Source organism: Carya illinoinensis, chromosome 4, assembly GCF_018687715.1.
Source record: "Carya illinoinensis cultivar Pawnee chromosome 4, C.illinoinensisPawnee_v1, whole genome shotgun sequence".
In the NCBI taxonomy this organism is placed as follows: domain Eukaryota; kingdom Viridiplantae; phylum Streptophyta; class Magnoliopsida; order Fagales; family Juglandaceae; genus Carya; species Carya illinoinensis.
In genome coordinates this window covers 7,409,802-7,481,890 of record NC_056755.1, presented here as the reverse complement: position 1 = coordinate 7,481,890, position 72,089 = coordinate 7,409,802, and the positions used below count along the sequence as shown (strand labels likewise).

At 34.5% G+C, this 72,089-nt stretch overlaps 1 protein-coding gene, 1 long non-coding RNA gene and 2 pseudogenes across 2 annotated transcripts; 2 read left to right on the top strand and 2 right to left on the bottom strand.

Moving 5' to 3' along the window:
* Positions 1-7,419: 7,419 nt before the first annotated feature.
* On the bottom strand, positions 7,420-24,540 carry LOC122306201 (annotated as a pseudogene).
* Positions 24,541-30,860: 6,320 nt separating this feature from the next.
* Positions 30,861-34,254, top strand: LOC122307082 (wall-associated receptor kinase-like 8). The gene is made up of 3 exons (XM_043119705.1): positions 30,861-31,961; positions 32,425-32,550; positions 32,915-34,254. Exons 1-3 carry the CDS (start codon positions 31,088-31,090, stop codon positions 34,114-34,116), a joined length of 2,202 nt encoding a protein of 733 aa, XP_042975639.1. The 5' UTR covers positions 30,861-31,087; the 3' UTR covers positions 34,117-34,254.
* A 2,772-nt stretch (positions 34,255-37,026) lies between these two features.
* LOC122307086 lies at positions 37,027-37,343 on the bottom strand. Its single transcript, XR_006241633.1, has 2 exons — positions 37,205-37,343; positions 37,027-37,115 (listed from the first exon to the last, which is right to left on the bottom strand). It is a non-coding gene; the product is annotated as an uncharacterized LOC122307086 (long non-coding RNA).
* A 30,830-nt stretch (positions 37,344-68,173) lies between these two features.
* Positions 68,174-71,607, top strand: LOC122307083 (annotated as a pseudogene).
* Positions 71,608-72,089: the final 482 nt, after the last annotated feature.

Below are 72,089 nucleotides of genomic sequence, written 5' to 3'. Positions count from 1 at the left end.
CAATCTCTCCAACCATGCATGAGTTGCACAAAACAGTATAATTAATTCTCTCTCTCTCTCTCTCTCTCTCTCTCTCTCTCTCTCTCTCTCTCACACACACACACACATATATATTAACAAATTCCATTACAATATTGGCAGATATTAACGAATGTGCAGGCCCTGACCTTAACTCTTGTACACAATCTGATACACACTGTGAAGATACTGAAGGTTCTTACCGTTGTGTCGCTGCTAACACAAAGCTTTTCATAATCATAGGTATGTGTTCCTTCTCATAATATATATATATATTAATTGCATGTACATGACCTTTCCCTTCTGTTGTATGCAAATTCATAATTTTCATGCTAATTAATAATGAGTTGTCCCATGCATTTTCTTGATCCAAAGAACAGTTATCGGTTAATCACGTACAATTTGTCATATTCAACTTCATTTTTGTGCTCCAAGCACACAATTAATACCCGGCCCTCATTTTGTTTTGTTTTGTTTCCGAGACTTTTATGTTTGGGGCAACTGGAAATTTAAGGATTAATTAATATATTTACATATATATAAGATAGTCAATATCTATGCAGTTTATTTATTAAAGTTATGTGCATAGTGTATGCACAATACAGTAAATATAGCTCGGTCCTAATCTTTTAGTCCTCTTTTGGAAAATTGAGCTAAAAATGACTTGTAAACCATTCTCATATTGTTATTTTGATTCGTTCTTTGCATTTTTTTAGAAATACTTATACCACATTTTTAAAGAAGTACTTATAGAATTTAGGTTGTTTATGTTAGCTTTTAATCAATAGAGATTACATGATATTTGTTGTTCAATACTATTAGATACAATTTTATGGTGCGCAAATTATGTGTACTTCATTTAAAAAAAGAAAAAGAAAAGAATCTAATAGTAAAAATAAGTTTTTCATATAGGTCCATGATTTTTTTCACCTTTTTAAAATGGAGCATGTAAGGCTTGTGATGAAGGGGGATCCGAGATAGATGATGCACCTTGATGGCGCTGAGATACCATGAGTTGGCAGATCAGCGCAAAGGCGGGAATTGATTGTGATATGTTCCTAATTGGGGTTGTTTTGAGTGCGTTTCAGTCTTTTGGCCATAACTTTGGCTACAGGCGTCGGAATCGCACATAAGACCCCAATTCGTGATACTAAGTTCATCAGTCATTTCTATAAGAGCCTGTGGGGGAAACTGGAAACACAGTTGAATTTTAGTAGCGCCTACCACCCCCAAACAGATGGCCAGACCAAGGTGGTGAACTGGAGTTTGGGCAACCTTTTGAGGTGTATGGCAGGAACTAAGCCGAAGCAGTGGGATTTGGCATTGTCTCAAGCAGAATTTGCCTACAACAGATCGAAAAATAGAACCACAGGCTTAAGCCCATTTGAGATTGTCTATGGTCAGAACCCATCCGGGGTGTTGGACTTAGCCCCTATTCCATGTATAGGATGTTTTAGTCCTAAAGCAGATGAGATGGCAGAGCATCTTCGTGGTATCCATGAGCAGGTGAAACAGACCATTCATGAGAGTAATACCAAGTACAAGACTCGGGTTGACAGTCATCGTCATCGGGTACTTTTTGATGTTGGTGATTTTGTTTGGGCTGTATTAACTCGCGATCGTTTTCTTATTGGCGAGTATAATAAGCTTAAGGATCGGAAGATTGGACCTTGTGAAGTAGTGCAAAAGATCAATGATAATGCTTACAGGTTGCACCTTCCCAATCACTTGAAGACTTCTAATGTCTTTAATGTGAAGCACCTAAGTCCTTGTTTGTGGATTATGATGACACTACTCTGAACTCGAGGATGAGTTCTTTCCAACTTGGGGCTTGTGATGCAGGGGGATCCGAGACAGATGATGCTGAGTTGTTAGATTGCACCTTGATGGCGCTGAGATACTATGAGTTGGCAGATTAGCGCAAAGGCGGGAATTGATTGTGGTATATTCCTAATTGGGACCGTTTTGAGTACGTTTTAGTCTTTTGGCCATAACTTTGGCTACGGGCGTCGGAATCGCACGTAAGACCCCAATTCGGAAAGCTCTTTTTGGGGCGCATGTGCCCTTTTTTTGACCTCAAATTCTACTATTTTCTCCTCTGAATCACTAGTTTTAGTTATTTTTTACTATTTATGCTAATATTTCGTTTGTCAGTTAGGAATTCATTCTAAACCTGATTTGGGCCCGATTTTTTGCAGATTGCTTATTTTATTTTAAATTTCAATTTGGAGTGATTTTTGAGATTTTGCTATTTTTGGCAAAATTCGGATAAACACGATTTTTGGCTATAACAGTCCGGCTTGTGGACTGATTTTCGATATTGCTTGATTTGATAACATTCAGTTAAACCCTAGAGATTTTTCTCTCTGTGTTTTTGGGCGATTTTCTCCTGTTCTTCCCTGTGAATCATCTGTTGGAACTAGCCTGCAGGATAATCGCTATTCTATCCGACGTCAGCTTGTAAGTAAGTACACTCCAAGACTGTACACATAATCATTTCCATATGTTGTACTGTTTTAGACTTTTTAATTTCCTTATTATAAAAATGAGCTTGCACACTCACATATATTTCATAAAATATATATTATACCAGTGATCCTTTCTAGTCAAATAAACACATATTCCAACACTTCAGAACTTATACCATAGGTTGAGAAAAAAAAAACTTATACCATAGAGTTCTTATCATCTCCAAAGTGCAATCACCTTCTAAATTAAGAAAATTAATTTCTAAAGGGTTGTCTCAAGTATAATCAGTCTTGAGATTAATATATAGAGTTCTCCAACCTGAAAGCTACATTTTTTTTTTCAGTTTAATTATCATTCATCTTTTGGAGTACTTCTAATTCAACTTTATGTGAACCTGCTTTTGGCACAACATAGCTCATCTGGCAATATTCTAGCATTCATAGAAATCATATCATCTAGTACTCAATATTCCTAATCAGCCATTTTATTATTTTACCATTAGTACTACTACAAGGAGTAATTTTTCAATTTCATCGAGTCAAATAGGTGTTAGCGTGACCATTGGTGTATTATTTCTGATTTCTGATGGATGGTGGTCATACAAAGTGGTAAAGAAAAGGATGAGGATTAAACACAACGAGAAGTTCTTCAAACAAAGACTATTGCTACAACTATTTACAAACTACATGAACAAAGTCAATGTTGAGAACACCAAATTGTTTAATTCAAAGGAATTGGAGAAGGCCACTGATCATTTTAGGGCAAATAGAATAATTGAACATGGACAAGGCACCGTTTACAAAGGTATGTTGGTTGATGGAAGAATTGTTGCAATAAAAAAGTCTAGATAAAGAGAAATCTCAAGAATTCGTAAATGAAGTCGTGATTCTTTTACAAATTAATCATAGAAATGTGGTTAAGCTGCTTGGCTGTTGTTTGGAAACAAAAGTTCCACTTCTAGTTTATGAATTCATTCCTAATGGAACTTTTGCCCAATATCTCAATGGCCAAAATGAGGAGTTTCCACCAACATGGGATATGCGTTTACGAATCGCTATAGAAGTTGCAATGACTCATTTCTACATGCATTCAGCAGCTTCTTCACTCATTTACTGTGATACCTCATATTTACGTGTACTTTTATTGAATGATTATTTTATTAATTATAGTTAGTGACTCTCTTGTTTTAAAATTCAACGTGTTTCTCATGGTATTGTTTTATGATTTCTATGTTGTGAATTTATTTTAATGTGCTTTCTTGATATTAATTATTGTTTTGTATTTTAAATTGCTCTTTGCTTTAATTATTCTATTGTTGGGCTTTAAATATTTTATTCAATTTATATTGAGTTGTAGTGTTTTTAGTTATTTTATTTATTTTTATTGTGTCTTTTTTTATTTATTTCTTAGATCCTTATTTTCGAGTGGGCTTTGTTCTAGTGAGTTTTCCCTTTTGCTTTGGGCCAACCCTTCATTTTCAGCCCAGCCCATGTAGATTTTGGAAGCCCAACCTGTGGGTTTGATTTCAGCCCTCTCTCCCTCTTGAATGGTGTCGTTTGGACTCCCAGCCCTTAGGGCTTTGTTCCTCTTTATTTTCCTACTGCTGCACCGTTCATCTTCTTCTTCTTCCTCTCTTGTGACACCATTTCTTCCACGATCTTCTTGTGGTTAGCTGGCATTTATTTTTTATCTTGCATTTTGTTTCCTTTTGCTGTAAACCAAACCCCCTCTCTTCTCTTTTCTGCATTTTATTTCATGGATTTCTCTCCATTGCTGCAGGTTTGGCTGAAGCTCCTTGTGCGCCTCCTTCCTCTTCTTCTTTTCTTGTGTATTTCTTGTTATTGTGGTGTAAAAACCCTTGTTTTTTTCCCATTGTTTTTCCCCAAATTTCGATATGTTTTGGCTCCCGATTTTGTACTCTGTTTTGCCTCCAAACATGAAACTTGAAGCTCGATTTTCCTCTTTTCTTTCTTTGGAATTTTCGTGGACTAGATTGTGGGTAAATCCTTGCATTTTTTCGGGTCTTTTGGCCTCAAAACCAAGCCTTATTTTAGATCCATTTTAATGCCTGTTTTATCCCAAACAGTGAGCTTTATTTTGAGTTTTCTTGGTGATTTTTAGTACTGTCATGGTCCACATTTTCAGCCATCTACTTTAAGATTTTATTGCCTTTAGAGTGCTGTAAGTATTTTTCAAATAACCTTTTGAGATTTAAATATATTTTGCATTAAAAAATATTTTGTAAAATTGGTTGGCTATGCTGGACTGAGTCCGAGGAGTTTGGGGGTCAGTTGGATTGGAAGATGGAGTTGTTTGTGAGATTGAATTATGTTGGAATTTTTGTTGGTTGTTGAATATTGGCATAGGGTCATGTACATTGCATAATTGCATGCAAGTTTATGTGTTGGATATAAAAACTGGATTTTCATGTGTAAATAGTTTTTAGGTGCGTGTGTATCACGACTCCAAGCCGAGATGGAGCATTATCTCGTTGGAGCTCCTCTGGTCACTCGGGAGTGTAATATACTGAGTGACGTCCCTTGAGTTGTCACTGGGTGACAATGGGATCAGACGGAATGGTAACGCTCTTATGCCGACTCTGTGGCCTCTCTATTGGCAGGGGATAGAGGATGCTTGGCCACAAACGCATTAGGCGCAAAATTGGACATCGCTCATTACTAAGTCACATGTACAATCATTACCCGTGGTGTGACAAAGGGAGTCAGGGTGTACGGATGATCCCTAAAGAAGATCATGGTGCATACGGATTAAAATTGGATAATTGGTTTTGATAAATGGTGGGTTTTTATACTAGGCCATTTTCTAGGAAAATGGCAGCTATATTTTAATGGATTTGTTATTGGGCCAAAATGGGATTTTGGCGTGCATTGGAGAATAACCATTTCCTGAGAAAATGAGGTTTTGGGGTCTCATGCATATTTCATTATCTACACGCATATTTGTTGTTACATGAATGTATTTTTTATCTCTTGGGCTATTTGGATTATTACTTACATGCGGTATCGTTTCTTGGTACTGTAGATTTTGATGTAGGTGATGAGGGGGTTGAGTCTGAGGATGCAGCTATGCCATAGGAGTGATTGGGTGCCACTTGCTCTTATATTGGGAATTGTTTTTTCACTTTTGAATTATGTAGTTTGGTTTATATTATGTTTTGCTGGATAACTGTAGTAATTTTTTATACGTTTGTATTTAAGTAAACTTGTATTTAACAATTCTGGTACTTAGTTGATTGACTTAACTTATCCGTTGCGTCTTTTGTCTTACACGTGTTGCATATACACACACACTTAGCACTTGTCGTTGGGATACATGACCAGTGTTGTCATCATCCTGACGCCTCAATTCCCACATTTCCACACGTAAGAGTTGGGGGTGTCACATGTACCATTGCGACATTAAGTCTACAAACATCCTCTGAGATGAGAAGTATAGAGCGAAAGTAGCAAATTTTGGAACTTAAAGATCTTTTGCTATCGATCAAACTCATCTAAGCACATTAATGCATCGAATATTTGGATATGTAGACCCTGAGTATTTTTGGTCAAGCCAATATATAGATAAGAGTGACGTTTATAGTTTTGGTGTTGTTCTTGCTGAGCTATTGACCAAAGAAAAAGCTATCTCATCATCAAGAACTATAGATATCAGAAGTTTAGCTGCATTTTTCATTAGTTCGATAAAAGAGAACAATTTATTTGACATCCTTGATAATCAAGTTTTGAGGAAGCAGAAAAAGAAAAAATCATTGTAGTTGCAAACCTTGCTAAAAGATGCTTGAACTTGAATAGAAAGACATGACCTTCAATGCGAGAAGTTGCAATGGAATCAGAGGCCAACCAAATATCACCAAAAGTTTCTAGCCTTCAAGAGAAATATGAAGAGATTAAAGATTTCAGAACTAAAATATTTGAGCAATATGATGTTGTTTCTATATCAACATCATCCGATATGGATAGTATACTCGTGACCTCATCTTTAAATTGACAACCATTAATATTATCTTCTTAATCATCAGGTGATGTTACACCTTGATTTGTGTTGTATTGTTTATTCAATTTCATCTTGTAAGCTCCATAATTTGCACTTATCATTGTTTCACAAAGATAATCTATATACGCTGGTATAAAGCATAAACATCTACTTTTCTTTTCGGTTTCATCAACATATATTTTTATATACGAATAAAATAGTTCGTCAAGCTGCACTAGGATCTATTCTTCTCTGAGGGGGAAGAAAAAGAAGAAGATCAAAGAACTAAAACATATCCTCCATATTATATTACCCTCTGGGTTTCTACTGCAATTTAGAGTTAATAGCACAAAAAGAAATTAGCTCTTCTTTATTTTGATCTTTAATAGCCACCTTTTGACTTTTTTCACCTTTTAAATCTTGTCAAATGAAGATTGTCAAGCTATTAAAAGCAACAAAACCCTTGGTGTAATAGGCTTCACAAACTTAGACCATTTTCTTCATGTTCAAAGGATCAAAGAAAGTTTCAAATTTCATGAACAGCTAAAAAAATAAGCTACGTAACATCTTGGTTTATAAAGAAGACTATCAATCTCAGGTGACCATTGATCGCTTGAATTTTTATCTCCTATCACAAGGTCTACTGCTTAATTTAGTGTGGTGCATTAGATGTGTGGCATTGGGCGTAAAGCATTTTTTTCACTTCTTTTTCGTTCTCTCATTGTTAAACCCTCAAGAAACCACAAATCAGCTAAATGAGCCAACACCACTATATATTTTCCTCAAAGATTGATCTCCATCCAATGGAACTCTTTTTTTTTTTTTTTCTTTTTTTTCTTTTTTTCTTTTTTTTTTTAGGAAGAGTCGGTAGCCACCCACATAGCAGCCCCGTCCCAAGTTTATTAATAAACCCTCACTTGTGGCGGAAGAATACCGTGGTTACAACCCTTGGTCTGGGGGCTACAAATAAAAAACCAAAACCCAAGTCTAAAAAAAAACCATTAAAAAACCACAACCACAAAGCACTAAAAAAATATAAAGAAAGACGCGGAGCCACAACCTGCAAGAAACAACCTGCACAGACAAAAAGTAAGAATAGAATAAATTGAGTGTAAAGAAAAGACATACCTGAAGATAAAACCATCAACCGAAGCTCATTAACAACGTCTTCGGGTTTTCCCAATGGAACTCACTTCTGAAGAATGACAAGGGTGCTTTAAACCCATCAGAGACCAAGGTTGTTCGGCCATCTAAACCCCTCATGAAAGGATATCTGGAACAAATCAAATCCACAAAAATCATCAAAAAACTTTGACAAGAGTAGTGAAGCAACTAATAGTTCTTAGCCACTCTCTCTCTCTCTCTCTCTCTCTCTCTCTCTCTCTCTCTCTCTCTCTCTCTCTCTCTCTCTCTCTCTCTCTCTCTCTCTCTCTCTCTCTCTCTCTCCATGTTATGGTTACTATCTATAAAACTAAAAGATAAATTCTCATAGGTTATAACATAGATGCTTTATTTAATACCATTTGTCTCGATATCAACAAAAAAAATATACCATTTGTCTCACAAGTCACTAAGAGAATTGATGCTGCTTTACATGAAGCAAGGTGATTTGTCGGCATTATCAGCAACAAAATATTTCTACTGAGACTTGAGTTCCTTCACCCTCTCTTCAGTAGCCCTCTGCGCTTTTTTGTAAATGCTTATTGGCTGAAAATGATAGCAATTCAAAACTTCAGAATTTGATTTTTATGAGACCCAAAAACTTCCAATCATATTGGAAAATCATTAGAATTAACATTTCACACCAATGTAATGATGCACTGGACACATATTTAGGAAGTATAAGTTGCAATAGCATGTCAATCATATAATCCAAAATGGACTCGATTCTTTTATTTTGTAACCACTTTTTCATTAGTGGCAATTTTTTCTTAGTCACAAACGTAAATTAAATTCTAATGCCCACGAGTCTATTCTTCCTTCTGGCTCACTCAAAAATGAGTAACACAAAAGCTATCCCAAGTGTAGGAGGATTTTGTATAATAATTAGGAATAAAATTCTTGCATCGTCTCCTCGGAGAAAAGTGTTTAAATTCAAACTCGTATAAAATAGTGAAAAGTTTCATAAACAAAAGTGGTGGTATGTACAATGAATGGAAGAGTGCAATGGAAAAAAAAAAAACAATAGTCATAGACTAGATTCATATTTTTTTATTATTGAGTGTCAAAATGGAATGTAAAATACTAACAAATTAAAATTAACAATTAAGTACTCAACTACACTAAATAATTTTAATTAATCTGAAAATTAAATAATAAAACTGAATTTATTTAAGTCCTAATTAACCTTTAATCAATCTAAAATGCAATTGTAATACATATTTAATGGAAGCTTCAAGAAATAAGAAAAATAACTAACATAAAATAAAATAAACAGCAAATAAAATGCCCAAAATTTTAAGCCAAAAAATCAAGAATACACCATAAACTTTAAATTGAAGAGGGTGATTCTAGACTGGTCCTCTCCTCTCGTTAGGGTGAGGTTTGCTTCAGCTCTTTCCGTTTTTGGGAAGTACTGGTATTAGTCTCTAAGGCGAGAGTCTGTAGAGAGTTTTAGGACTATGGCAGAAGATCTTACAAGACGTTGGGAATCTCTAAAACTTACAGAAGAAGAACAAGAAGAAATTATTCTTCCTGAAGAAGCAGTTTTATCCACAAACATCAAGGGAGAACTTTGTCTCCTTGGCATGATTTGCAATGATAGAATTGCAAACAGAGAAGCTTTTAAAACAACTATGTCCAAGCTTTGGAACACTGAGGGATGGATCACCTTCAAAGAACTAGGAGCAAACCAGTTCCTCATTGAGTTCCAACTATTCTCAGACAAGCAAAAGGTTCTGCTGGGAAGGCCATGGTCTTTTGACCGACATCTTGTATGCATGAAAGAATTTGAGGGAACCCTATCCCTTGCTGAACAACAGTTCCTTTCTGAACCTTTTTGGGTTCAAGTTCATAACCTCCCTTTCGCTGGTATGAACAAAGAAGTCGGTTTAATAGTGGGGTCTGGTCTGGGAAAAGTCCTTGAAGTGGAAGTCGATACAGAGGGCTATGGATGGGGTTGTTTCTTAAAGATCAAGTCTGATATCAACATCACTAAGCCTCTCCTAAGAGGCCGTTTCTTGAAGATTGGCAGCAAATAGTACTGGCTCTCCTTCAAATACGAAAGGCTTCACATGTTCTGCTTCAAATGTGGGTGCCTACTACATGCGAAAGGGAGCTGCACAGAAAGGCCATCAGAGCATCAAGCAAAGGAGCAATATGGGCAATGGCTTCGAGCTAGTCTGTTTTCAGCTAAAGGAGCTTTCCTCAAGAAGTACGGTGGATCAGTGGACCAAGAGCATAGTAGCTCATCTTGGAGAAGAAGCACAGAGGGGGAAGGAGACTGCAGCCCCTGTCATGGTCAGGCCATGTCAAAGTCAGGAGCTGAGACACCTACCCTGACAGTGGCAGCAGGATTTAAGGGAGTCAACCAAGATCATGAAGGTACAACCCATACCAAGGAAGGCCTGAAGATGTTAGCAACAGGTAACCCTCCTGGTCTTAGAGATCACGTGTTGAACTCCTTACATGAACCCCAGACTCTAGCACAGGTTAGCATCTCAAAGGATCCACCCACACTTCGTGATCAGCCCATACCCTTACACCCTATAGCCCCTTCTGTTGATGATGTAGTAATGCTTCTTTCTAAGACTACCCCTTCAAATGGTCTACAAAAGTCAAACAAAGGGGCCAACTCTCCCAAGAATACCCCTGAGAATAAAGAAAACTCCTCCTGCCAGCCTGTCACAGGCAAAACATGGAAAAGGAAAGCCCGATCCTTCTCATCCCCCCTCTCTAAAGTTACTAACACAACCAATGATCCCCCTTTGGTCACCAAAACAAAGAGAACCTTTCATGAAAGGGTTAACACCCGTGCAAACATGGCCCATAAGAAACAGAAAACTCTGCTCCAACAAGATATGTTCTCAACTCAAACTACATTGGTGGAGGCTGCAGTGCAGCCCCACCTTCCCAAATGAACTGCTTGAGCTGGAACTGTAGAGGGCTTGGGAACCCTCGTACAATCCAGGAACTACACCTTCTGGTGAAAACAAAGCAGCCCCATTTGGTTTTTCTCACAGAAACCAAATGCTCACGAGGCAAAATGGGGGTATAGCCTTATTGTGGAATGATAATGGAATGGTAGAGGTGCTTAATTACACTAATTGGCACATCTCAGCAATGGTAAATCACCCATCTGACTCTTTCAAATGGCAAGTCACAGGGTTCTATGGCCATCCTAACACAGCCAAAAGACAAGGAAGCTGGGACCTACTTATGGGGTTAAAACCTACAATAAACATCCCATGGTTGTGCTTAGGTGACTTCAATGAAATCACACACCAAAGAGAGAAATTTGGTGCCTCCTTCAGGCCTTATAGACGAATGGTGCATTTCATAAATGCACTCTCCTATTGCAACCTGTTTGACCTGGGCTTCAGTGGAGACAATTTCACATGGTCTAATAATAGAGAGGGCAATTCACTCACTAAGGAAAGGCTTGATAGGGCATGTGGGAATACCCTCTGGATCAACCATTTTGCCAATAACTCAGTGAACCACCTTGACTGCACACAATCAGACCACAAGCCTATCCTTGTCCAGACCAAAGGCCAATCACACAGAAGGAAAAAGAAGAGAATTTTTAGATTTGAAGCAACCTGGACTATACATGATGACTGCACTAGCCTCATCAAAAAGGCATGAGACTCCCCTTTAACCCACCCAAACAGATTACAAAGGACCTTACAAGGATTCAACCTATGTAGAGACAGACTAAAATCATGGAGTAAAACCAAGGAAAGGGACCAAAGGAAAGGGTTAACAGAGAAATCAGAACTACTAAAACACCTGCAAGAGTCAAACCAAGGCAATCTGTATGAGGAAATAAAGAAGGTTCAACAAGAGATAAATGTTATCATGGATGAAGAAAATCTAAAGTGGAAGCAAAGAGCTAAACAGGCATGGTTAAAAGATGGTGATCAAAATACTAAGTACTTTCACAAGTGCTTAAGTCAGAGGAAAAAAACCAACACAATCAGTAGGATCCAATCAGAGTCAGGACTTATTACCCAGGACCCCCAGGAAATATGTAATGTACTTCAGAGCTTCTTCACAAACCTCTTCTCAACCTCACATCCTACTGGCATTGAGAACTGCATCTCCCACATGAAGCAATCAGTTACAGCAGACATGAACTCAAAACTCTTAGTTGAATTCACTGAATTGGAAATCAAGGAGGCCATCTTTAGCATGAATCCTCTCGGCTCCCCTGGGCCTAATGGGTTCTCTGCCTTGCTCTTCCAAAAATACTGGGAGACAGTGAGCACTAGTGTCGTTAAGGCAATTCTAGAGGTCTTAAATGAAGGAGTGTGGGACACAAAAGTCAATGAAACCTTCATAGCCCTCATCCTAAAGAAACTGAACCCATCTACAGTCACAGATTTTAGACCAATTAGCTTATGCAATGTCTTTTATAAGATTATTGCAAAGACCTTGGCAAATAGGCTGAAAACAGTTTTACCAAGCATCATCTCCCCTACTCAAACTGCCTTTCTGCCTGGAAGGCTCATCACGAATAACATCATTGTGGCTTATGAATCTCTACACACCATGAAAGCAAGATTGAAAGGTAGAGAGGGTTTCATGGCTTTAAAACTGGATATGAGCAAGGCCTATGATAGGATAGAATGGGCCTTCTTGGAAGCTGTCATGAAGAAGATGGGGTTTTCTACAACTTGGATTAGCCTCATCATGAAGTGTGTGTCATCAGTGTCCTACTCCCTCATCATCAACGGAGAGTCACAACCTTTTTTCTGGCCCTCCCGAGGCATAAGGCAAGGAGATCCCCTCTCTCCCTACCTTTTCATCTTATGCACTGAAGCTCTCAGTTGTCTCCTGAACCAAGCTGAACACAACAAGCTGATCACAGGTCTGCCTATCAGGAAACATCACCTACACATTAACCATCTTTTCTTTGCAGATGACTCCCTCCTATTTTGCAAAGCAAACTCCATTGAGTGGAGTCACTCTCTACTGGACTCCTATGAAAAAGCATCGAGACAGAGACTGAACAAGGACAAGACCTCCATTTTCTTCAGCTCTAATACCAGAGAACACACCAGAGAGATAGTTACAAGCATTGCAGGGATCCAAGGGACCAACTCATATGAGAAATACTTGGGCTTGCCAGCCCTTGTAGGAAGATCCAGATCTCAGTCCTTCAAGGGCATACTGGACAGAGTTCAAGCAAGACTGAGCAGCTGGAAAACAAAGTTGCTTTCTCAGGCAGGCAAGGAAACCCTTGTCAAGGCAGTCATCCAAGCAATCCCAACGTACAGCATGGGGATCTTTAAGTTACCCAAACAGCTTCTTAAGGAATTAAACAAGTTAGTGAGGTCTTTCTGGTGGGGACAAAAAGCTCAAGAACACAAGCTAAACTGGGTACCATGGAGCCAAATGTCTAAATCAAAGACCCTAGGAGGGCTAGGGCTTAGAGACTTTGAGAACTTCAATTGTGCCCTCCTAGCAAAACAAGGTTGGAGAGTCATAACTATCCCCAATTCCCTTGCTGCCAAGGTTCTAAAAGAGAAGTACTTCAAGCATAGCTCCTTTCTCTCTACAAAATCTGGACACAACTCCTCTTTCCTATGGCAAAGCTTCACTTCAACAAGACCCTTACTGAAGAAAGGATTGATCTGGTGTGTGGGAGATGGAGAGTCAATGGAAATATGGAATGATAAATGGTTTCCACAGAAGACATCATACCAACCTCAGAGCACCATCAGGTTCCTCTCAAATGACTCAAAGGTTGCCATGCTCATCGACAAGACCTCCCACCAATGGAATCTACCACTAGTAGAAGCCATTTTTAGTAGGGCAGAAGCTAATATCCTCAGAAGAATTCCTCTCAATCCTTACCCTACACCAGATAGGATGATCTGGAGATGCACCACCTCAGGCTCCTTTACAGTCAAGTCAGCATACCACCTAAGAATAAAGATGGAGAACCTAAGGAAGGGGCAATCCTCAGATGGACCAAGTGAAGAGCTGCCCTGGACAAAGATCTGGCACCTTAAGACTCCACCTACAAACAAGACCTTCCTGTGGAGAGCATGCTTAAATGCCATCCCTACCAAAGCCAATCTCTACCAGAGGAAGGTTACTAAAGAAGATGTCTGCCCCATATTCAAACTCCAACCTGAAACTATTGAACACGCTTTATGGGAGTGCCCCTCTGCCCAAGATGTTTGGAGTCAATGTGAGAAAAAGTTACAAAAAACCAACCTCTTTTTCCAGTCTTTCAAAGCTTTATTGGAAACCCTACTCGAGTCCCTTGAAGAAGAAGATATGCTAGAATTTGCTCTTGCTGCTTGGCTTATCTGGAAAAGAAGAAATGACCTGGTCTTCAATAATCAGTTCCCACATCCCAACTCTATCACTCAAGCTGTCAAGTCACTCACTGCAGATCTTCACCAATCTCAGTAGCCAGCTCAGGCAGTTTCCACTCACTCAAATGCTAAGGCTCAGTGGGAAGCCCCTCCACAAGGGAAACTGAAGCTTAATTGGGATACTGGAATTGACAAAATCAACTGCAAGGTGGGAGTAGGGGCAGTAATACGTGATTGGGAAGGGAAGGTGCGTGCTACTTTAAGAATGAGCCATAGTCTTTTCCCAGAACCTCTTCTAGCTGAAGCCTTTGCAGCATATCAAGCTTCCATGTTCCTCAAAACACTCGGGTGGCAAGATGTGGTAATAGAAGGAGACTCACTACAAGTGGTAAATGGCCTGATGTCCCCATCTGAAATAGACTCATACACAGGACTTCTAATTAGAGACACCAAGATCACCCTGAATTCCTTCACCAACTGGTCTGCCAGGCAACTAGAAGAGCTTGTAGCAACTTAGCTCACGTGTTGTGTAAAGATGCTCTAAGCATTAGTAAAAGCATCATGACTGTGGATGCTATCCCCTCTTGTATTCAATCTTTGGTTTAATCTAATGACAACCTCAGTTTCAAAAAAAAAAACTTCAAATTGAAATTAAATAAAAAGTACGGAATGAAAAGAGCAAGCCAAATGAATGGAGGTGGAGATTGAACGCAGTGGAGGAGGCTGGACTGTAACAGTAATTGGACCCCTCAAGGAGCTCTTCAACGGTGCTGCAGTTCCTCTTCTACCCACTAACAATTCCGTGTGGCATTGAATGAATGCCCTCAAGAGAAAATTTCCTACAGCGTTGATGAACTGGGCTGTATGAAAAGAAGGTGTGCGTCGCTGAATTCAACCCAAAGAAAAAAAATATGTGCGGCTTGAAAATGCCCAATAGTAAATATGTGTTGCCGTGTCCCAGGTCAAAGTCCCAATCCCGAATATCCTTTCTTTCCTATGTGGCGTGAAATTCCCTTTTAGGTCCCGTGCGGCATGGAATAAACCAAAAAGCCAAGAGAAGTCACTTGCCGTGCGTGAGTCAAATGCCCCCAGGTCGTGCGGCGTGAAAATAAACTAAACGAAAAGCCCTTCCTTCTTCCCTTTCTTTTGACCACTACATATAAAGATAAATAAAATAAAATAAAATAAGAAGAATAAAATATATAAAAAAAATATGTGTTGTGCATATAAAGAAAAATTACTCAATTAAATCACAATTCTAAAATTAAGCATAAACTATGCTATTAACCAATTTAAATCACAACTCGGATTTATTCATCTTAACCATTTTCCATCTATAACCAATAATAATGTAATAAAATAAATAAAAATATATATTGGTTATAAATGTATAAAATATGCAATATTTCAATTCAATCACCTTCCAATATCTCCTTAAATAATCCACTAGGAAACTTTCTTCTCTAGCAAAATCAAGTTGTGAAGCAGATACATAAGACTTTCCTTATTTCTTATTGATCTTCTTAGAAGATGAGAATTAGTTGTCTAGGCTACCTCGTCAATTTCTTTGTGGGAGATAATAAATGGAGGAGACATCATTTTGTTATCTCCTGCTACACGTACTAACATTCCATGCTTCTCACATTGTGCTTCAAAATAAAAGCCTATCCCTGCAATACATATCATCAAGAAGTATAAGAATGAGAGAGAAAAGATTATGAAGAAAAACCTAAGCATGCTTGTCTATCTCAACCAAATATTAAATTCAATCATTTCGTGAGGACCATCATAAATGAGTAATCACAACAGGACAATCTTTAAGCATATCTACAAGATGTTCTGACCTAGTTGAAGAAAGAAATTATAGGTAATTATGCAGCATTAATGTAACCAATTTATCCCCTCAGTAAATAAATATATTCATGCAATAAACTTTAAGACAAAAAATTATGATGGAATTTGCCCCATTCGGGAGGGAATGGATCACTAGGGGACTTGTTATCTGTAAACTCTGTTCCAAGAATCAATCCAGTTCCCCGAATCTACATATTCAGATGAGTAATACAAATTAAATCTCTTATAAGTTTTCACATTAGCTAAAAAATTAAAAACTTTAGAGACAATTGGTACCTCCCCAATCATGGGACTGTCTGAGAATGCTTTTACACCATCTTTACTTGATCGGCAATTTTTCTCTCTCTGTAAAGAAGATAGATAGCTTCTACTCAAGGACAATCTTAATTTATAATCTTTTTGTTGATCATGCGGAATATACAGGTATAGATATTTAGGTATATGTCGTTGCATATCTGCATATACAAGCCATGACCCACCATTTGGGGGACAATAAAAGAGATTGTATGACAAGATACAACTCCATCAAGTCCTATTCAGTCCATCTTTGAGGGTCTTCCAATGCAATATATGTAAACTGAACTATGAAGTAAAACTTTGAACATGTAAAATTGGCTAAGAAGAAAAGAACACACTTGTAGATCTTAAGCACTTCAATTGCAACGACGCGGGATACTAGGTATCCAAAATAAGTAAATCCATGAGGAAAAGAATCTAAAAGAAAACGTAAATACGGTCATATACTAACTAATCATCAATTTGAGAGACTTGCTCAGGAGTGTTCAATATACTGAGTTTGTTGCTTTGAGAATGTATGACTTCTGATACTTTGGGGCTCACAAGTACAACTCCAATAGGTAGGCTTGCAACCCGAGCCCACAATAGCGGGTTTGTGCCTGACCCAACCCGACCCGACCGCCTACATTTAAGGCGCAAATCTGACCCAATACAACCCGTCAAAACAAAATTGGGTCGAACCCGTTCTGGTCTTAAATTTAATTATTAAAAAAAACACTACAAATTCAGTCCTCTTTTGCCTTTGTCGAACCTGTACCCATTGCTGATCAAGCTTCAACTTCCAAATTTTATCTACAATTTCCATTGTACTGATCTCTACAAGAATGCTGAGATTAAAAGAAAAAAGAGAAAAATACTATGAAAAAGAAAAAATACCGGTCACTTCCCACTCCTTTTACATTTTCTTGGAAACCAAACAATACTCCTTTTACATTTTCTTGGAAACCAAACAACAAGCAAAACCGAAAATCTAAGATGGTCTTAGGCAAAAATTCAAAAACTAGAAAAAAAAAAAAAAAAAAAAAAAAAAAAACCCATCGCCTTCGAACCAACAATTTTCTCATGCGTAAATCGGAGGGAAGCGGGAAACATGCGATCTGAGCAAAACCCCTACATCTCCGAGCTCCAACATCAACGCTGGAAGAAAATCGGTGTAGCTTAGTTTGATCACCACCAACGTGGTAGGTTCTCTTAGCTACAGCAGACCAACAATCCCTTCCATGCGCGCACCGAGTGCTTGTGATGGTTTTCAAAGTGAACAAGATGGGGGCTTTTGGTTTTCCAGCTTTGGTTCCCGGCAGATCTAGATTGAAGAACTCAAGGATTAAGAAGGACCTCTGTTGGGAACGACGACCAGAAACGACCACAAACAACCTCTGTTTGTGAAACTTTGGGGAAGAGCTTGAAAATGAAACACTTCATCGAATCTATCAGTTTCGACCGATTAATATTTCTATCAACTCGTAAGATATTTGGATCTGAAGAACCCGACATTTTTTAGGTGGGCTGCAGTCGGTTGCTACGGACTGATCGGCCCAAGGCCTTTTATGCACAGGCCTACCAATAGGCATATATGTAGAAGAAAGGGCCTGGAAAATTCAATACATAATAATGAAAACTGTGCTTTGTGCCAAGATTTGAGGATCTGTCTCTGAGTTTAATTATCTCCCAACTTTACCTTTGCAAGGGACACAAGTATGGTTTTATGTTGTACTTGCCACACCCAAACATTCTACCCAGCCTTCCAAATCTGCAAATCACCTAAGATAAACATATATGAACAAATTAGACCTTATAATACTATGATACAATTTAAGCTTTGGACACACATATGGTAATATTAGAAACAGAGAGTAAGTACCTCATCGGCAATTAAAAGGAATGTCATATTTCTTTACAACAGCTTGAATTTGCATCAAATATGAAGCATTTTATTGTCTAATATGTCTTCTCCAAAAATCTCATGAGGGGAAAGAGAGGTCTTTTTGGCATTCAAAGCATAATAACACATAATCAAAACTGAGAGGTGGCAGGTACCATCACTAAGGAATAATAATTTAAGAAAAATGATAACAGAATAAATATCTTAACCTAATTAGTCATTTTAAGTATTGAAAGTAGAAACGAAGTGGGTGTTCTTCTATGTGTATAATGTACTTCTAGAAATCAAGGACTTCTTTCATGACAAAAGTAATAACTATGTATAGGTTGGCCAATACGAGATTTTGACAAAATCAGTTTTCTTTGCCGACAATAACTGGCACCACGTGTCAAAAATTTCATCTTTACCTGCATCATACATGTTCCCATTTGTGTGACCATGTTACTGGCGATTAGTTCAAACATGAGGTTAATTCTGCCAAGTTAATCTTGAAACAGAAAGGATTATAGTGTAAAATGATTTTCTTATGATCCCAATGTCCCTCTTGGCTGCTTGTAAGAAGATGGAACAGAATGACTTATCAAGGCTCAAGATTATACAATTTTACTCAACTCAACTCAAGGAAACTGGTTGGTAAAATTGAAGAAACTCAGTGAGTCAGTTAAGTTTACTTCATAGTCAATTCAAACCCCGGGCTAGCTTAGGTCCAATAACTAAGGTTGCATGGAATGTTGGATTTCCTAAGTATGTCATTCAATAACCATCTGTATGGTCATTGTATACTGGAAAGATTTCCTTGAAAATGTGTTGATCTTAATATGTGCCATTCAAGCATTTATTTAGATGCCCGTTGAAAGGTAGAGACTCTGAGTATGGCATATGGTGCATTTTAAGATACAAACCATTTACCTTGTCAAAATATGTTGACAAGTTCAGCAATGAAAGCAGCAATCCGAAATGAGCAATCATATAAATTCAGCAACAAAAGACAATCATTACAGTGGTAGAATCATTTCCTCAAAAAAGTTTAATGATTTTAAATAAGTTAGTGACCGTCTCTGGTCCTTCTTTGAGGATAAGATTCTCCAAATTATTGGCTAATCTGGTTGAGAAGTCCTCCTCTGTTTCACCTGGAATATGCATTCATTTTCCTAATTTAAATGATATCCAAAAATGAAAACAAGAAAATCTTAGGCATCAGATGTGGTGATAACCTGGAAGATGAAAGCGCCAATAATGAGGGCAATCAGTATGCAATACAAATGGAGCTGGCAGATCAAATTTTTGATGCAAAGCAGGAAGGCTATGAAAAAATCCTCCAGTAAAAGGACTATAAGAATTTGCATGAGTACAAAAATGTCTCAAACTGAAAAAAGATTTATGTATGTAAGCCTACCCAGAAAGACTAGATGATATCAAAGTTGAACCATGATACCTGTCAGAATACATAGAAGCATAAACTACTTGGGGCACAATGTCAAGAGAATATAAAGAACAACACATCAATTGAGTGCTCAACATACGACTTCTCTCGCGCTACAAATTTCTTTTTATTTGGTCTTCCAAGTGCATTATTATAATACCGAACCAGCTTCACCTACAAGAAAAAATTCAAGTGGTTACAGAGGCATTATTTCTTGAATTTAGACAGAGCGCTTTTGGGGGGGTTGGCTAGCAACATTTGTCCAATATCCACATGTTAATATACCTATCAGGTCAGGAATTCTAGATGATACCTTGTTGTTCTGTGAGGCAAATGCAGGACATATTCAATCATTGAAGGCTATTATACTTTGTTTTGAAGGTATTTCCGGATTGAAGATTAATCTTGGTAAGATAGAAATGGTTGCAGTAGGGGATGTAAGTAACATAAGCAGATTGGCTAACACATTGGGATGCGTGGTCTCTTCCTTGCCGATGAAGTATCTTGGGCTCCCAATGGGGGCTTCTTTCAAAGCTAAGTCCATTTGGGATGGGGTTTCGAAAAAATTTGAGCGTAGGTTGGCCGGTTGGAAAATGTTATATTTATCCAAAGGGGTGCGGCTCACTCTTATTAAGAGCACTCTTTCAAATCTTCCCACATACTATTTGTCTTTGTTCCCTCTTCCTGCTAGCATTGCATGTAGAATGGAAAAACTTCAACGTGACTTTTTATGGAGTGGAATAGGAGAGGAGTTTAAGTTTCATTTAGTGGGTTGAGATAAGGTGTGCAATCCCATGAGAGACGGCGGACTGGGGGTTAGGAATGTGAGGATTCTTAATAGGCCTTTACTAGGTAAATGGCTATGGCGTTATAACAATGAGGGGGGAGCTCTATGGAAAGGGGTGATAGACTTGAAATATGGTTGTGAAACAGGGGGTTGGTGTTCAAAAGAGGGAAGGGGGTCCTATGGAGTGAGGTTGTGGAAGTTCATATGGAAAGAATGGGATTCTTTTGCTAGTAATACTCGATTGAGCTTGGGGGATGGAAGAAGGATACGCCTTTGGAAGGATAATTGGGTGGGTGACACAGCGTTGCGGGAGGCTTATCCCGCTATTTATAGTATTGCAAGGGATCCAGATGCCATGGTGGCTGATTTGAGGGTAACTACACAAGGTTCACAAGAGTGGAATATCAGCCTAAATCGGGAGGTACATGACTGGGAAGTGAACATGCTGGTGGATTTTTTTAACTTGCTATATAACATTCCTGTTGCTGCCACAATTGAAGATGTGTTGATTTGGAGACCCTCTAGGAAAGGAAAATTCACGGTACGCTCGTTTTATGTTTCTATTATTGGGCAACAAGGACATTCCTTCCCTTGGAAGAATATCTAGAGGACTAAAGCTCCTACAAAGGCTGTCTTTTTTGTGTGGACAACAGCCTTAGGCAAGATACTGGCTAATGATAATCTGAGGAGAAGGGGCCTTGTTATAACGGACTGGTGATGTTTGTGTCAAAAGAGTGGGGAAACGGTGAATCATCTTCTTCTACACTGTGAGTTTGCTAGAGACATATGGAACTATTTTTTCAGCAAGATGGAATTAGCATGGGTGATGCCAGGTCGGGTGGTTGATCTTCTGGCATGCTGGAGAGGTATCACTGGGACACCACAGATTGCAGCTGTTTGGAAAATGGCCCCTATTTGTATTTTTTGGTGTATTTGGAGTGAACGCAATGAGAGACTATTTGAGGATCATGAACGTTCCTTGGAAGAGTTTAGGAGTTTCTTTTGGAAGACTTTATTTTTGTGGGCTATTGCATTGGATTTAAATGGGCTTAGTTTTCATGATTTCCTTGTAACGGTTACTAGTTCCTAAAAAGGTGCATGCTTTTGTATACCTCTAGTGTATTTGGGCTATGCCTACCCTTTTATCAATGAAATATCATATTACTTATCAAAAAAAAATATACCTATCATTTTCTTTTCTTCTTGTATTTTACATTTACTGATAAATTTGTCTTGAGAATTATAGATAACACGCATGAATGATATCTTGCTAGAGAGTGACATCTATATCTTTGTTATTACAGACTTTAAGAATATTAGAACTTGAGCTATGATCGATTTATTTAATTACTCTCCCCACAACTCCATGTCTGATGCTTCCTTAAACAAAGCAAACCTGAGTATCATTGGCTTCTGATCCAGTGTTTACAAAGACGGCTTTTGCCATTTTTGTTGCCGTAAAAGTTTCTAAAAGTTCCTTCGCCAGATCCTGTAAAATGGAAGAATAACGGAGCATCATAGGCAAGAAAATAAAAGTGCCTCAATTATTATAAAGCATGCAGCAGTAATGGTTAATTTGTAAGCAGAAACTTGGTAGTGAAGCAATATGTTTCTAAATGATAGAAAACAAAGTAGAATAACATATATATAATATATATATATATATATATATATATAAAGAACACGGAGTCGAGAATAAATGAAAATGAAATCCAAGATATATTAGCAAAACTAGAAATTTGAGAGAATATAAAAATACCAAGGAAGGTTTTGTAGTACGATTCCAAAAGGAATGGTAGAATGGCAACTTTTATTCAACTGTTCAGTTGCAGCAGCAACAAGTCGAGGTTCACTTCCCCCTGCAAATATTCAACATTGCAAATCAAAGTACTTATTGTAAAGTACTTAGATGGAATTATGGTATACCAGTGAGAAGAGTGAATGCCTTGGCATAAGAATCAAGCGGGTCACGGGCATGGGATATGTTTCAAGATACCTTTCTAACATTTACCGAACTTACAGTGGAAGACCAAGGAATTTTTCCTTTTTGAGATGGAGTAGGGGAGGACATCATAAAGTAGCAGCAAAATGGGCCACAAGAACTATCACTTAATTTCTCCACTTATACAATAATATATGTACAGCCTAATCAGGTTAAGCAATTTAAGGATTAATATCAATCCAATGTTTCATCTATTTACCTCATTGTATACCAAAATTACTTCCAAATATATATGCTTAGGGAAAACCATCTCTTCGCCCCTTCCTCAACTCTATTGAGGTTAATAATATTGAGATATGAGTCGTAAGAAACTAGAACAAGCTCATTCTAACTATAGGCAGGGTTTGCAAGCATGCAGGAAATAAGGATGAAAGGAGCTTGAGTACTAATACAAACCAGTATAGTTGCCCAGTGCGGTAAGAAACAAACAAATTTAGTATACTTGAAGTGCCTAGTGATACTGTTTTATTCTTTAGTCAACCTTCATCACAATCAAATTAAAGTCTAGCCTATAAATCCTTGTCAACTAATTAAGATGGCCACATTTTTTCCTGTCCAAAATTTTAGACCTTGTTTCCTCCCGCCTTTGTAACATATACTTCACGGCTGCCACTATTATTTTAAGCCTCATATCTTCCACTTTTGACTCCATCAGTTTGAATTAAATAACCATTTTTCACTCGTACACTAATCCAATCACCATCATACATAAAAGAACCATCTCAAGCAACTATCCCTCATATTTTCCTCAATAGGAGCTACCCCTACCCATGAACAGATCACTTTGTTCCCCGTCTCATCATCGTCTTTTTTTTTTGGTATTTATATCTTTTCAACACAATTACATTCTATACCATTGAGCATGGCTAGTCTATAGCCTTGCAAAAAAATATTATGTTCAACTTGATACTCCCAGTGCATTTCACCACTTAACATAAACCCTATTCTTATCATTTTCCCATATTGCAGTAAGTGCCGTTGTTGCACATACTTTGTGACACAACACTTCATTTTCACTCATTTAGAAGAGAGATGAACACTTCAGCAGTTTACCGATGTTTCCATAAGTTCTTCGTCTAATAGTAATATACAAATGAGATGCCAAAATAGCAGTGTTAAAACAGATTCTTGGAACAAGCCATTTATCACCTTTTCATGTGGATTCAGAATAGTAATATTATAGAATCATCTTTAAAAAATGAAAGGCAAGTGACATGTTCCAGCAGACAGAGAGAGAGAGGAGAAAGAAAAAAATACATCAAAGTATGTACCTAAAGCTGTGCACCGCAGACCAGCAAGAGAATCTAGATATTTTTTCCCATTAATGTCATAAACATAGCAGCCCTGAAACCATTGATCAAGTTAATCATATAGATGAACTGCTCATATATATATATATATATATCTACACACAGACAATATATTTACATATATATATATATATGGATTGCAGACTCTGGTTAGGTATAATATCTCATGAAGGATGAAACTAATATTGGGAAGAGATATAAAAGAGAGTGAGGTCCATGCACAAAAGAAGTACACAAAGCCGACACCCCAAACAATGAAGAAAAATAAAGTGGTTTACAAATTGCTGAATTAGGTCCTAAGTTTAAAAAATCAATACATTGTAGAAAGAGCCCAAGATACAGGAAGGATGAACCTCCCCTTTTATACTAAGTTCAGAGAAAACTCAGTGGAGGTCGTTCAAATTGAATTCTCTTTCCTCTTTAAAGCCCTATTGTTTCTCCCTAACCAATTGGCAATTGGATTATGTATGACAATAAAGGATTGCTTTCCATCCTTCCGGAAGTTTCTCCCTCCAATTTTTCTAACCTGAGCAACTAACAATTCAATAACAGAGATGGAGATGACCAATGCACTCCAAACATGAAAAGATCAATGACCATAGTTCATGAGCCTCAGAATAAGGGAGAAGTTAAACTCATTGATTTGGTCAGAAGTAACTGAGTTGTGGATTTGATCCCATTTAAATAAGTAGTCCCAACTAATAATCCAGTAATTAGTAGAAAAATTATATTTATCATCCTCTCAGCATCCCTTGACGTGGCTACAAATAATTAGTCCACAAGTTAACAAAAAGTCTTCTACTATTTTATATCACATCATTTTTTTATAATTAATTTTATATCATATCATAGGATTGTGAGAGGATGATGATAAAAGAGATGACGAATATTGTTACTCTAATTATTATGCTTAAACGTGGACTGGCAATACCTTAGACTTTTCTATTACCAAAGGATTCAAATCAGTAGACTGCCACCCCGCCGTGAAAGGTGCAAGCATCTCGTAACCCTTAAACCTGCGATAATTAAGATATCTTAGCACCTAACCAAATATTGGATTGAAATACTGTGCAGAAGTATTTGTCCTATCAGGGTGAGGTTCTTCTCCTTCTCTTGGGGATGAGTGAGGTCTCTTGGGCTAGCTTGGATGGTTTGAAGAGTTAACAATGGAGGAGGACTTAGCTAGACAGTGGGAAGGCCTATGTCTTACTGAGAAGGAACAAAAGGAGGTGGTTTTACCAACCAACTCAGCCACCAAAGCAGCACAACATGGCAAGTATTGTTTACTAGCCAGGATTATAGCAGAAAGACAAGTGAACCGGGAAGCTTTCAAAACTACAATGGCCAAAGTATGGAGATGTGAGAGCTGGTTTCAGTTCTCAGAAGTTGGCATGAATAAGTTTTTGATTGAGTTTAATCAACAGAAGGACATCCAACATGTTTTAAGTGGCAGACTTTGGTCCTTTGACAGGTGGCTGATCTGCCTTCAAGCCTTTGAAGGAAACAAATCCATCAATGAGGTCCCATTCAACAAGGAAGAGTTTTGATGTTTGCTTATTTTTGCACTCCCATATACTGCATTATCATTAGCCTCTTTTGTTTGTACTAACGACATGAGATTATATTGGGAGAAGTATGGATTTAAGTTGGGAGATTTGGTCTTTGAATATTATGTACGTGCTAAATTAATTGATGAAAACTATATATACGTTTAGATAAGGTTTAATTAGTTGGGTCTAGGTCATTATGGGTTGCAGCTGCTGATAGTTTATGATGCTTTTTCCAGATGTGTATGTCGAATGGGTTTTCCCTCTTGCTCTTTAGAACAAGTCTATGGTAGTGTGTTAGTTGCAGTATGTTAAGACATATGGTAGCTTTCTTTCTCAATTGGACTGGTATATAAAGGATTCACAAAGGGCCATAATAGTTTGGATCCTAACGTTATGAGGTTATTTGCACTAACTCATGAGCACACTTCCTACTAGGTGGATGGATGATCATTATAAGTGGCTAAGTGTACATTGGTTGCTGCCTTTTGGTTGATGCATGGCTGGACCTGGATGTATGTGTGAGGATGTGTTGTACTGGATGAAGGTTCAGGGGATAGTGAACCTGGATGCATGTTAGAGATGACTCTGTTTCATCACACTTGAAGTTTTTTGTTGGTATACAATTCAACAAGAACTGTTTTATGGTATTGCTGATAAACTGTGAAGCCTGATACTGCCGTGCATGTTCAAAGTCATTTGATCCTATCTCACCCAGCCCTGATATTTAAGTTTGTAAATCTAAGATTTGGAATGTAATAGTTAAAAATTCTTGATCAATTCTTGGAAAACTGATCAATAATTTTTAACAGCTTATGAATGAATGTTGATCACATGGTTTTCATATGAAATTTTAATTATCTGGAGTTTGTTTAGGAATGAAGAATCTCATTTAAGATAGTTTAGTAGTATTACTTAATTATCACATGAGATCAATAATATAGGAATGTTTATATTCAAGACAGGAGTTGACAATATTGCATAAATCCTTTGTAATTTTGTTATGGAGATGAATATATAAGGTTTCTTAATGAACAATCAAAGCCTCCGTGGATGCAATTTGCAACCGTTTTCCACTCAAGGTGTCTTGACCATTGGACAATACATGATTCCAAAGTAATGTATGTATTGAATGTGGCTTCGTCGACCCATGAGAAGGAAGACAATGACAACCCATGGTAATGAATGGCTCGGCGTTCTTAGCAGGGACACAACGGTAATTAGAACTTTCAATAATTTCACAGCGTGTATTTGTACAAGAATTGAGGTCAGGGTCTGCACACTCGTCATTATCGAATGGAATTTGTTAATATAAATATAAAAATAAAAAATAAAAAAAAATAAAAAAACAAGAAAAAAACATAAAAAAGAGAAACAATTCGAGATTCATCCAGAAGCAACTATTGTGAACTAGTTTCTTTCTCTGATGTGGAAAAAGCTTTGCTGCAATTGTCCTGCACGCGATCAAATTGAAATAGATTTTCTAAGGGTAGGTTTTACAAGTAAGAAGAGATACAAAATTTTTAAATTATTTTATTTTATAATTATAATTTTTTAAATTTTTATACAAAATATAATAAATAATTTGATTTTTTTAAATTTTAATTCAAATTTTTCAAATATAAAAATAATATTATTATTAAAAAATAATAATTTAAACTTTCATTTAAAACAAAACATTATCATCTCACTATCCAAATATATCCTAAATTTCTTTGAAAAGTTAGTTCAAACATACTTTCTGGTCAAACAAAAGGAAAAAACATCTCAAAATAACTAATGCTAAACTTATGTGTCGTTTAGATAGTGAATTGAGTTGAGATGACTTAAAATAAATTAAAAATTAAAAATTGAATAAAATATTGTTAGAATATTTTTTTTAATATTATTATTATTTTAGAATTTAAAATAATTGAATTGTTTATTATATATTGTGTGAAATTTGAAAATTTTATAATGATGAGATAAGATACTTTTTGTATCCAAATCAGCAATACTAATGATTTGATGAAACTTTAAAATCTGGTTTGGTTACACATATAAGATGAAATGAAATGAGAAATTTGTTAATAGTGTGAATAGTAGTAAAATAATTTGAATTAAGATGTTTTATAGGGTTTTAATAAAGAGTTTTGTTACTCATCATGATTCATCCCTACACACCACAAACCACACATATTTTCAATTTTTTAATTTTTTTTAAATCTTTTTTAGTTTTAACTTCAGAAACTAATTGAAATCTTTTACTAATTATCCATATACTACAAATTGGGTAAGTGAAAATAAATAAATAAATAAATAATTATATGTTGTGTGAGGATGATGAATATAATTTTTCTTTGATAAATAAGATAGAAAAAGTTGAATAAAAATATTATAATTTTTAAATTTATTATAATATAATTTTTTTAACATTTCTTTTATTTGAAAATTTGAAAATGTTGATTTATTTTTTATATTTTGTTTGGAAATTTAAAAAAGTTGTAATAATTAGATAATGATTATATAAAGAAGTTGAGAATTTGAAATTTAAAAGTATTTATATTTGAATGGTATTTAGATGTTAAAATAAAATGAAATAAATTAAATGTATTTGATTATTGGCTTAAAGAAATTATAATTCATTCAGCCTTTAATAGATGGAGGCATGCGTATATTTTTTATATTTACAAATATAATAAAAAATCGCGTATTAATTTATGTATTAATATTAATTCTTTTATATTTAAAATTTAAATTAACATTATTTTTAATAAAATTTATTTTTTAATTAATTATATTAAATTAATATATATATTAATACGTAATTATATTTATAACTAAATTTTTTCAATGAAATAATAATATACATGATGATGATGTCCAAACACTGTCGCGCGCCCGGGAGCATGAGCAGCAAGTGGCTATCCTCTTTTTCTTGGCAGGCAATTGGGTATACTCTTGTTGATATTTTTTAAATAAATAAAAAAAAATAGAAATAATTTTAGGTATCTTTTACGATGAGTCCTGTTATGTGTATGCATAAAAAACGCCTTATTCTTTACATGCTGACGTGGTACGTTGTTTTTTTATTTATTTAAAAATACCTAAAATTAAAACCAAACCTCCAGCTACAGAATAAAAGCTTGGCCGTCAACCTATCAGTTTCGCCTGTTCCGTTTGAAATTGAAAATTTCTTTCTTTTAGAGCTAAAATTGTCATCTAAAATTATAGTTCTTCCGTCTAAACTTTCTCTTTTGTTTTGTATTATCTGAAATTGCTTTCTGTTATTCGGTCAGTGAGATCACTCGGAAATTTCACTCTTCCATCTGAAATTTTGGACTCCACTTTGTTTTCCATCAAACATCAAGTCTCAAACAAACAGCACTTTCCCAGTCAACGCTGCCGGCTGGTGTTGAGTTGATGATTTGATGATTTTCCCTGTCAAGCCATTTCACTGTGTTAACTTGGGACCACAGTCACCAAACGCGTGAACACTTTCGGACATCATCAACAAATTGAATGGATGTGTTCAAACTCTCCTCACAGACAAATGGAAACGTACGGCATATGATATTAAAAATAAAAATTTTACGTATAATTATTTTTTTCACATTTTATTAATATAATTAATTGTATATTAAAAAAATTAATATAGTTAATTACATTAGTAGAGTGTATAGATAATATTAAAAAATAACTATATATAACAGTACTCTATTAAAAAAATGAAAACTATTGATAATACTGACAAATTATTTGGTTCATCGTATTAATAAAATAAAAAATTATTTGTGATGTGAAGTTGATGAGTATGATTTTTTTTCTTGATAGATAAGGGAGAAAAAGTTAAATAAAAATATTATTAAATTTAAATTTATTATAATATAATTTTTTAATATTTTTTTGTTATAAAATTTGAAAAAGTTAAATTATTTTTTACATTTTATTTCAAAGTTTGAAAAAGTTATAATGATTAGATAAAAAAGTTAAGAATTTGAAATTGAAAAATATTTGTGTTTGAATGGTATTTTAATATTAAGATGAGATGAGATAGATCGAAACTAATTAAGATATAGTTAATTACGATCATTAAAAAATTTAGTTCTTTCAAAAAAATTATTAAGAAATTTACAACTTAAATTTATTTTTAGGATACTTATAACTCGAGCTTATCATGTTTGACCCAATTTATATACAAAAAAATCTTTAAATAAAGAGAATTAGTGGTGTGATACTTGATTATCTCTGAAAATCTCTTAACGTAATGTTATTTATTATCTTAATTGTTATCGTCTTTTTATAATTTCATGATGTGGCATTAAATGATTGGAGGTAATTGATATATCTATTTTTTATCATCTTATCATCTAATGACATATCATAAAATGATAATATGACGGTGAAAAAAGAGATAATAAATAAATTTTTCAAATACTTTAGATATATAAGCAGAGACTTTCTCCACACACACACGCGTATAGACAAAAATGTTAGTTTGACACCTCATTTTGACTCCTTTTGTATTTTTCTTAAATTTTTTTTATTTGATAGTTAAATAAGTGGTTATTAATTTATTGATATTTTTTTAATATTTTTTAAAAATATTTTAAAATTATAAAAAATAAAAATAAATAAAAATTTTTAAAAAAAATTGATGATTTTTGGCCCAGCAATAAGATAAAGCGATTGCTGCAAATAGCTAGGCCCATATATATATATATATATATATATATTGGTCGAAAGAAATTATAATTTATTTAACCTTCAGTGAAAGTTCGGGGCGTACGTGTATTTTTAATATTCACAATGAGATAATAATAAGCATGGCCATGATATCCTCTTTTTGTTGGCAGGCAAATGATGCCATGACCTAAAATTAACATCAAATCTCAAACTAACACATCATGAGAACTTTCGTTTATTTTCTTGGAAATAAGCAATACATTCAGTTGATTGGTGATAAGTACGATTCTCTAAATTCATTAAATTGATCTCTCATATACATAGAAAGTCAAGAATTAAAGATATTTTGCTCTTACATTCAGTTGATTGGTGATAAGTACGATTGGCTGTAGATTGATTCGACTTATTCGACAAAAAATTAATCCATCTCTCGGCATTTTGTTATTATTATTATGAACTAATTGTTATATCTATCTCTCGGCATGTTTTCTTCTCCTTTACCTAGAGTTATGAGAGATGTGGCAACCATCTATAAGATGGGTCAAACATGACTTAGGAGTTTAAAGCCAAATATAATGACTTTATTAAACTTTCCTGAAATCATTAGTGCGTATTAATAGAGCCATCGACTTACCAACCATGAATATATATTTATATATGTATATATATGACGTACGTACAGTGGGTCGTTAATTCAATATTCCAACTTGAGTCGTCATGATAAGTCCGACAACCTACATGTGGACCCTCATGAATTCAATGTATGTAGGCCAAGTCCGACGAGTGTTGATAAAGTGAATTTCTTTAAATAACATTAAACGTTGGATATATAATGATAATACAATGCCTGAAGGGAAGCAAAGGGTTAGATATTTGGACATCAATCAAGCAGTGGATGCCCGATCCTTCAACTTTTAAAATTCCATTTTTTTAAAAGGAGTGGACCGACTGATATTAGCCCCTGTTTGTGGACCGAGTGATTTTTTTTTTTTTTTTTTCTTTTCTCCGACAAGTTTTATTAATTGAAACTAACTTTTCAGACAGCTTGTGTAGCCAACCCTCGTGGAAATTCGGATAAGCATATTATTATAAATTTGATCACGTGCTGGATAGGATTTTCCACACTAAAGAAAAAAGTAGTCTTTGAGATCAGAGAGAACACGACTTGGCTTTACAAATTCACTTCAAAGCCTAATTTTTTTCCCTGTATCTCAGAACTTTCTTTCATACTCACTTCGGCCTTCAAGGCAACTTCCAGCTTTGAAATGTCTCAAGTACTACGTACAATATAAAACCGATCGAGGGCTTGGCCTTAATAATTGATCAAAATCATCATAGAAAGAGATCTTGATGGCATTGCAAATGGTACGATCTCGGATGCTTGTGTTAGTCATGATGTGCCTAGTACTCAATGCATTCGCACGAGCATCGAACGTAATAAATAGTTCATGTCAAGAAGACTGTGGGAATGTAAGCATTCCATACCCTTTTGGAATTGGAAATGGTTGTTACGTCGCAGATTGGTTTGAGATAGTCTGCAAAAATGATTCTTTACGGAAACCCCTTTTGAAGAGGTTCAATTACCTAGAGGTGCTGGAGATTAACGTAACTAAAGGAACAGTCCGCGTCAGCTATCCCATATTTTCGAGTTGTACCAATGTCACGAACAGCACAAAGAATCTGGAGTTAGAGAAAATTCCTTTCGGCTTCTCCGAGTTCGACAACAGCTTCGTTGCCATGGGTTGCAACAACTCTGCCTCCATGTGGTCCATTTTTCCCGATGACTCGGTTTCATATGGTGGGTGTAAATCCCCTTGTGACAGAGCTCCATTCACAAATGGAAGTCATTGCAACGCCACAAATTGTTGCCAAGCTACAATTCCTTCTGATCTCCAAGCATTCTCTACAACTCTAGAGTCGAAAAGTTCCTACAATAATGGTAGTAGAGAGTGCAAGTATGCATTTTTGGTAGACCAGAATTGGTTTGAGACCAGTTTCACAGAGCCGAATCCAAATATGTCCGTTCCAGTGGTATTGTATTGGAACTTTGACAATACAACTTTCTATTCTCTTCCCACGATGAAAAACATGACTGCAAGAGAATACAAGAAATCGTCCTATTCTTGTCAACGGTGGGCTAGGAAGTCAAGAAACTTTACTTCCATTTTTTGTCAGTGCCGGGGAGGCTACGGAGGAAATCCATATCTTCTTGGAGGATGTGTAGGTAATTAAATTTCTCTTTCCTAACAACCTATTTAATCCATTTAATTCTCAAAAGCTTTTGTTTTGCAAGTCAACGTCGAAAGGTATTGTAAGATAAATTTAATGAGCATATATAGTCATTAACATGATCTGTAAATAAAATTTAAAAATAAGTTTTATTGCGAATTAAGTCATATTGTACGTATAACTGTCTTTGATATCGTCAGCCATCATTGAGATGAGTTATGAAAATTAAAATTAAATGAAAAACTCTTCAATAGAAAAAGATATCTGTTTTTTTATGAAATGATAATATCACATCGGTAAAATACTTACTACTCCTCGGTTCGAGTATGGATACAGGGGAAATCCCTACCTTCTTGGAAGTTGGAAGATAAGTTGGAAGATGTCCTGTAAAATTATTTTTATGTAATCTCTTTGTTATTAGAATATTTTTATTTTAACACATTCGATTACAATGGCAGATACTGACGAATGTGCAAGCGCTCACCTCAACCAATGTACATATGAAGAACGCTGTGAAAATACTGAAGGCTATTACCGTTGTGTCCCTCCTAATTATAAGAACAAGAAGCCTTTCATAATCATAGGTATATCTAATTCCCAGTCCTATAATTTTCAATATATTCCTCAGGAAATAGATCAGAGTAGCTTCTTTTCATTCCATTCATTTCAACGCAAATAATTAAGGTTTGAGTCAACTATATAATTTTTTTCAGTTTAATTATTATTCATTAACAGCCAACTTATACTAAGTAATTAACCATACCCCCATCTTTTTGGAGTAGTAGTTCTAATTCAATTTTATGTGAACCTGCTTTGTGCATAACATAATTTGTTTGTCAATATTCTAGCATTCATAGAAATGTCTTAATTTCTAATCAACAATTTTATTATTTTACCATTTCCACTAGTGCAAGGAGTGATATCTTTCTATTTCATTGAGGCAAATAGGTGTTAGCACAAGCCTTGGTGTATTATTTCTGATTTTCGGTGGATGGTGGTCATACAAAGTGATTAAGAAAAGGATGAGGATTAAACGCAATGAGAAGTTCTTCAAACAAAGACTATTGCTACAACAACAACTATTTACAAACATGAATAGAGTCAATGTTGAGAACACCAAATTGTTTAAATCAAAGGAATTGGAGAAGGCCACTGATCATTTTCGGGCAGATAGAATAATTGGACGTGGTGGACAAGGCACGGTTTACAAAGGTATGTTGGCTAATGGAAGAATTGTTGCAATAAAAAGGTCCAACATAGTAGATGAAAAGAAATTTCAAGAATTCGTAAATGAAGTCGTGATTCTTTCACAAATTAATCACAGGAATGTGGTTAAGCTACTTGGTTGTTGTTTGGAGACAGAAGTTCCGCTTCTAGTTTATGAATTCATTCCTAATGGAACTCTTGCTCAGTATCTCAATAGCCAAAATGAGGAGTTTCCACCAACATGGGATATGCGTTTACGAATTGCTATAGAAGTTGCAAGGGCTCTTTTCTACTTGCATTCAGCAGCTTCTTCACCCATTTACCATCGCGATATTAAGTCTACAAACATCCTCTTAGATGAGAAGTATAGAGCGAAAATAGCAGATTTCGGAATTTCAAGATCTGTTGCTATCGATCAAACTCATCTAAGCACATTAGTGCATGGAACATTTGGATATGTAGACCCTGAGTATTTTCAGTCAAGCCAATTTACAAATAAGAGTGACGTTTATAGTTTTGGTGTTGTTCTTGCTGAGCTCTTGACCGGAGAGAAAGCTATCTCGTCATCAAGAACTGAAGATACTGGTTTAGCTGCATTTTTTGTTAGTTCGATGGAAAGGAACAATTTATTTGACATCCTTGATAATCGAGTTTTGAAGGAAGCAGAAAAAGAAAAAATAATTGCGGTTGCAAAGATTGCTAAAAGATGTTTGAACTTGAACGGAAAGGAACGACCTTCAATGAGAGAAGTTGCGATGGAATTGGAGGCCAACCAAATGTCGCCAAAAGTTTCTAACCTTCAAGAGAAATACGGAGAGATTGAAGATGTCAGATCTGAAATATCCAAGCAATATGATGTTGTTTATATATCAACAATGTCAAGTATGGATAGTATACTCGCAACCTCATCTTTAGATTCACAACCGTTAATATTATCTTCTTAGTCATCATGTGATGTTACACCTTGATTTGTGTTGTATTGTTTGTTCAATTTCATCTTGTAAGCTCCATAATTTGCACTTTTCATTGTCTCACAAAGATAATCTTATATATGGTAGTATAAAGCATAAACATCCATTGTTCTTTTTGGTTTCATAAGTATCTATTTTTGTATACGAATAAAATGGTTCCTAAAGCTGCACTAGGATCTGATCTCTGATGAGAAAAGAAGAAGAAGAAGAAGATAAAAGAATTAAAACATATCCTCCATATTATATTACCCTCTGAGTTTCTTCAACAGTTTAGAGTTAATAGCAAAAGAAGAAATCAGCTCTTCTTTATATTGATCTTTAATAGCCACCTTTGGCTTTTTTCACCTTTTAAATCTTGCCAAATGAAGATTGTCAACTTGCTAAAAGCAACAAAACCCTTGGCATAATAGGATTCACATATTTAAACCATTTTCTTCATGCTCAAAGGATCAAAGAAAGTTTCACGCTTCATGAACTATAATAAAAAAAAGCTACGTAACATATTAGTTTATAAAGAAGACCATCAATCTCAGGTGACCATTGATCGTTTGAATGTTTATCTACTATTACAAGGTCTACTGCTTAATTTGGTGTGGAGCATTAAATGTGTGGCACTGGGCTTAAAGCGTATTTCACTTCTTTTTCGTTCTCTCACTATCAAACCCTCAAGAAACCACAAATCAGCTAAAAGAGCCAACACTATATATATTTTCCTCAGAGACTGACCTCCACCTAATGGAACTCACTTCTTAAGACTGACAAGGGTTCTTTAAACCCACCAGAGACCAAGGTTGTTTGGCCATCTAAACCCCTTGTGAAAAGATATCTGGAATAAATCAAATCCACAAAAATCATCAAAAAAAACTTTGACGAGAGGAGTGAAGCAACTAACAGTTCTTTTCAACTCTCCCTCCATGTTATGGTTACCATATGCACCACATGCCATGGGCATAATCTTTCTAGTTGCCTGTTGAGTCAGCTAAAACTAAAGATGCAAAGAAATAAAACTAAAGAATAATTCTCACAGGTTTTAACATAGATGCTTTATTTAATACCATCTGTCTCGATATCAAAAAATAAAAATATAAATACCATTTGTCTCACAAGTCACTAAGAGAATTGATGTTGCTTTACATGAAGCAAGGTGATTTTCCGGCATTATCAGCAACAAACTATTTCTGCTGAGACTTGAGTTCCTTCACCCTCTCTTCAGTAGCCCTCAGCGCTTTTCCGTAAATGCTTATTTGTTGAAACTGATAACAATTCAGAACTTCATAATTTTATTTTCATGAGACCCATAAACTTCCAATCATATTGGAAAATCATTAGAATTACCATTTCACACCAATGTAATGATGCACTGGACACAAATTTAGGAAGAATAAGTTGCAATAGCAAGTCAGTCATATAATCCAAAACAGACTCGATTCTTCTATTCTGTAACCTCATTAGTGGCAATTTTTTCTTAGTCACAAACCTCAATACATTTTTCTTATGAAAATAGGCTATACATGTCTACAATGCAAATGTACAATCAGCAACTGCAAATACAGACAAGGAGTAGGGAAAAAAATAGTTTGCTGAGGGAACTATAGCAATATCTGATTTCAAGAAATTACTCTTAAGTAATATAATTGCAAACGTAAATTAAATTCTAATGCCCATGAGTCTATTCTTTCTTCCAATATCTCCCTAAATAATCCACTAGAAAACTTTTCTCTTTGGCAAAATCAAATTGTGAAGCAGATACATAAGACTTTCCTTAATTCTTATTGATCTTCTAAAAAGATGAGAATTAGTTCTCTAGGCTACCTCGTCAATTTCTTTGGGGGAGATACTAACATTCCATGCTTCTCACATTGTGCTCCAACATAAGAGCTTATCCCTGCAATACATATCATCAAGAAGTATAAGATTGAGAGAGAAAAGATTATGAAGAAAAACCCAGGCATGCTTGTCTATCTCAACCAAATATTAAATTCAATCATTTCGTGAGGACCATCATAAATGAGTAATCACAACATGACAATCTTTAAGCAAATCTACAAGATGTTCTGGCCTAGTTGAAGAAAGAAATTATGGGTAATTATGCAGTCTTAATCTAACCCATTTGTCCCCTCAATAAATAAAATATATTCATGCAGTCATCATTAAGACAGAAAATTAAGATGGAACTTGCCCCATTCGGGCGGGAATGGATCATTAGGGGACTTGTTATCTACAAACTCTATTCCAAGAATAAATCCAGTTCCCAAAATCTGCATATTCAGATGAGTAATAAAAATTAAATCTCTCATAAGTTTTCACATTAACTAAAAAAATTAAAGACTTTAGAGACAATTAGTACCTCCCCAATTATGGGATTGTCTAAGAATGCTTTTACACCATCTTGGAACTTTGGGGAAATGCTCTTTACTTGATTAGCAATTTTTGTTTTTCTGTAAAGAAGATAGATAGCTTTCACTTAAGGACAATCTTAATATATAATCTTTTTGTTGATGATGTGGAATATACAGGCATAGATATTTAGGTATATGTCGTTGCATATCTGCATATACAAGCCATGACCCACCATTTGGGGGACAATTAAAGAAATTGTATGACAAGATACAACTATATCAAGTACTGTTCAGTCTATCTTTGAGGGTCTTCCAATGCAATATACGTAAACTGAACTATGAAGTAAAAGTTTGAACAGGTAAAACTGGATGAGAAGAAAAGAACACACTTGTAGATCTTAAGGGCTTCAATTGCATCGACAAAGGATACTGGGTGTCCAAAATAAGTAAATGCATGAGAAAAAGAACCTGAAAGAAAAGGTAAATACAGTCATATACTAAATAATCATCAATTTGAGAGACTTGCTCAGGAGTGTTCAATATACCGAGTTTGTTGCTTTGAGAATGTATGACTTCTGATGCTTCGGGGCTCACAAGTACAGCTCCAATAGGCATATATGCAGAAGAAAGGGCCTAGAAAATTCAATACATAATAATGAAAACTATGCTTTGTGCCAAGATTTGAGGATCTGTCTCTGAGTTTAATTATATCCCAACTTTACCTTTGCAAGGGACACAAGGTCTGGTTTTATGTTGTACTTGTCGCACCCAAACATTGTACCCATCCTTCCAAATCCACAAATCACCTAAGATAAACATACATGAACAAATCAGGCCTTATAATACTATGATACAAATTAAGATTTGCTCACATAATATTAGAAATAGAGAGTAAGTACCTCATCCGCAATAAGAAGAATGTCATATTTCTTTACAACAGCTTGAATTTGCATCAAATATGAAGCATTTTATTGTCTAATGAGTCTTCTCCAACAATGTCATGAGGGGAAAGAGAGGTCTCTTTGGTATTCAAAGCATAATAACACATAATCAAAACTCAGAGGTGGCAGGTACCATCACTAAGGAATAATAATTTAAGAAAAATGATAACAGAATAAATATCTGAACTTAATTAGTCATTTTAAGTATTGAAAGTAGAAACGAAGTGGGTGTTCTTCTGTGTATAATGTACGAGTTTTGCTACATACAAGCACAGTCGCGCACTAATCTGTATACCAACACTGATTTATTCATACTTAAAATTTAAATTAACACTGTTTTCAATAAAATCTACTTTTTGACCAATCACATCACATTGGTGCACAGATTAGTGCACAATTATGCTTGCAACTATACTTTTCCATAATGTACTTCTAGAAATCAAGGACTTCTTTCATGACAAAAGTAATAACAAGGCATAGGTCGGCCAATACGAGATTTTGACAAAATCAGTTTTCTTTGCCGACAATAACTGGCACCAAGGGGCAAAAATTGCATCCTCACCCGCATGATACATAGTCCCATTTGTGTGACCATGTTACTGGCGATTAGTTAAAACATGAGGTTAATTCTGCTGAGTTAATCTTGAAACAGAAAGGATTATAGTGTAAAATGATTTTCATATGATCCCAGTGTCCCTCTTGGCTGCTAGTAAGGAGATGAAACAGAATGACTTATCAAGGCTCAACATTATACAATTTTACTCGACTCAATTCATGGAAACTGGTTGGTAAAACTGAAGAAACTCAGTGAGTCAATTGAGTTTACTTCATAGTCAATTCAAACCCCGGGCTGGCTCAGGTCCAATAACTAAGGTTGCATGGAATGTTGCATTTCCAAAGTATGTCATTCAGAAACCATCTGTGATTCTGTATTGTATACTGGAAGGATTTCCTTGAAAATGCGTTGATCTTAATTATGCCATTCAAGCATTTATCTATGCCCCTTGAAAGGTAGAGACTCTGAGTATGACATATGGTGCATTTTAAGATACAAACCATTTACCTTGTCAAAATATGTTGCAGGGGGAGGTATCTCCTGCTCCCATGACAGGTTCAGTAATGAAAGCAGCAAACTGAAATGAGCAACCATATAAATTCAGCAACAAAAGACAATCATTACAGTGGTAGAATCATTTCCTCAAAAAGTTTAATGATTTTAAATAAGTTAGTTATTGTCTCTGGTCCTTATTTGAGGATAAGATTCTCCAAATTATTAGCTAATCTGGTTGAGAAGTCCTCCTCTGTTTCACCTGGAATATGCATTCATTTTCCCAATTTAAATGATATCCAAAAATGATAACAAGAAAATCTTAGGCATCACACGTGGTGATATCCAAACGTGACAGCAGCCATGTTTACAGCATTTCACCTTGTAATTATACCTTTGTAAAGAGATAGAAAGTTATATAAATACATATGATCACATCCTGTTTTAAGGTGTGGTGAGATTTCTCCATTACTCTATTTTCTTCAAATTTCTTTTTGGTATCAGAGCAATACAATGTCTTCCGCTTCGCTAAACGTTACCAACTTCGTTACTCTCAGGCTCAAACCTAAAAATTACCCACTCTGGCGTGAGCAGGTCCTTGCACTTGCTGAAAGCCAAGAGCTTACATACTTCCTCATAGGTGAAAGTCAATGTCCAGTTGCTGTACTTCCAGCAATCGATGGTTCTCATCCTGTCACCAATCCTGAATACAAAAAATGGAAAATAGCAGATCGTTTGCTTCGAGGTTGGATCATTGGAACTTTAGCAGAAGAGGCACTCAGTCATGTCATTGGTCTTGATACCTCAGCACAAGTTTGGGCAGCTCTCAAGGAAACCTATGCCCAATCCTCTTAAGAGAGACAATTTCAGCTCAATCAACAACTCACTAATATGAAGAAAACTCCTGAAGTTTCCCTCAATGACTATCTTCGTAAATTCAAGGAGGTATGTGATAACCTTGCTGCTATTGGACACATTGTTAGTGACAAAAACAAGGTTTTTTCATTGCTTACAGGTCTTGGTGCACGGTATGAACCTTTCACTACCTCCATGCTCAAACCACCAATGCCCTCTTACAATGAAGTAGTTCCTCTACTTCAAAGTTATGAGACTCGTCTCAACCTACACACACCAGATTCCTCTCTACATACTGCTTTCTATGCAGAGAAAAATGATGGAAAACCAGCCCATAAAAATTCCAAACCATCAAATCATTTTATATCCAAAGGTAGAGGATATTCCCCTGCTAATAATCAAAACAAAAATTTCAACAAAGGATCCTCCTCTTCACCATTTTCTCGTGCGAGCAACCGTGATATCACATGCCAAATATGTGGAAAGAAGGGCCATCCTGCCATTCGATGTTGACATCGGTTTAATCACTTGGTGCAACCAGATGATCTCCCTCAAGCTTTCACGGCTCTGCAAATTGATCCTGAGGCACATCATGAGGAATGGACTTCAGATACTGGTGCTTCTGCACATTGACCTCTCATGAAGGTAACCTACATCATCTTCGCCCTTATAATGGCCTTGATCATTTTAGGTAACCTACATAACCTACATAACCCACAAGCTTTTCTTCTTGTATTTTACATTTACTGACAAATTTGTATTATACATTTTTAATGATATCTTGCTAGAGAGTGACATCTATATCTTTGTTATTACGGACTTTGAGAATATTGGAACTTGAGATATGATTTATTTATTTAATTACTCTCCCCACAACTCCATGTCAGATGCTTCCTTAAACAAAGCAAACCTGAGTATCATTGGCTTCTGATCCACTGTTTACAAAGGAGGCTTTTGCCATTTTTGTTGCCGTAAAAGTTTCTAAAAGTTCCTTTGCCAGATCCTGTAAAATGGAAGAATAATGAAGCATCATAGGCAATAAAATAAAAGTGCCTCACTTATTATAAAGCATGCAGCAGTAATGGTTAATTTGTAAGCAGAAACTTGGTAGTGAAGCAATATGTTTCTAAATGATAGAAAACCAAGTAGAATAACATATATATATATATATATATATATATAAATATATAAAGAACACGGAGTCACAGAATAAATGAAATTGAAATCCAAGATATATTAGTAAAACTAGAAATTTGAGAGAATATAAAAATACCAAGGAAGGTTTTGTAGTACGATTCCAAAAGGAATGGTAGAATGGCAACTTATTCAACCGTTCAGTTGCAGCAGCAATGGTCGAGGTTCACTTCCCCCTGCAAATATTCAACATTGCAAATCAAAATACTTCTTGTAAAGTACTTAGATGGAATTAAGGTATACCAGGGAGAAGAGTGAATGCCCTGGCATAAGAATCAGAGGGTCACGGGCATGGGATATGTTTCAAGATACCTTCCTAACATGATTTACTGAACTTACAGTGGAAGACCAAGGAATTTTTCCTTTTTGAAATGGATTAGGGGAGTGAAATTCCCAATGTACCCCTGTAAAACCACGAAATTGTCTACCAATTTCCTTGAACAAATTAGTTAGATCTCAATTATAAAGATTATGAAATGAATCAAATACTTTAAAATAAATAATCAAACTTGCAAGACACAACGATTGGTTACGAAGGGAAACTCTTTAAAGAACTCTTTAAAGGTAAAACCCTACGGGGCAGCCAAACCCAGGAAAGTCAATCTCATTATTTGAAGAACAATTACAAGTAATAATCAATTACAAAATCTTTGCAATTCGACTCTCTTACTTGCCTAGACAAACGACCCGTTTGTCTTCTACCACAGTAGCAGCCAGAACCTCTGGCGATCTTCAAATGTTGACCTCCCTTCTGGAACTCCAAAGGCTGACACTCAATCGATGTTGCTTCCCACTCAAAGCACGATCACACTCAAGAAGATATGAAAAATCCCATGAAAATTCTCAAGTGAATTTTCTCTCATAAACACACAGAATATCCTCTGTAAAATTCGTGGCTTGAAGTCCTTAAAAAGATGCAAAACCGAGTCCCCTTTAAATAGAAGATCTGAAAAGAATTCTAGTTGCAGTAGGACTCTGCTGACGGTTAGCAACAGACGCGAAAACGCGTCCCGACGGACTGCTAACACTTCGGGATAACTTCTTCTGATATAGACTGAATTCTGTTCTGATTTCTTCTAGATAAGTGTACTGCTAACAGAACTCGATTTTGACTTCAGGAACTTATCTAAACAACTCCTAATATTTCTAGATAGACTCAACATTGTTTAGACATAAATTAATAATTATTTTTACATTCATCCAACAATAATAAATAATATGATAAGATAAGCCTTATCATTTACTCATCTAATCCTAGCCAATTTTTTGCCTTTACAATCTCCCCCTTTGGCGGATTGATGACGAAACCAGTTTGATGAATGTAGATTTCCTGAAAATATGTCAACTATCAAATCACAAAAAAGTATAGAATATTATAAAGAGTTGTGATTTAATAAAACCAGAATGGTCAGTTAGCTTAATCAAAATACATGCCCAATTGTATCTGCATTACAGTCCCAAAAAAAAACATGATAAGTTTTTCAAATGTACTCCCCCTTAGATGCTGCTGCTCCCCAAATGTACTCCCCCTCAAACTTTTTCTCCCCCTTTTTGTCAACAATCAGCCATGAAGATCTATACTTCCTCGTCAGAATCTGCTACGCTGGCCATAATTTGTTGGACATCCAAGGACAGTTGAACTAGTCGATCGTTTGCTTGTACACAATCAGAGCGTACTGCAGCCAATTGTTGCTCCAACTTGGACTGACTGGCCTCCCACTTGGCTGTGAAGCTATCCATCTTCTGAGATATCAAGGTGAGTTGCTCAAGTAGTTGTGAGGTGGGGATGGATGGTTCAGGTGGAGAGGATGCTGACTCAGTAGTAAGGGGGCGCTTCTTGGTGATGACAGCTGCTGATTTAACCACGGTTAAGGCAGAAATAGGCCCTGGCAGCTTCATGGTGGGTTCATTCGCTCGAAGGGGCACTTTTGCAATCATGGCCAATTTTGTAATTAGACTTCCAAAGGGGAGATTTAACTCTTTTTCCACATGTGAGCGATGAATAATATCAATGACATGTCGTGGAAAATCAATAGACACACCAGTAGCAAGAGCATACATAAAATAAGCTCTTTCTAGAGAAATTTCAGTGTGACGACTAATGGGCCAGAGATTGGTCAAGACAATTTTGGCCAGAAGCCGATATTGAGGAAGCATATTGTGAAGGGGCAGTCTGTGTGTCTTGGCAGTCCATTTGGGGCCAGTGACACCAACAAATAGATTGCGCATTGCAGTCTTGGTTGGGGCTCCCATGCCCTTATATGGATATAGAGGGGATTCAACCTCAGGAAGAGTAAATAGATTGCGGAGAATAGCAGGAGATACCTCAATCTGAATCCCACGAATAGTAGAGATGATGCTATGATCATCTAAATTGAAGTGGGCTATATTTGAATAAAATTCCCGGACCACCTCAACACAAGGTGTAGGAAGGGCATGAGTGAGCTTCTCCCAACCTCTTTCAATGAATATTTGGCGGATAATTTGGAAGTCATCCGAAGGAAAGTCATGGATGCTTACCTCCCGCTCACCCAAGACGGGTCTCTTGGAAAAGGTATTTCTATAGGCATTTTCGGCTTCAATGGAGGTGAAGCGATCAGTAGGTGCTTCTGTGGGCACAGGCACCGATGGTGATGGAGATGGAGGAGGGGCAGAAGTGTCGCCTAATTGCATGGATTCAAGTGATGGGACATCCTCACTTGAAGAGTGCTCGGATGGCACCGGAGTAGTGAACTTTTTGCGTTTTGCCATTTCTTTGAATCTCATCTGAAATAGTACAAGAATCAAGTTTAGAAAGATAATTCTCAAACCTTATAGAGGATAAGAATAGATAAAACAAAAATGTGATATTAAAAGGTGGGTTGGTGTTTTTTTTTTTTTTATAAGCTTGAACGTTGAGAACAACCCAAACACAATATGTGCAGAAAACCTTACTATGGATAGATAAGAAAGAGCCATCCTAACAAGTGACCAAAACAAAAGAGAGGTGAGTCAGGAAAAAACACAAACACTTGGTGTGCACCCGTGGGAAAAAAAAAAAAGAGAATCCGTGTGTAATAGAGATTTTTCCTCAATACATGCATAGAATGAGAAGAATCAATACACACAACCTAATTCCGAGTAGTGTAGCTCAATCCAACAACCAAGATAAAAAAATAAAACCCTTCACAGAAACTGTAGATATCAACAAAAACCGAAACTTGAGAGAAGAAAAGAATAAAAAAAACAGAGGATCCAAAAATACTTACCTTGAAGATGGAAGGATGGAGAAATGTGAGTGGAAAGAGCACCGTGTATGGAGGATTAGGGGGAAGGAAGCAAGCTGCCGTGAAAATGGGTAAGGGGAGGCTTATGAGAATCGGGCTGAGTGTAGGAAACAAAGACCAAGAGGTATGCTTAAGTGTTTTAAAAGAAGACCCTCCCCGTGCACGTGCTAAACCAAAGAGTCCTATTAGGACTTCTACACTTAGGCATAAAAGACCCGATACATGTATGCAACATACTGGGAACACCTTTTTTTTATTTTTTTTATTTTAAAAAAACAGAACAAAGCAATGAGAAAAAAAAACAAACTATAAAAAAAAAATTTTTTTTTTTTTTTAGAAAAAGATTTGTTTTTTTTTTTTTGTTTTGGTTTTAAAAGGAACATGCCTAAAATCATCTTAGTTTGATCAAGTCAGAATATACCATAAAAAATTCAATAATCCTTAGCCCACTCATGTTTGTAACAGTCTCTTTGTGGATGTTCACTCCTCATAGAATCAGTAATGCCAAAGTTCAGGTGAGTGTGTGAGTGAGTATACTTATATCATAGCATGTTATGAGCTTTCCCCCCTTTTTTTGTTTATTGCTCTCTTTTGTGTTATATTTTTGATACCTTTGTTCAAAGAAAGGTAATATATTTTTTTTATAAAGATGCTCACTAGAGTTTGTTTCTTGACCTTAAAAGTCAAACTTTATGCTAGGGCCTAGATACATATGCATCTCCTCCAAACACTAGTTTGTACACCACCTTTGTTCATGTTGGTTGCTCATCTTTTTCCACAATGATTGGAGCAACGATTTTTTCTGTAAGAACTCAAGGTGATAGATCCGTGTAGGGTGTTTGTCTTTTTCCGCAATGAAAAAACACCGACTTTTTCTATATGGATCACTCTTTGTGTTTGGCAAGAAGAGAGCTCTTTAAAGAAGTACTAGGTTCAACTAGTATTAGTCAATTCAAGGCATGAACTCCCTCTTGATGAGCATCCTTTTTTTTTTTAAAAAAAAAAATAGAATGCTTACATATAGGTTCCTCACAGTGCATAAAGATGAACTTTGCCAAAAAAGACCTATAGGGTTAGTACACTTAAAGAGAGCTGCACAAAGAGGAGTAATACATAAGATCAGAAAATTTTTTGAAAGCAATTCCATACATGCTCAACCTGTGATGTAATAAACATGTACCTTAAAGAAAATACATAACCCAGTTTTTTTTTTTATAAGATATATTTTTTTAAAACAGGGAAAAAAAACTGAAACATTTATGCTTTTAAAGAAAGGGAAAAAAAAAAAAAACCTGGAAGAAAAGATCCTAAACTAGTAGGATAGAAAACTCTCACTTGGGATCACATATGCCAATGGCTTTTCGTAAAAACTCAAATCTAAGTCCATCCAAAGGTTTAGTAAACAAGTCAGCCAGTTGATGTTCAGTAGGCACATGTTCCATGAATATAATTTTAAACTCAACCAAGTCTCTTATAAAATGATGTCGAATATCAATGTGCTTGGTCCGAGAATGCTGGACAGGATTTTTGGAAATACTTATAGCACTAGAATTATCACAATATATTGTCATAGTGTCTTGAGAAAAACCATAATCATCAAGCATTTTTTTCATCCATAATAGCTTAGTACAACAACTCCCTGTAGCTATGTATTCAGCTTCAGCAGTGGATAAAGAAATAGAATTTTGCTTTTTACTCATCCAAGCTACAAGATTTCCACCTATATAAAAACATCCACCTGTAGTACTCTTCCTATCATCAGCATTCCCAGCCCAATCAGCATCCGAATAGCCAACAAGTGTAAGATTAGTGTCTTTTGAGTACCATATCCCATAATCAACAGTGGCATTAAGATATTTTATGATTCTTTTTACTGCAGTAAGATGGGATTCTTTAGGATTAGCTTGAAATCTAGCACATACACCAACACTGAAAGCTATATCAGGTCTACTTGCTGTAATATATAAAAGACTTCCTATCATGCTTCTATAGAGAGTGGGATCAATATTTTTACCTGTGGAGTCATTGCTGATTTTCACTGAAGTGCTCATGGGAGTCCGAGCATTGCTTTTTCCTTCCATTCCAAACTTTTTTACAAGATCTCTTGCATATTTAGATTGTGAAATAAATATTCCTTCTTTACATTGTTTTACTTGAATACCCAAGAAGAAATTTAACTCACCAATCATACTCATCTCAAATTCAGATTTCATTTCATTTGCAAAGTTATAAGCAAGAGATTCAAGTGTTGCTCCAAAAACAATATCATCAACATATATTTGAGCAATTAAGAGTTGTTTACCTGATCTTCTTATGAATAAGGTCCTATCAGCTTGTCCTCTAACAAAATCATGATCAAGTAAGTAGGCAGTTAATCTTTCATACCAAGCTCGAGGTGCTTGTTTCAGTCCATACAGCGCCTTCTTCAACCTGTAGACATATTCAGGGTAGAGATGGTTAACAAATCCTTTTGGTTGGTTGACATATACCTCTTCTTGTAACACTCCATTTAGGAAGGCACTCTTGACATCCATTTGATATAATTTGAAGTCTAGATGACAGGCAAGTGCTAGTAGAATGCGAACAGATTCTAACCGGGCCACAGGAGCAAATGTTTCATCAAAATCAATCCCTTCTACTTGTGTGTAACCTTGTGCAACCAGCCTTGCTTTATTTCTCACAATAGTACCATGCTCATCGGATTTGTTCTTAAAGATCCACTTAGTCCCAATTATGTTAGAATTTTTTGGTTTATGAACTAACTCCCATACATCATTTCTAGTAAATTGATGGAGTTCTTCATGCATGGCGTTGACCCAACTTTCATCATTTAGTGCTTCTTCGACTTTCTTGGGTTCAACCTGTGACAAATAACACACAAAAGAAACCTGATTTAATACTCTTCTTCTAAGTCTCATACCTCCTTCTAGCTCACCGAGAATGTTTTCTTTAGGATGATTTTGAGTTATTCTTGAAGAAGGTTCTTTGATTTGTGGATTTTGTGGTGTTTCCTCTATATTATCTTCCTCATTTTGCACTTGTAAGTCTTCTCCACTGGTCTGCCCCAGTTCCTTCATATTCTCAAGCTCCTTCATGGTAGTTTCTGCTGAAATGTCATCCACAACTACGTTAATTGATTCCATAACAGTTTGTGTACGTAAGTTGTAAACTCTATAAGCCTTACTATTTGAGGAATAGCCAAGAAACAATCCCTCATCACTTTTGCTTTCAAATTTATGATTGTTTTCTCTGTCTTTTAGAATATAACACTTGCTACCAAAAATTCTGAAATACTTTACCGTAGGCCTTTTATTTTTCCACAAACCGTAAGGTGTTTGATTGGTGCCGGGTCTTAGAACCACTCGATTCAAGATATGATTTGCTGTATTCACAGCTTCTCCCCAAAAATATAAAGCCATCTTCTTGTTGCTTAACATTGTTCGTGCCATTTCTTGGATTGCTCTATTTTTCCTTTCCACCACTCCATTTTGTTGTGGAGTGATAGGTGCAGAAAATTCTTAGTGTATTCCCTGTTCATCACAAAAAGAAGTAAAATTAGTATTCTCAAATTCTCGACCATGATCACTGCGTATTCTAGAGATAGAAACTTCCTTCTCTATTTGTAGTTTCTTGAACAACTTTTTGGCAAGATCAAAAGCTTCAGATTTTTCTCTTAAGAGCATTATCCATGTGAACCTTGAAAAATCATCTACAATCACCATGATATACTTCTTTCCTCCAAGACTCTCAGTTTGTGTAGGACCCATCAAATCCATATGCAATAGCTCAAGAGGCCGAGAGGTAAGAATATAAGAAATCTTTTTGTGTTGGGCTCTAGTTTGCTTTCCTTCTTGGCATGCTCCACATACTATTTTCTTCACTTTTATTACCTTGGGCAGTCCATCAATAATTTTTCTTTTTGAGATTTTTGACAAATTTTTAAAATTGATATGCCCAAGGCGTTGATGCCATAATTCAGCTTCATCAAGTGTGACTCTATGACATTTCTCCAATGGTTTTGGAGAAATTCCATAACAATTGTCTGTAGTTCTAGTACCTTTTAAAACCCATTCTCCACCTTTATCATATAGGTTGCACGCATCCTTTGAAAACTGCACAGAAAGATCATTGTCACAAAACTGACTAATGCTAAGTAAATTAGCTTTCAAACCATTAACAAATAAAACATCATGCAACACAGGTAGTCCTGGTATTTCAATACTCCCTTTCCCTTCTATGACAGCCTTGCTCCCATCTCCAAAAGTCACGGTGCCTCCATGAGATGCTTCAATTTTTTTAAATAAGTTTTTGTCTCCAGACATGTGCCTAGAACAGCCGCTGTCCAGGTACCACAGACAATCTTCCTTTGATTTCAGTGCTGTGTGAGCAACAAGACATACTGCATCTTTCTTTCTCACCCATTTTGTCTTGAGTATTGACTTGTGTTTTTCTTTGTTTTGAAGGCAAATATCTGGTAGTTCCCCAAGCTTAAGATTTATGAGACTGATTTGTTGACTTATGTCATCAACTTGAGTCTGTAGGCTCTTCTCTTTTCTTTTTCCTTCAGATTTCTACACTTGATTCAAGTTAAAACAATGTGGTCTTATATGACCTATTATTCCACACTTATGACATGTAGGGACAAATTTATCATGCAGATTTTTTGAATAAACTGGCTTAAGTTCAGCATGATTTTGAAAACTCTTACCTTGACTTCCTTTAACAAAAACAATACCTTTGGAGGTTGTAGCAGTGGATGATGAGGCAGATTTTTCTTTTCCTTTAGAAGTCGTGTATCCTAGACCAGTTCTGTCACTATTCATTTTTTGAAGACTCAACATTTCTTCTAATTTTTGTGTTGCTGTTTTTTCTTCAACCTTTTTCAATTCCTTTTCTAGTGCAGTATTTTGATTTTCTAACCTGGCTATTTCATTCTCAGAGACTTTTAAAGCTTCAGACAGGTTGTTTTTCTCACTTTCCATATCAGTGAACTTTTTATACAACTTCTTGTTGAGTTTCTTTAATTTAATCACTTCTTCACACACATCATTGTAAGCCTCCTGTAAACTTAGTTCTTGATCAGCCTCAACAACTGATACATTTGAATCACTGTATTCACAACTACTTTCAGATTTTGTCAGTGTAATATCAGGAAAATCATTCACAATAGTAGAGGAAGCCATAAAAGATTTTTCATCATCAGAGGATGAATTTTCAGAATCTGAACTATCACTAAGTGTGACATTCAATGCTTTCCCTTTGTTTTTCTTGAAGTTTGGACATTCAACTCTTATATGACCATACCCAGAACATTCATGACACTGAACTTTATCTTTTTTCTCAGTTTTTTCTTTTTTCCAATTTTCAGTTTCATTTTTCTTAGCAAAAATATTTTTTCTTTGTTTTTGTTTACCACTTTCTTTATTAAACATGAACTTTCTGAATTTTCTAGCAAGTAAAGCAATCTCTTCATCATTCAGACTTTCTTCATCAGAAATATTTTTATAGTTTTCTTCTATAGTCTTTAAAGCAATGGACTTACCTTTTCTTGTTTGAGGAAGTGAAAATTCATATGTTTGCAAAGAACCCACCAGTTCTTCTACCTTTATTGCATCCAGATCTTTACTTTCTTCAACTTTGGGTCGAAATCTTTCAGGTAAAGACCTTAGAATCTTTCTTACAACTCTTGAATCTTCCACCTTTTCTCCAAGATTGAACCTGGAATTCACAATATCATTTAGTTTAGAATAAAAATCATCAAAACTTTCCTCTTCCAGCATTTTAATCTCCTCAAATTTGGAAGTTAGCATTTGTAATTTTGAGTTCTTCACAATTTTTGTTCCTTCATGTGTAACCTCCAGGATATCTCATGCCTCTTTAGCAATCTCACACATGGAGATTCTCTTAAATTCTTCTGGAGATACAGCCATGAATATAGCATTCAGCCCCTTGCTATTCCAATTACAGTTGGTGATTTCTTCTTTCGTCCAATCATCAATATTTGTTTCTGATCTGGTCCAACCTCGTACAATCGCGTTCCACACTCGTTCATCTAATGATTTGAGAAAGGCTCGCATGCGTACTTTCCAATATGCATAATTTTCACCATTGAAGTGCGGTGGGGCAGTCAATGATGACATATTGCAGGGGCACGGATCACACTCGAAAGAGTGAACCACGCTCTGATGCCAATTGAAATTCCCAATGTACCCCTGTAAAACCACGAAATTGTCTACCAATTTCCTTGAACAAATTAGTTAGATCTCAATTATAAAGATTATGAAATGAATCAAATACTTTAAAATAAATAATCAAACTTGCAAGACACAACGATTGGTTACGAAGGGAAACCCTTTAAAGAACTCTTTAAAGGTAAAACCCTACGGGGCAGCCAAACCCAGGAAAGTCAATCTCATTATTTGAAGAACAATTACAAGTAATAATCAATTACAAAATCTTTGCAATTCGACTCTCTTACTTGCCTAGACAAACGACCCGTTTGTCTTCTACCACAGTAGCAGCCAGAACCTCTGGCGATCTTCAAATGTTGACCTCCCTTCTGGAACTCCAAAGGCTGACACTCAATCGATGTTGCTTCCCACTCAAAGCACGATCACACTCAAGAAGATATGAAAAATCCCATGAAAATTCTCAAGTGAATTTTCTCTCATAAACACACAGAATATCCTCTGTAAAATTCGTGGCTTGAAGTCCTTAAAAAGATACAAAACCGAGTCCCCTTTAAATAGAAGATCTGAAAAGAATTCTAGTTGCAGTAGGACTCTGCTGACGGTTAGCAACAGACGCGAAAACGCGTCCCGACGGACTGCTAACACTTCGGGATAACTTCTTCTGATATAGACTGAATTCTGTTCTGATTTCTTCTAGATAAGTGTACTGCTAACAGAACTCGATTTTGACTTCAGGAACTTATCTAAACAACTCCTAATATTTCTAAATAGACTCAACATTGTTTAGACATAAATTAATAATTATTTTTACATTCATCCAACAATAATAAATAATATGATAAGATAAGTCTTATCATTTACTCATCTAATCCTAGCCAATTTTTTGCCTTTACAGGGAGGACATCATAAAGTAGCAGCAAAATGGGCCACAAGAGCTATCACTTAATTTCTCCAACTTATACAACAATATATGTACAGCCTAATCTGGTTAAGCAATTTAAGGATTAATATCAATCCAATGTTTCATCTATTTACCTCATTGTATACCAAAATTACTTCCAAATATATATGCTTAGGGAAAACCATCCCTTCCCCCCTTCCCCAACTCTATTGAGGTTAATAATATTAAGATATGAGTTGTAAGAAACTGGAATAAGCTCATTCTAACTATAGGCGCAAGCATGCAGGATATAAGGACGAAAGGAGCTTGAGTACTAATACAAACCAGTATAGTTGCCTAGTGTGGTAAGAAACAAACAAATTTAGTTTACTTGAAGTACCTAGTGATACTGTTTTATTCTTTAGTCAACCTTCATCACAATCAAATTAAAGTCTAGTCTATAAATCCTTGTCAACTAATTAAGATGGCCACATTTTTCCCGGTCCAAAATTATAGCCCTTGTTTCCTCCCTTTGTAACATATACTTCACTGCTGCCACTATTATTTTAGGCCTCATATCTTCGACTTTTGACTCTATCAGTTTGAATTAAATAACCATTTTTCACTCGTACACTACGACCAATCACCATCATACACAGACGAACCATCTTAAGCAACTATCCCTCATTTTCCTCAAGAAGAGCTACCCCTACCCATGAACAGATCACTTTGTTCCCTTTCTCATCTTTCTTGACATGATGGCTAGTCCAGTTAACATTTCATTAGTCATTTCATCTTTGTTTTATATATATATATATATATATATATATATATATCCTTTCGACACAATTACATTCTATACCATTGAGCATGGCCAGTCATATAGCTTTCCAAAAAAAATTATGTTCAACTTCATACTCCCAGTGCATTTCACCACTTAACATAAACCCTAGTCTTATCATGTTCCCATACTGCAGTTTATGATGCTTTTTCCAGATGTGTATGTCGAATGGGTTTTCCCTCTTGTTCTTTAGAACAAGTCTATGGCAGTGTGTTAGTTGCAGTATGTTAAGACATATGGTAGCTTTCTTTTTCAATAGGACTGGTATATAAAGGATTTCACAAAGGGCCATAATAGTTTGGATCCTAACGTTATGAGGTTATTTGCACTAACTCATGAGCACACTTCCTACTAGGTGGATGATCATTATAAGTGGCTAAGGCCATAATAGTTTGGATCCTAACGTTATGAGGTTATTTGCACTAACTCATGAGCACACTTCCTACTAGGTGGATGATCATTATAAGTGGCTAAGTGTACATTGGTTGATGCCTGGATGGACCTGGATGTATGTGTGACGATGTGTTATACTGGATGAAGGTTCAGGGATAGTGAATCTGGAAGCATGTTAGAGATGACTATGTTTCATCACACTTGAAGTTTTTTGTTGGGATACAATTCAACATGAATTGTTTTATGGTATTGCTGATAAACTGTGAAGCCTGACACTGCCGTGCGTGTTCAAAGTCATTTGATGCTATCTCACCTAGCCCTGCCAAGCCATGTCTCGTTGCTGCCTATGTGACGCCCCCAAATTCCGTTTGGGATCGGACGGACATTTGAAGCGTCGAGACATGCAACACAAGGTTACCTGCCCCCGTTCATGACATATAAGATGCAATATTCCTAACATGCATATAACAATATGCAATATTCGCAGCGGATAAATTTTTTGTCTTTAGCAATACTATGCACCAAATTGAAAATATCCCAAATGCTTAAAACATACTTCATACATAAAAATCCATTGAACAACTAAGATCACAACACTAGTCCAAAATGGTTATGATCCAAAAAGTAGTAGAGATGCAACTCAATCGTACAAGTAGTAATTTACGTTAATTACTATATCAACATTTATGTCGCACCGTCACTTAGTCAACTGTGTCTAGTTGATCAGCTCCTGATTCTCCTTCAGGTCCTGTAACAAGATCTACCATTCAGGGGGAATGGTAGTTGGGACTACCAAAGTGAGATTTGATTACAAATCTCAGTAAGTTAACAAAAAACTTCCACACAAGCTAATGATGCATGGATGTCAGTAAAAGCATAAATGTATAATCAAATTCATAAGAAATTAAAGCATAACTTGGAGTACAACATAGCATAATTGACATAACTTAAATTGAAACATGAACTGAACTTGACTTGCAACTTGACTTAGCATGAACTTGCTCTGAAACTTGAATTAACATGAAAATACATACTCCACAGTTGTTGTGGCCCCATGTATTCTACACAAACTTGACTTAACATGAAAAATACATACTCCACAGTTGTTGTGGCCCCATGTATTTTATACAAACTTGACTTAACATGAAAAATACATACTCCACAGTTGTTGTGGCCCCATGTATTCTATGTGTAAATACATACTCCACAGTTGTTGTGGCCCCATGCATTCTACACATCACAATGCAGTTAAATACATACTCCACAGTTGTTGTGGCCCCATGTATTCTACATAAACTTGACTTAACATTAAAAATACATACTCCACAGTTGTTGTGGCCCCATGTATTCTATGTGTAAATACATACTCCACAGTTGTTGTGGCCCCATGTATTCTACACATCATAATGTACTCAAGATGAAATGTGACTGGAATACGAAAGGACTGAAGTCCTGACGTAACATAACGTGACTTGAACATAACTTAGAATACATGACCAACTTGAGATAGAAACATTTCGTAACATGGCATAACATATAATAGACAACATATTTAACATGACATACTTGCAACAGTGAATATTACATGACTTGACTTACATGTAATGGATGACATACTTAGCATGACGTACTTGTAATGTACAGTAATATATAACAGAATATATTATGTAACAGATAAAAATTGATGACAGAATAAATTCTGTATAATAGACAATTACATGATAACTTGACATGGCATGACACATATGATAACGTACATACATACACTGTAGTTCTTTTACTTAGCACACATACACAGTAGACTGCTAGTAAGTTAAAAGCTAACTTACCTCGATCTCCGCGTTTCTTATAAAACCTCAAGCGCGATCACGAGGAACTGTAATTAGTGATTCTAAAAGTTAGTACTAAATCACTAATAATTTGAAATATGGAAAAATACTAACTTAAAGAGTAAAATTTCCATTTTACTTTCTATATGTAGGAAAATGACCGTTTTACCCATAACTTAAGGATTTTGCATACTAACTCCAAAAGTCACCAAAATTTACATGCCTCATGTAAATTTTATCCTCAACTCAAATATCAATTTAGAAAAATTTAAAACTAATCACAACTATTAAAACTCCATAGGGCCGAAATTCTCATATGCTATTTCTATTGATTTTTGTTTCCAACTTGTTTTGATCAACCTTTTGATCTATGACTTATAAATATGTGATCTTCAAACCAAACCATCACATGGTTTAAAAAGATGTCCTAAAACATATATAAGCTTCTAATTCAAGATCACATGGTTAAAAATTAACCAAAACATAAATTTAGCCAAGAACATCCACACTTTGGCTTATCTGAATATCTCTTTACATAAAATTTCATATCTTTGAAACTAACATCAAATATCTTCAAAATAATAATATAACATGTATATAAGATGCTTAGGATCCTCCAATAAAATTATCAAAGTCATTAGAATAAGTTTAGACCACCAAAGAGTTAAACTTTCTCAAAATAGAAACTGTTTTTCTTCTTCCAGTTTCTAAGTTTCTAAATCTAAGCAAATATTTCATCAAAACCTTCAATCATGCAAAAATCCTCAACCAATAGTCATATATACATGTTAACAATACTCCATAAAAATTTCGGACCAATATCTATCCATTAGCTTGGTCAAAAACTCCAAACTATAACATATTCTCCAGTTTATCTCCCAGAATGACCTTTCTATAGTTTACACAATATTTGACTGACCAAATGATCTTCAAATGGGGCAAATAAGATATCCATGTAAACTAGACTAAAAAAGGAACAACTTATATGAAGGAGACTTTATGATAAAACACTTACAACAGCTTCGAAATGGGCATGCAAAAGAACTCCTAAAAGCTGTCCGAGAGAGAATGTTTGATATTCTTTTAAAGAAACGTGTAAATGAAGATAAGTTCGTGGGTGATGGCTGGAGATGCTTATGGAAGAGATAAGGGAGATGATAAGGCTGGAGTTGAGAGTTGAGTGTAGTTTTCTCCTACCCAAAATATCTATAAAATATTATCTCAAAATATTCTATCCAATAATATCTATAAAAATCAGCTCAATATATTTTCCAAATGTGGAGTAGACTTGGAAGAGTAAGGTGGCTAAAATCTTTCTATGTGTATTTTAAATCTCTATTCTTAAGATATTTTCCAAATGTGTATTTTGCTTAGGTGTCATGATCTCACACCTTGATTTCCTTCACAATTCCATCTAATGGTTTCTCTTTGTGCCAAGTATCTAATACTATTCATTATGTGTGGTTAAGATCTTGCCAAGTGTCCAAATAAAATATCGCTATCCTAATTTGGACATTTCACACTATGATTTTGAAAACACTACGCTCAGTACATTTACCGAGGTTACTATTCACTCCAAAAATAAACGTAATAAACTTAGTACTGAAAAATTCTAAATATTCAATTAAGCCTAGTGGTGTAGACTATAATGTATTCTGACACTTTTAACTATCTCAAATAATTAAAATCGCATTTCTGGCACCATAGTGAGTGATAACACTAACTATGTTGACAGGCTAAAATTTATGCGATTAGTCGATTCGTGTAAACTTACAGAGTTTTCACGAGGTTCCTAAAGTCAATAGAAATTCCTTAATTGAATTTCTAGCGGGCTGTTACAGCCTATAAGTGTCATGCACCATTTTGGATTCAGTTGTAAATGTTAAAGTTGTATTACATTTAGAATTTGCTAAGACCTGATATTTAAGTTTGTAAATCTAAGATTTGAAATGTAATAGTTAAAAATTCTTGATCAATTCTTGGAAAACTGATCAATAATTTTTAACTGTTTATGAATGAATGTTGATCACATTGTTTTCATATGAAATTTTAATTATCTGGAGTTTGTTTAGGAATGAAGAATCTCATTTAAGATAGTTTAGTAGTATTACTTAATTATCACATGAGATCAATAATATAGGAATGTTTATATTCAAGGCAGGAGTTGACAATATTGCATAAATCCTTTGTAATTTTGTTATGGAGAAGAATATATAAGGTTTCTTAATGAACAATCAAAACATCCGTGAATGCAATTTGCAACCGTCTTCCACTCAAGGTGTGTTGACCATTGGACAATACATGATTTCAAAGTAATGTATGTATTTCCTCACCAAAAAAATGCGTATGATCATCACGGACAACAAGCCAGCAGTCAAATGTTTATACAGCGATTTTGGAAACTCGTTGCAAAAAGGCAGCCAATCCATGTTGTCTGATGATGTTCTAGGAGATCCAAAAAACCGCCGGAAATTTCTTTTAGCAGCGAACCACAAAGGTGCTGCAAATGTGTAGAAAAATTGTCGGGATTGATTCAATCACCGACGATTTATTTTGGCCAATGCAAAACAACTTATTAATTCTGGTGCCTTAAGGACTATTTGCAGCGACAACATAAACGCCGCAAAGGAAAATTTCCATCAGTTTGTGTGAGATGGTGGGGACGTTTTTTGTAGAGGTGTAAAATCTTGTTAACGGATCGTATTCATATCGTGTCAAAGCATATATATTATACTATATAGGTCAATCCTAACCCAACACGTTAAGTTTATCGTGTCAAAATTTCAAACCCTAACACGACCCATTAATATAACGGGTCGTGTCATGTCAACTCGTTTTAATCCATTAGCAAATATTATGAAATAAGTTAAGCTGATATAATATAACATGTTTCAAAATGTTTATGTAAATAGGTTAAATAAGACCGAAATTAATTCGTTTGACTTAAATAAATTTAGTATAATTTTATATAAATATTAAAATCACAATATCTATAAAAATTATAGAACTAACGACAAGTCTAAAATTACAATCTAAATAATACAAATATCAAAATTAAAATTCTAATAATTTTACTTTTAGGTATAAGGGTATAATTTTAATTTTAATTTTCTTAACGTGTCATAACGGGTTGACCCATTATCAACCCGTTAAAAAATCTTGTCTTAACGGATCAACCCGTTTTGACCCGAACCTGTTAAGATTAAAACCTAACCCGCTATTATCGTGTCGTGTTCCTGTTAGATTAGTGGATCGTGTAACATATTGTCACCCCTAATTTTTTGCAACTGCAGATAGCATTGTTTGCATCGACATCCACTTCAATGGGAAAAAACTTATTTTCAACGATACGAAGAAGTCACTTGGAAATAAAGGTTCTGTCCAATTTTTGGCATCCATTCTACGGCAAAGGAAAAATTTATGGAAAAAATAATTTTTGACGATTTTATAACTTATTGCGTTGGTTATCAAGCACCGAGAACGACAAGATTCCTTGAAGTGTTCGGGGCCACGACATGAGGAATATTGGAAAAGGTGTCCAAAAGACCATAGGAGAAAGCTCCGCCGATGTCTACATCCTCTTCTTTGTCGACCAACTCAAGTTGATTGATAAGGTTGACGAAATAACAAAATTTGGTGATTGGGCGGATTCGAGTTCTTGGGAAGGGAATTCGAAGTCGAGGGCCATGGCCAAATCAGTGAGATTTTGCTCCCATCAAATCGCCTAGATCATCCGAGTCAAGAGAACCTTATCACCTAGACCGTCTAGTTCACTTAGCATAATTAATGTTAGGAAAATGCTAGTATACTCTCTAAGTTTATCATCTCATTTTAACAACTCAGGTATTTATTAATATTTTTTTAAAATTCTTTAAGTAATGATTAAGAAAATAATTTTTAGTATATTGATATATTTATTTTCAACTTTTTAAATATGTTAAAAAGAAGAAAGAAAAAAAAGAAAAAAAAATTTGTATACTAGTGGGCACGCCACCAACACCTTTAATGTTATGTTTACTTTTAATTTAACTCATCTTCATAAGAATGTGGCTTCGTCGACCTATGAGAAGTAAGAAAACCCATGATTACAAATGTATTTGTACAACAATTGAGGTCAGGGTCTGCACACTCGTCATAATCGAATGGAATTTGTTAATATAAATATATATAAATATATATTTTAAAAAAATAAAAAATAAAAACATAGAAAAGAGAAACAAATCGAGATTCATCCAAAGCAACTATTGTAAACTAGTTTCTTTCTCTGGTGTGGAAAAAGCTTTGTTGTAATTGTCCTGCACGCGATCAAATTGAAATAGCTTTTCTAAGGGTAGGTATTACAAGTAAAATGAGACAAAATTTTCATCTTACTATCCAAATCTACCCTAAATTTTTCTGAAAAGTCAGTTCAAACATAATTTCTAGTCAGACAAGAGGAAAAAAGATCTCAAAATAACTAATGCTAAACTTATGTACCGTTTGGATAGTAAATTGAGTTGAGATGACTTAAAATAAAATGAAAGTTGAAAATTGAATAAAATATTGTTAGAATATTTTTTTAATTTTATTATTATTTTAGGATTTGAAAAAATTCAATTGTTTATTATATGTTATGTGGAAATTTGAGAATTTTGTAATGATGAGATAAGATACTTCTTGTATCTAAATCAACAATATTAATGATTCGAGAAAACTTTAAAATCTGGTTTGGTTACACATATGAGATGAAATGAAATAAAAAATTTGTTAATAGTTGTGAATAGTAGTAAAATAATTTGAATTAAGATGTTTTATAGGGTTTTGATAAAGAGTTTTGTTACTCATCATAATTCATCCCTGCACATCACAAACCACACATATTTTTAATTTTTTTAAATCTTTTTTGGTTTTAACTTCAAAAACTAATTGAAATCTTTTACTAATTATGTAACAACCCGCTAGAATTCAATTGTGAAATTTCTATTAACTTTAGGAACCTCGTGAAAACCCCATAAGTTTTCACGAATTCATTAATCGTATAAGTTTTTGTCTAACTATATAGTTAGTGTTATTATTTACTATGGTACCAGAAGTGTGTTTTTGATTATTGGAGATTGTTAGAAGTGTCAAAATGTATTATGGTTTGTGCCATTAGACTCGGAGGGTTATTTAAAGTCTTATGGCGCAATAACATTTTTTCATATTTTCGGACAAAACGTCTGTTCAAAACTGTAGATATTATTAGATAAAAAGAAATATCTTGAGGTAATTTTCATGAATATTATTGGGTAAAAATATTTTGAGTTGATTTTTATAGATATTATTAGATAAAAATATCTTAAGTTGATTTTTTGTAGATACTATTGGATAGAATATTATGAGATAATCTTTTATAGATATTTTGGGTAGGAGAAAACTACACTCAACTCTCAACTCCAGCCTCATCTCTTCCATATCTCATCCATAATTATCTCCAGCCACCTCTCCCCACGAAATTATCTTCATTTACACTTTCCATTGAAAGAATATCAAACACTCTCTCTCGGACAGCTTTTAGGAGGTATTTTGCACGCCAATTTCGAAGCTGTTGTAAGTGTTTTATCATAAAGTCTCCTTCATATAAGTTGTTTCTTTTTTAGTCTAGTTTACATGAATATCTTATTTGCCCCATTTGAAAATCATTTGATCAGTCAAATATTGTATAAACTATAAAAAGGTCATTCTGGGAGGTAAACTGGAGAATATGTTATAGTTTGGAGTTTTTGACCAAGCTAATGGATAGATATTGGTCTGAAATTTTTATGGAGTATTGTTAACATGTATATATGACTATTGGTTGAGGATTTTTGCATGATTAAAGGTTTTGATGAAAGATGTTCTTAGATTTAGAAACTTAGAAACTGGAAGAGGAAAAACAGTTTCTGTTTTGAGAAAGTTTAACTCTTTAGTGGTCTAAACCTATTCTAATGACTTTGATAATTTTATTGGAGGATCCTAAACATCTTATATACATGTTATATTATTATTTTGAAGATATTTGATGTTAGTTTCAAATATATGAAATTTTATGCAAAGAGATATTCAGATAAGCCAAAGTGTGGATATTCTTGGCTAAATTTATGTTTTGGTTAATTTCTAACCATGTGATCTTGAATTAGAAGCTTGTATATGTTTTAGGACATCTTTTTAAACCATGTAATGGTTTGTTTTGAAGATCATATATTTATAAGTCATAGATCAAGAGATTTATCAAAACTAGTTGAGGAAAAAGTTTCTGTTTTTGGACTAAATGTAAAACCAAAAACTCCAAATGTTATTTTGTGATTTTGGTGACTTTAGTTTGATGATTTAAAGCATGGTTGATGTTAGGATGATATTATGAATATGTTAGAAGTAAGATTTGATTTTTGAAATTCTTGGAGATGTTTTGATTTAAGGTCAAAACTTGTGATTCAAGTGCTTGGATCTTTTTACAAAAAAGTTTGGTGTTGATTATTAGTTTTTTCTAAATTGATGTTTTAAGTATGGTTTTGAACTTAGGATTGGAAGATGTTTGTTGCAAAATTTTGGTTTAAGCATGAGTTTTGAAGTTTGAAGGAATTGCAACAAAAATAAAGGGAAATGGCCTATGGATGTTTCGACCATAGTGTGTTCTTCATAGTTGTGTTTTGTTTTAAATTTTTCTGAGTTGATATTTAAGTTTAGGACAAAATTTACATGAGGAATGTAAATTTTAGAAACTTTTGGAGTTAGTATGCAAAATCCTTAAGCTATGGGTAAAACGGTCATTTTTTCACATGTAGAGAGTAAAATGAAAATTTTACTCTTTAAGTTAATATTTTCCATATTTCAAATATTTAGTGATTTAGTTCTAACTTTTAGAATCACTAATTACAGTTCCTCGTGGTCGCACTTGAAGTTTTATAAGAAACGCGGAGATCGAGGTAAGTTAGTTTTTAACTTACTAGCAGTCTACTGTGTATGTGTGCTAAGTAAAGGAACTACAATGTATGTATGTGTGTTATCATATATGTCATGCCATGCCAAGTTATCACGTAATTGTCTATTATACAGAATTTATTCTGTCGTCAATTTTTATCTGTTATATAATATATATTCTGTCATGTATTACTGTACCTTACAAGTACGTCATGCTAAGTATGCCATCTATTACATGTATGTCAAGTCATGTAATATTCACTGTTGCAAGTATGTCATGTTAAATATGTTGTCTATTATATGTTATGCAATGTTACGAAATATTTCTATCTCAAGTTGGTCATATATTTCAAGTTATATTCAAGTCACGTTATGTTATGTCAGGGTTTCAGTCATTTCGTATTCTAGTCATGTTTCATCTTGATTACTTATGTATGGGGTCACAGCAATTGTAACGCATACACTACGTGAGACACAACAATTGTGACACGTAGAATACATGGGGCCACAACAACTGTGGAGTATGTATTTAAGCAGTTAAAGAATAAGTTTCCGTAGAATACATGGGGCCACAACAACTGTGGAGTATGTATTTTTCATATTAAGTCAAGTTTGTGTAGAATACATGGGGCCACAACAACTGTGGAGTATGTATTTTTCATGTTAAGTCAAGTTTGTGTAGAATACATGGGGCCACAACAACTGTGGAGTATGTATTTACACGTAGAATACATGGGGCCACAACAACTGTGGAGTATGTATTTTTCATGTTAAGTCAAGTTTCAGATCAAGTTCATGTCAAGTCAAGTTCAGTTCATGTTTCAATTTAAGTTATGTCAATTATGCTATGTTGTACGCCAAGTTATGCTTTAATTACTTATGAATTTGATTATGCATTTATGCTTTTACTGTCATGCATGCATCATTAGCTTGTGTGGAAGTTTTTTGTTAACTTACTGAGATTTGTAATCAAATCTCACTTTGGTAGTCACAACTACCATTCCCCCCGAATGGTAGATCTTGTTACAGGACCTGAAGGAGAATCAGGAGCTGATCAACTAGACACAGTTGACTAAGCGATGGTGCGACATCAATGTTAATATAGTAGTTAACGTAAATTACTACTTGTACAATGGAGTTGCATCTTTAGTATTTTTTGGATCATAACCATTTTGGACTAGTGTTGTGATCTACTCAATGAGTCTTTATGTATGAAGTATGTTTTAAGCATTTGGGATATTTTCAATTTGGTGCATAGTATTGCTAAAGAAAAAAATTATCCGCTGCGAATATTGCATAATGTTATATGCATGTTAGGAACATTGCATCTTATATGCCATGAACGGGGGCAAGTAACCTTGTGTTGCATGTCTCGACGCTTCAAATGTCCGTCCGATCCCAAACGAAATTTGGGGGTGTCACAAATTATCCATATACTACACATTTGGTAAGTGAAATAAATAAATAAATAATTATATGTGATGCGAGGATGATGAGTATAATTTTTTTTGATAAATAAAATAGAAAAAGTTAAATAAAAATATTATAAAATTTAAATTTATTATAATATAATTTTTTAACATTTCTTTTGTTTGAGAATTTGAAAATTTTGATTTATTTTTTATATTTTGTTTGGAAATTTAAAAAAATTGTAATAATTAGATAATGATTATATAAAGAAGTTGAGAATTTAAAATTTAAAAGTATTTGTATTTAAATGGTATTTAAATGTTAAAATGAAATGAGATAGATTAAAACTAGCTAAGATATAGTTAATTACGATCATTACAAAATTTAGTTCTATCTAATAAAAATTATTAAGAAGTTTACCACTTCAATTTATTTTTAGTATACTTATAATTTGGGCTTATCGTGTTTGACCCAATTTATATATATATATATAATCCTTAAATAAAGAGAGGAGAGAAATTGCCTAGAGATAACAAGTCTATTAAATTTAAAAAAAAAAAATATGCAGTTACCAATTAACGAGATCCTCGTCTCAAATATATTTAGGTGGATTAATTATTTTGTTTCTTCTATTAATTATTTGTCACAATAAGTCAAATGAATCCACGGCCAATCCAATCCCACTGATCACCAATTGTATTGATTATGAAATGATGAGGAGATAATGAAAAAATAGATAATGAATAGATTTATTCAAATATTTTATATATATATAAGCAAAGACTTTCCACACATATATAAATATGTATATATATATATGTGATTATTGGCCAAAAGAAATTATAATTCATTCAACCTTTAATGGATGGGGGGCATGCGCGTGCTTTTGATACTTACAAATATAATAAAAATTTGTATATTAATTTACGTACTAATGCTGATTCCTTTTTGTTTAAAATTTAAATTAGTATTGTTTTTAACAAAATTTATTTTTTAACTAATTACATTAAATTGATATATATATTAATCTAAAATTATGCTTATAATTAAATTTTTTTCAAAGAAATAATAATAAACATGATCATGATGTCCAAACACTATCGCGCGCACCGGAGCATGAACAGCAAGAGGCTATCCTCTTTTTCTTGGCAGGCAATTGGGTATACTCTTGTTTAGGGGTGTAACCGGTCCGGTTTGGTCCGGTTTTAGACAAAATCTAGGACTGAACCGGTAGGCACCGGTTTTACATTTTTCAAAATCGATTACGCACCGATTACCCTCCTAAACCGGTATTCCGGTTTTACCGGTTTCCGGTCTGGTTCGATCCGGTTTTCCGGTTTTAATAAAATATATATTTATTATAAAAAAATCTGTTTATAAAAAAAAAAAAACTGCTATGTCAAAAAATTCTACTTAAAAAAAACTACTATATAAAAAGACTGCTATGCAAAAAAAAAAAAAGTGTTATGTAAAAAATTTATGCTATTAGTATAGCTTTGGTATGGCTTTATATAAATTATATGCTAATATATATAATTTATATTTATCTACTAATGTCTTATGTACTTATCAAAAAAAAATATAAAGAGTTTTAAGTGTATTAGGCCATTAAAATTTAGTAATAATATTTGAGTGATTTTCTTTCTTTTTAGGTTCTTACTTCTTATGAATCTATGATAAAATGTTATTAATAAATAATATATATTTATAATATTATATATTTAAAGCATATGATCAATTAAATTTTCATGTTTGAGATTAAACTTTTATTTTATAAATTAAAATAACACTATCTTATATATAATTATAATTTATATTATTATATATTATATATAAAAAATTATATATAATATAAAATATATAACATATAACATTAAATAAATAAAAAAATATACACATATTAAATAGTACCGGTCCGGTCTAAAAATGGCCGGAACCGAAACCGGACCGGTTTCGGACGGTTTTTCATTTTATGAAACCGGTTCCGGACCGGACCGGTTCAAAACCGACACAACCGGTCCGGTCCGGTTTACCAGTTAAAATTTACACCCCTACTCTTGTTGATGTTTTATAAATAAATAAAAAAATAGAAATAATTTTAGGTATCTTTTACGACGAGTCCTGCTATGTGTATGGATAAAAAAAGCCTTATTCTTTACGTGCTGACATGGTACGTAGTTTTTTTATTTATTTTAAAATACCTAAAATTAAAACTAAACCTCCAGCTACAAAATTAGGGTTGTAAAATGAATCAGTCTGTTCAATAGTCCGCTTGATACTCGTTCGGTTAAACTCGAATCGAACTCGACTAATGAAAAAAAAAATCTCATTCGTGAAAGCAGATACCGTTCGATTTGTAAATGACATATACCCGACAAAACTCGACTCGATTCGGTTAAGACTTGCTCGTTTATGCTCAACTCAACTCATTAGCTTGACTTGATTAAAACTCATTCATATATTGATAAATATATATATTCACATATGCATGTATATATGTATTAGCTAATAATATAAGCATACCACTTTTGTAATTAAATATATAATATGTATTCTAATTACTTATGTCTATATAGTGAATATACTTCATAGGTATATTTTATAATTTGTATAATAATTAGTCAATAAAATTTAATAATTTCATATACTAGTATATGAGAACCATATATGAAATTGATATATGCTATCATATTAAGTGTATGTATTAATAATATATGTAGGCATATAATATATTGTTATTTTGGATAAATATCAAATAGTTAGATATTAATTATTTATAAATTTTATAATTTAATAGAAGTTATATATGTTAGCTATATAAATTCAATATTAGTTCTTTTATTTATTTATTTAATTTATTAATTATTAAATCTTATTTAAAAAAAAATTCAAGCTCGACTCGAACTCGTTTGTGAGACGAGCTCAAGTTGAGAGTTTAGCTTATCGAGTCGAGCTCGAACAAATAATTAAAAAAAAATCTCAAACTTGAGTATTTTGAGTCGAGCCAAACTCGGCAAGTCAAAAACCGGTTCAGCTCGGCTCGATTACAACCCTATACAAAACAAAAGCTTGGTTGTCAACCCGTCAATTTCGCCTGTTTCGTTTGAAATTGAAGTTTCTCTCTTTTCTCTAAAATTGTCATCTAAAATTATTGTTCTTCCAACTAAACTTTCTCTCTTGTTTTGTATTATCTGAAATTGCTGTTTGTTCTTCAATCAGTGAGACCACTCGGAAATTTCTCACTTCCATCTGATATTGCCATCTGAAATTTTGGACTCTACTTTGTTTTCCATCAAACATCAAGTCTCAAACAAACGGAACTTTCCCAGTCAACACTGGTGGCTGGCCGCTGTTCAGTTGATGATTTGATGATTAATTTTCTATTCACCGCTTTCCTTTTGTTTTTTTGTGCTCCCTATCAACACGTTTCACTGTATTAACTTGGGGGGTGAGGCTACTCTGCTGCCTCACCCTTACAGCTGGGCTTACCGCTCAGTGTAAAGTTTTTTTTTTTTTCATTTTTCATTTTATATTTTTTTAATCACTTTTTTAATCATTAAGTAAAAAAAAATACACCAATATATTTAAAATCACTTTCTTAATTACTAAATAAAAAAAAAAAATTTACCCAACGGTCAACCCGAGCGATCAACCTCAGGCGGCAAAATAACTTTTTCCTAACTTGGGACCAAAGTCACCAAACGCGTGAAGGCTGTCGGACATCATCAACAATTTGGATGGATGTGTTCAAACTCTCATCACAGATAAATGGAAACGGTATATGATATTAAAAATAAAAATTTTATATATAATTATTTTTTTCATATGATTAATTATATATTAAAAAAATTAATGTAATCAATCACATCAATAAAGTACACAGATAATACTAAAAAATAATTGAATATAACATTACTCTATTAAAAAATGAAAACTATTAAAATTGTTAACCGATAACGCTGACAAATTATTTGGTTCATCATACTAATAAAATAAAAAAAAATTATTTGTAATATGCAGTTGATGAGTAGGATTTTTTTCTTGATAAGGGAGAAAATTTGAATAAAAATATTATAAAATTTAAATTTATTATAATATAATTTTTTAATATTTCTTTTGTTATAAAATTTGAAAAAGTTGAATTATTTTTTATGTTTTATTTGGAAGTTTTAAAAAGTTGAGAATTTGAAATTAAGAAACATTTTATATTTAAATGGTATTTTGATGTTGAGATAAGATGAGATAGATTGAAACTATCTAAGATAGAGTTAGTTACGATCATTAAAAAATTTAGTTCTTTCAAAAAAAATTATTAAGAAATTTACAACTTAAATTTATTTTTAGGATACTTATAACTTGAGCTTATCATGTTTGACCCAATTTATATACAAAAAAAATCTTTAAATAAAGAGAATTAGTGGTGTGATCCCTGATTATCTCTCAACATCTCTTAGAGTAATATTATTCATTATCCTAATTGTTATCATCATTTTATAATTTCAAGATGTGGCATTAAATGGTTGGAGGCTATTGACATATTTTATTTTTTTATCATCTTATCATTTAATGACATATCATAAAATGATGAGATGATGGTGAAAAAATAGATGATGAGCAAATTTTTTCAAGTACTTTAGATATATAAGCGAAGACTTTCTCTACACACACACGTATAGACAAAAATGCTAGTTTGATACCTCATTTTGACTCATTTTGTATTTTTCTTAAATTTTTTTTATTTGGTAGTTAAATAAGTGATTATTAATTTATTGATTTTTTTTAATATTTTAAAATTATAAAAAAAAATATATAAATAAATAAAAATTAACAAAACAATTTGATGATTTTTGGCCTAGCGGTAAGATTAAGCAATCGCGGTAAGATTAAGCGATCGCGACAAGTAGCTTGGCCCATATATATATATATATATGAATACTTTATTCAACCTTAAGTGAAAGGGGGTCATGATAATATTATGAGATAATAATAAGCATGGTCATGATATCTCTCGGCATGTTGTCTTCTCCTTTACCTAGAGTTATGAGAGATGTGGCAACCATCTCATTGCGTAACACCAATTCTCTTTATTTAAAAATTTTATATATGATGGGTCAAACATGATAAGCCTAAATTATATATAATAAGTAGTAGTACGAATATCATAAAAGTATATTTAAGTGGTAAATTTTATAATAATTATTTATAATTAGATGGAACATCTAAGTTTTGTAATAATCATCTTAATTGAGTACTATCTCTTAAATATTACTAGTCATGACTTTGGAGTTTAAAGCCAAATATAATGATTTTATTAAACTTTCCTGGAATCATTAGTACATATTAATAGAGCCATCGACCTATCAACCATGAATATATATTTATATATGTATATATATGACGTGCGTACAGTGGGTCGTTAATTCAATATTCTAACTTGAGCCGTCATGATTAGTCCGACCACCAACATGTGGACCCTCGTGAATTCAATGTATGTAGGCCAAGTCCGACGAGTGTTGATCAAGTGAATTTCTTTAAATAACATTAAACGTTGGATATATAATGATAATACAATGACTGAAGGGAAGCAAAGGGTTAGATATTTGGACATCAATCAAGCAGTGGATGCCCGATCCTTCAATTTTTCAAATTCCATTTTTTTAATAGGAGTGGACCGAGTGATATTAGCCCCTGTTTGTGGACCGAGTGATTTTTTTTTTATTTTTTTTCTTTTCTCCGACAAGTTTTATTAATTGAAACTAACTTTTCAGACAGCTTGTGTAGCCAACCTTCGTGGAAATTCGGATAAGCATAGTATTATAAATTTGATCACGTGCTGGATAGGATTTTTCCACACTAAAGAAAAAGGTAGTCTTTGAGATCAGAGAGAACACGACTTGGCTTTACAAATTCGCTTCAAAGCCTAATTTTTTTCCCTGTATGTGAGAACTTTCTTTCATGCTAACTTCGGCCTTCAAGGCAACTTCAGCTTTGAAATGTCTCCAAGTACTACGTACAATATAAAACCGATCGAGGGCTTGGCCTTAATAATTGATCAAAATCATCATAGAAAGAGATCTTGATGGCATTGCAAATTGTACGGTCTTGGATGCTTGTGTTAGTCATGATGTGCTTAGTACTCAATGCATTCGCACGAGCATCGAACGTAATAAATAGTTCATGTCAAGAAGACTGTGGGAATGTAAGCATTCCATACCCTTTTGGAATCGGAAATGGTTGTTACGTCGCAGATTGGTTTGAGATAGTCTGCAAAAATGACTCTTTACAGAAACCCCTTTTGAAGAGGCTCAATTACCTAGAGGTGCTGGAGATTAACGTAAATAAAGGAACAGTTCGCGTAAGCTATCCCATATTTTCGAGCTGTACCAATGTCACGAACAGCACAAAGAATCTGGAGTTAGAGAAAAGTCCTTTTGGCTTCTCCGAATACTACAACAGCTTCGTTGCCATGGGTTGCAACAACTCTGCCTCCATGTGGTCCATTTTTCCCGATGACTCGGTTTCATATGGTGGGTGCAAATCCCCTTGTGACAGAGCTCCATTCACAAATGGAAGTCATTGCAACGCCACAAATTGTTGCCAAGCTACAATTCCTTCTGATCTCCAAGCATTCTCTACAACTCTAGAGTCGAAAAGTTCCTACAATAATGGTAGTAGAGAGTGCAAGTATGCATTTTTGGTATACCAGAAATGGTTTGAGACCAATTTCACAGAGCCGAATCCAAATATGTCCGTTCCAGTAGTATTGTATTGGAACTTTGACAATACAACTTTCTATTCTCTTCCCACGATGAAAAACATGACTGCAAGAGAATACAAGAACTCGACCTATTCTTGTCCTCGGTGGGCTAGGAAGTCGAGAAACTTTACTTCCATTCATTGTCTGTGCGAGAGTGGCTACACAGGAAATCCGTATCTCCTTGGAGGATGTAGAGGTAAATTTCTCTTTGGTAACAACCTATTTAATCCATTTAATTCTCAAAAGCCTTTGTTTTGCAAGTCAATGTAGAAAGGTGTTGTAAAATAAATTTAATAAGTATAGTCATTAACATGATCTGCAAATAAAATTTAAAAATAAGTTTTATTGCGAATTAGGCCATATTTACGTATAACTGTCTTTGATATCGTCAGCCATCATAGAGATTAGTTATGAAAATTAAAATTAAAATTAAAATTAAATGGAAAACTCTTAATTAAAAAAAGATCTCTGTTTTTTATGAAATGATACCATCACATCGGTAAAATACTTAGTACTCAGTACTCCCAAGTGTCGGTGCGAGTATGGCTACGGGGGAAATCCCTACCTTCTTGGAAGTTGGAGGATGTCATGTGATTTATCTTGTGATTCTACTACTTCATAATAAAAATAATTTTATAATATAATAAAAAATATTAAATTATATCAATTTATAAAATTATTTTCATATAATCTTTTTGTTATTAAAATATTTTTATTTTAACACATTCGATTACAATTGTAGATATTGACGAATGTGCAAGCACTCGCCTCAACCAATGTAGATATGAAGAACGCTGTGAAAATGTTGAAGGCTATTACCGTTGCATCCCTCCTAATTATAAGAACAAGAAGCCTTTCATAATCATAGGTATATCTAATTCCCAATCCTATAATTTGCAATATATTCGTTGTGAAATAGATCAGAGGAGCTTCTTTTCATTCCATTCATTTAGTATGGCATAGGCAAACTCATTTCAACACAAATAATTAAGGTTTGAGTCAACTATATAATTTTTCTCAGTTTAATTATTTATTCATGATTAACAACCAACTTATACTAAGTAATTAACCGTACTCCCATCTTTTTGGAAGAGTAGTTCTAATTCAATTTTATGTGAACCTGCTTTGTGCACAACATAATTTGTCTAGCAATATTCTAGCATTCATAGAAATGTCTTAATTTCTAATTAGCAATTTTATTATTTTACCCTTTCCACTAGTGCGAGGAGTAATATCTTTCTATTTCATTGAGTCAACTAGGTGTTAGCACAAGCCTTGGTGTATTATTTCTAATTTTCGGTGGATGGTGGTCATACAAAGTGATTAAGAAGAGGATAAGGATTAAACGCAATGAGAAGTTCTTCAAACAAAGACTACTGCTACAACAACAACTATTTACAAACATGAACAAAGTCAATGTTGAGAACACCAAATTGTTTAATTCAAAGGAATTGGAGAAGGCCACTGATCATTTTAGGGCAGATAGAATAATTGGACGTGGTGGACAAGGCACCGTTTACAAAGGTATGTTGGCTAATGGAAGAATTGTTGCAATAAAAAAGTCCAACATAATAGATGAAAAGAAATTTCAAGAATTCGTAGATTAAGTTGTGATTCTTTCACAAATTAATCACAGGAATGTGGTTAAGCTACTTGGTTGTTGTTTAGAGACAGAAGTTCCGCTTCTAGTTTATGAATTCATTCCTAATGGAACTCTTGCTCAATATCTCAATGGCCAAAATGAGGAGTTTCTACCAACATGGGATATGCGTTTACGAATTGCTATAGAAGTTGCATGGGCTCTTTTCCACTTGCATTCAGCAGCTTCTTCACCCATTTACCATCGCGATATTAAGTCTACAAACATCCTCTTAGATGAGAAGTATAGAGCGAAAATAGCAGATTTCGGAATTTCAAGATCTGTTGCTATCGATCAAACTCATCTAAGCACATTAGTGCATGGAACATTTGGATATGTAGACCCTGAGTATTTTCAGTCAAGCCAATTTACAGATAAGAGTGACGTTTATAGTTTTGGTGTTGTTCTTGCTGAGCTCTTGACCGGAGAAAAAGCTATCTCGTCATCAAGAACTGAAGATACCAGTTTAGCTGCATTTTTCGTTAGTTCGATGGAAGGGAACAATTTATTTGACATCCTTGATAATCGAGTTTTGAAGGAAGCAGAAAAAGAAAAAATAATTGCGGTTGCAAAGCTTGCTAAAAGATGCTTGAACTTGAACGGAAAGCAACGACCTTCAATGAGAGAAGTTGCAATGGAATTGGAGGCCAACCAAATGTCGCCAAAAGTTTCTAACCTTCAAGAGAAATACGGAGAGATTGAAGATGCTAGAACTGAAATATCCAAGCAATATGATGTTGTTTATACATCAACAATGTCAAGTATGGATAGTATACTCACGACCTCATCTTTAGATTCACAACCATTAATATTGTCTTCTTAGTCATCATGTGATGTTACACCTTGATTTGTGTTGTACTGTTTGTTCAATTTCATCTTGTAAGCTCCATAATTTGCACTTTTCATTGTCCCACAAAGATAATCTTATATATGGTAGTATAAAGCATAAACATTCATTGTTCTTTTTGGTTTCATAAGTATCTATTTTTGTATACAAATAAAATGGTTCCTAAAGCTGCACTAGGATCCGATCTCCGATGAGAAAAAAAGAAGAAGAAGAAGATAAAAGAACTAAAACATATCCTCCATATTATACTACCCTTTGGATTTCTTCAGCAGTTTAGAGTTAATAACAAAAGAAGAAATCAACTCTTCTTTATATTGATCTTTAATAGCCACCTTTGGCTTTTTTCACCTTTTAAATCTTGCCAAATGAAGATTGTCAACTTGCTAAAAGCAACAAAACCCTTGGCGTAATAGGGTTCACAAATTTAGACCATTTTCTTCATGCTCAAAGGATCAAAGAAAGTTTCAAGCTTCATGAACTGTAATAAAAAAAAGCTACGTAACATCTTGGTTTATAAAGAAGACCATCAATCTCAGGTGACCATTGATCACTTGAATGTTTATCTACTATTACAAGGTCTATTGCTTAATTTGGTGTG

Excerpts from the sequence above, each read along its gene's own strand:
- LOC122307082 (XM_043119705.1), top strand. The coding sequence starts at position 31,088 with ATGGCATTGCAAATGGTACGATCTCGGATGCTTGTGTTAGTCATGATG. Across the intron at positions 31,962-32,424 it reads TCTTCTTGGAGGATGTGTAG|ATACTGACGAATGTGCAAGC; the intron begins GTAATTAAATTT and ends TTACAATGGCAG. Across the intron at positions 32,551-32,914 it reads GAAGCCTTTCATAATCATAG|GTGTTAGCACAAGCCTTGGT; the intron begins GTATATCTAATT and ends TGAGGCAAATAG.